This window comes from Oxyura jamaicensis, chromosome 4 (assembly GCF_011077185.1).
Source record: "Oxyura jamaicensis isolate SHBP4307 breed ruddy duck chromosome 4, BPBGC_Ojam_1.0, whole genome shotgun sequence".
NCBI classification, from domain to species: Eukaryota; Metazoa; Chordata; class Aves; order Anseriformes; family Anatidae; genus Oxyura; species Oxyura jamaicensis.
The window spans coordinates 5865722-5934556 of NC_048896.1; the positions used below are offsets into that span (position 1 = coordinate 5865722).

Here is a 68835-nt window from a genome sequence, read left to right on the forward strand (position 1 = left end):
TAGAGCTTTATGCATTGTAGACACTACAGTGAACACCATGTGCCATATAGATTAGGTAGGATTTGGGGAGTTCTGTTCTTTGTTAGATGACTAGGCTGTCTGAGTCCTCCCTATGTTTGCCTATGCTTCCTTAGTTTGCCCTCCATAGAAGGGAGCATTCTACTGTGTCATAGGGACGTTGTAAAGATAAATATAATTAGAAGCTGTGAATTTTAAACGTATGAACTATGACAGATGTGGGTTTTTACTTATTTATTTTTGTATTTGTTATGGTCAGGGAAAATAAAGCTTTTGCCATTGTGTCAACACTGTCTCTGTTTGATGAATAACTTTGGACTCTAGTGCATCTACTCTGGCAACTTTCACCATTGACTCACATAGGAAGAAAAGTGAAATTTCACTACATATCCTAAAGTTGATCATGGCTTCCTTAATTGCACAATTGTCATTATATTAGGAAAAAAAAAAAAAAAAAGTCAGAGAAAAAAGATAAAAGCACATACTATCCCTTTTCCAGTTCTGTTTCATTGTTCCATTCAATGTTTAATGCAAAATCTTCATATGCTTCTCTGCTTAATTAAGTATACATTATCTTCTTTCATCTTCATCATTAAACTGACAGTAATTACACAAATTTTAAAGCATGACCTCTGAGTCTTTGCCCCAATAAGTATATCAGAGGACTAGTTATATTCTGTAATCCATTGTCATCAAAGTTACAAATATCTAGTTCCACCAATTCAGACAGTGATACACATCAGAAAAAAAAAAAAAAAAAAAAAGGTGCAGATAATTACCCTTTATTACCTGTAATTCAAATCAAATCCGAATTCTCTGTCTTTGTTGGCATGAAAAATAACCACTACTCAGTGGGGTGAAAGGTGATGACCCACTGGCTAATGAAGTGTCAAAATGAAGTCAGGAAAAAGGATTGGCTTTAAAAATCAATGACGTACAAGGAAAAATAAAAAGGTAAATATATTGTTAGTTTTCCAGGATTAACACTACTTTAGTTTCTTAATTTGACTTGCTGTTTTTAATTAGATATTGCCAAATAGGTTCAATCTAAAAACAATCTTTTTTGTTGAAAATCATAACATGTTAAAAATATGTAAACTCAAAATTATTAAAATAGAGAACTATTCTACTTTTCTTGCCTCTGTGAGGTTAGAATTTTCAGATAAATCTGACTTTTTTATGGATTAAGTTAGACAGCACTGCTATTGTGAAATCATCCCACAGACTCAAGAGTTGGACTTGATGATCCTTAAGGGTCCCTTCCAACTCAGGATATTCTATGATTCTATGACTTTGACAGTTTAGATAGTATTACTGCTGCTGCTTTCCCACAATAATCTAGTTCTTGTTTGCTTTGCCTAGAATGGAATGGAGTCAGTGGGTTTTTTGTTTTGTTTTCTTCCCCCACAAGAATCAACAATAAATGCTACTTTAAGAACTTTTCAGGCCAGTGGTTATATCAATACCATTTCTCTGTTATAACAGCTTTGATTTATTTTAGTTCGAGACAAACTATAGGGTGACTAGTCAACTAAGCTACTTTTCAAGTTTTGGCTTGAAAGTAATTCCACTAGTTTTTGTAGAAGTTTGGGTGGTAACTTATATCTTTGATAGTTAACTTGCATCAGCTAGTTAATGAGATCAAGAACAGCTCAGCCTAAGTTGTCTGTCAGGATATTAGCTATCCTGTCATGGAATAGAAACTAGCAGAGCAGCTTGGATAAATCAGCTTTTACAGCTAGCATTTCCTGCTATATTAGGAGTTTGTTAGAAATACATTGTCAAGATTAGGCATGGATTGATAGCTGTGTTCTCCCAGAATGATGATGAAGAGATGATCATTATCCACATAGTCAACTTCTTCCAGTCATTCGCTGCTTCTTCCATGGAAGTAACACTTACCCATCTCCTTCCACACAATTGAGCTCATGTGAAAAATTGCATGTGCAAGTGTTTTTGTAACAGAACTGAGCATTTACCAGAGCAGAATTCCTGAAGGTAATGCATTGGTTGGACCACAATTGGTTGAGGAAATAATGAGATTGAGGAAATAATAATCAGAGCAACATCAGATTTCATTCAATAGGAAGTCTGTGAAATTAGAAGTTATAATAAAAAAATATGCAAAAGAATAAAATTCAGTCTCCGCAAAATAATGAGAAATTCTGAATTATGTCACAGGACTAGAACAAGGTTAATATTGGAATCTACAATATTGGGCAAATCTTAGCCCTAATTTTGACCTTGGCACAGAGCAAATCAAAGATTCTGTAATTTAAATGATGGCAGTCACACACAAGGGAGTATGAAGACCTCTTCTTTTTGTGATTAGTGCTGTTTAGCAGGGATAATACAGCTTATATTAGGGCTACATAGCTCACAAAACTAACTATCTGTCAGGCACTGCAGGCTTAGCAACAGCGTAACAGAATCTGTTCCAGTGATTATGTGAGCTATGACTTGTGGGTTCTTTTTAAAATTTTCATAATTTTTCTACTGCATTTGTTTATTATTTGAAAAGAAGACTTCAGGAAAAGTTTCTGTTAAAAGAAATTTCCTTAATTATTAGAAGACACATGGGGAAGGAGAGAACAATGCTGAAGAAAAGCTGTCTCTCCAATTCTGGCAATTGGAATGCAGTCTTTTAGAATGTGATTGCAAGTAGTGAGTTTTAGAGTCCCTAAAAAAACTGTATTTAAGACACCATTTCTGGGCATAATATGTTTCAATTCTGATTGAAATTATCTTCTACATTTGCAAACGCATAAGCTACTAATGAATGAAGACGAGAGCAAGATAGCAGAGTGCTTCAACAGCAGAGAGTTATTAGAGGAAGAAGGGTTTTACTATGAAGTGTATGCATCTGAAGCACATAAGATGGTGTTTAGAGAACAACAAATTATGTCTGTTGTTACCCCAGCCTTAGCAAATGACTGTTCTAGTAAGAGTTGTCTGAGGATCAGTTGAAGATGTGATAACTAGTTGGCCATACTTAGGTCTTAAAGCTACAGAAGATTGTGGTGGATACTTTGGGATTTAGGATGTACTGCAATACAATCCATTTTGTCTGTGAAAGCTACAAATGGGATTTGGTCTAAAGCTGCATGTGATGAGGAAACAGAATAGCACTGAGTTTTGTAAGGCAGCTGCAACACCATTAGGAAAGTAAACAGCACTGAATGTAAGGACCTGTATCTCTTGCATACTGTTCTTTGCAATTGGCACCGTTAAGTATAAACACATATACAAAAATGAATACAGACAATATAGGCACAGATTAATTTTATTCAATACTAAATGCATTTCCTAAATACAAAATACTGGTCCTTCTATTGCCCTTACATTTGTATGAACTATATTACATGTTTTATGGGCATTTTTTTTTTCTTCCTTTAAGTTGTGGAGATAATTTTTACATTCAATTTTGGAACAGCAAATAAACATACTTCAATGTGGTATTTGAGTAGCTGTGTGTTATACTGCTTTACAGAAATTTAGTATAGACAGGAATGTATATAACAGAAAATACATGGTTCTATTAATATATATATATATATATTCAGGTATGCACCCTATGTCTTCTGATAATTCTTCCCTATCTGTATGGAATCTGAAGCTAATAGATGGAAGCTATATCTATTGCTTAGAACACTTAGGTAAAAACAATCCTTATATGAGGAACACTGACTCTAAGAAAAATAAAAAATAAAAATTTATAGTTGTCCATAAGAATCCTTTGATGTTTTTTCATATATTTGAAGTATGAATACTTCCACCAGTGATAAAAGATGAATAAGCGTTCCTCCCAGACCCACTCCAATATGTCAGTCTAGAGCTTTGCTAAGCAGAGCCTGCCGTTCATGCCAAAGTGCAATCTGGATTTGAGATGTGACATATGGGTACTGAGATTAAGCCTCCCAATTTATCACTTAAAAATTAAGCTAGGATTGAACATCAGACACATCAAAGTTTTTTTCCCACAGCACAAACTGAACAGATTTTTATGGTATTCTTACAAGGCACAAATATAAGAATCAAATCAAGCAGAAATAGTAATATATATATATATATTACATAAAAATAATGAAAGAAATGAAATCCCAAGCTATAGGAGCCAAAACTTCAACTTGGAGGTATTGGTAGGTACCTATTTTGTACTGGGTAATTATTGTACAAATGAAATTAATACTATATTATAGAATCATAGAATCATAGAATATCCTGAGTTGGAAGGGACCCTTAAGGATCATCAAGTCGAACTCTTGACACGGCACAGGTCTACCCAAAAGTTCAGACCATGTGACTAAGTGCACAGTCCAATCTCTTCTTAAATTCAGACAGGCTCGGTGCAGTAACAACTTCCCTGGGGAGCCTGTTCCAGTGTGCAACCACCCTCTCTGTGAAGAACCCCCTCCTGATGTCAAGTATTGCAATTTGTGTGGCAAAGTAATGGAGAAAAACAGAGTAGGTAGTCTTTAATTTAGAATGATAAGGTATCTGACCACGTTTTGTTCAAATGGTGGTGGTTCTTAGTCTTGGAGCTATTGTTTTTGTCCTGTCTTGTTTTGTTTTAATGTAGATGTGAGTGGGATAAAAATCATATTTCAATCCACTGCTTTCACTGCTCATCCGAAAAAAGGTTGAAAACCTTCAACTCCCAGATAAAGGCTCCAACATTTCTTAATATTTACTCCTGTGCTGAATTTTAGCCACAGATAAGCACAATTGAATTTAACACTAAAGGTCAGCAATAAATTAAGAGATTTTGACCCTGGTTACTACCTTTAGACCATTATGGGGCTTTACTTTATGGTCTTCTGAGAGGACTTTTGGGTAGCTGTACAGAAACAGAGGATAGCCTAATGCGGTCTTTTGAAGTGGGATTTCTTGTTTACTTAATTTCTACTAAGTCATTGAAAGAAAAGGAACATATGGATACTATATATAGAAATAATTTCAATTAAAATAAAGTGGAGATACCTGTGGGAGTCAACAAAGCGGCTGTTTAGAGATCACACTGTTCTTTGCAAGAGAAATTAAAAACATGATTTCAGGATCACTGTGCAGATCAGTGACATCTGTTTACTGCAGCAAACTAGCATCATTTTGTTTACGCATAAGTACAGGATTCAGTTTAAATCTGTGGAATTTAAACCTACTAAAACTAAAGATCAAGCCAGGGACTGTTATCTTAAAGAAGGGCACTAATGTCATTTTCTTAACAGAATGTCCTTATAATTAAGAGTGAGCAATGAGACACACTCCATGGTCGTGTTTTTTTGTTGTTTGTTTGTTCATTTTTTTTCTCTTTTTACAAAAGCTGTTTAAGTGGCATTGAAACTATGTTCACACATTGCTGAACAGAGCACTTTAGCAGTTTGGGGTAATGTGTCAAGCTATTTATTGTGTTTAACGTTTTGGCCATCAGTAAAGTCAGAGCTGAAAAAAGTTGTGATTAGTATAATGCTCCTCTCATATTCCAAATTTAAAAAAAAAAATAAAAAAATGCCAGTGAGAGTGTATAATTTGGTGGGCTGACTCCTTCTGGTGGTTTTATTGTATAACCCATATCCCCCCCCCCCCCCGGTAATGATCAGTGAAGACAAAGCTCTTCATTTATATCTTCAAGATTTTTTCAATGAGCTTTGGCCATCTGACCTTTTTCCAAAAGACCTGAGAAATATTAATGTGCTAGCCATTGGATGGATTGAGTCATTTGAAATTCTGATTAATGTTTCAGGTACTTCCAGCAAAGGGTGTTTTTTGTTTGCTTGGTTGGTTGATTGGTTGGTTTTGTTTTGTTTTGTTTTGTTTTGTTTTGTTTTGTTTTCTGTGTACTGATATATTTTCAGCTAAATTTTAGGAATGGAGGTCAAAGTTGGGTAGAACTAATTTATTTAAACATTTTATTTAAGTATTTAAAAATAATTTTATGAATCCTCCCTGAATAAATACATCAAGATTTACAGAGTTTAAGCTTTACAGAGTACAGCTTTAAGAAGGCAAACTTAAACATCAAGGTATAATTTAAAGAATGTTCATAAATTTTGTCATTGCTCTAGTCATAAATAAATAAACAGAACCAGTAGTTAAAATTTGGTATGGCGATTAATTCTGTCATTGCTGTTTGCTACCTGTGCCACCATCTGGAATAAAGTAACCACAGTTCCTGTTGTAGGATCTCGTATCTTATAAACAGGTATACAGCAGTAGCAAGTACAAAATAGTTTTCCTACCTGATTTTCCACTTGGCTTAGATCTCAAGTAACATCATATAAACTATAGAAAAGACGTTCTATAGAAAACATACTGTTTCCAATCTGTTTTAAAGGAATGATGCTCCCTAATATATCCAACATGTGGTACAACTTACTCCTGTAAGCTTTATCTGGCTTAGCCAGCTGATTCAGAAGAAATATATATTATTTATATATGAAGAAGACAGAAGCTGTAAGAGAGCATAAAAAAATCCTTTTTGATTAGTTAACTGATGCACAGCAAAGTTTTGGTAGCTGAAGATGTTTTATAAAGCAAAATCTATTTAGCTGAGTATTAAGACATTTTCACAGATGTATTTTAAATATTTAACTATGCCATTAGGTCTTATTAGCATTATGTTTTCATTTTTAATTTTAAAAATTCACAGGTCTTTCATTTTGATGAGGCTATGTATTTGTCTTAATAAACATTCTGTGAATATTTAATGTTCAAAAATAAAATATACATATGTTTTCCCTTTTGGTAAGATCTTTGTGTGGATAACATTGAAGTTGCAATTTTGTGTTTTAACTAATGTATGTTTTTCTACAAGCCAAATAGTTCATTACTGTTTGTACACAAACCTAGTTATGAAGGTGATTTTGGCATCTGTTTGCAGATATCTGAGGATGCTTGGATGTCTTGCATCCATGAATAAACAATATTTGTGTGCTAGGAAAATGTGATTCTCACTGAAGATTCAATAAGAATGTCTTCCGTTAAGATCAAGCTTACAAAAAGTGGTATTTGAAGCATAAAAAAGGAATTTCCATCTGGGGATGGAAATTTCCTTCTAGCAATAGTTCAACAATAATATAATAATGTACGTGGAGATTCTTTGCTCCTTCTCAAAAGAGAAACACTATCTGGCATTGCTGAAACTGAGTAATTCTGTCTGGGACAGCTACTTCATCTTGCTTCACTCACCCATTATTATTACAGGTGGATTCTGGGCATCCCTTGAAATAAACCTCGCAAAGGATAAAGTAAGTAGATTTTGGGGCTGGACTAGTGTTGTGGTTTAACCCGGCTGGCAGCTAAACACCACACAGCCGTTCGCTCACCCTCCCCCCTCCCTCTCTGGGATGGGGGAGAGAAACGGGAAAGTGAAGCCTGTGAGTTGAGATAAAGACAGTTTATTAAGATAGAAAATAATAATGATAATAATAATAATATGTACAAACAAGTGATGCACAATGCAATTGCTCACCACCCGCTGACCGATGCCCAGCCCAACCCCGGGCAGCCGGCCCCCTCAGCCTGGCTAGCCACCCCTATATATTGTTCAGCATGATGTCAGATGGTATGGAATACCCCTTTGGCCAGTTTGGGTCAGCTGTCCTGGGTCTGTCCCCTCCCAGCTCTTGCTGCACCCCCAGCCTGCCCGCTGGTAGGACAGAGTGAGAAGCTGAAAAGTCCTTGGCTTAGTATAAGCAGTGCTCTGCAGCAATTAAAACATCAGCATGTTATCAGCACTCTTCTCATCCTAATCCAAAACATAGCACCCTACCAGCTACTAGGAGGGAAAATAACTGTCCTAACTGAAACCAGGACAACTAGGTTTACTGTTGCTTCTAATGCAGCACATTTGGGTGGCTAATTGTCCAACAGCAAGTTTTCACAAGAGCTGGGGATAGTTCAAATGCACACAGTTGCACAAGATTTAGAAGAAAAATTTGCAAAGCCATCAGATAGCAACTGCACTCCTTGACTTGTAAAAACTTGCCTTTACTAGAAGGAGGCTTCTAAACAGCAAGCTTGTTGCAGTTTTTGTTTCTGACTGTATTTAAGAATAATGGACAGGTTGCTGGGTTTTGTGTTTTTGTTTGTTTGTTTTCCACCTGTATGTTGGTGGACCATATGTTCAACATAGGCTAATGCCTAGATTATTTATTTATTTTTGTACATTGAAGAGAATGCCCAGTATGTTGTGGCTTAAATCAAATAAATTGTTTTCTGATCCCAATCTCTTTTTCTGACAGAACTGTGTTATAAAGCCAGATAGTGTTCTCATCTAATTCTTGTCAATGCTTTTCTTCTGTACTCAGCATCAGTGAGCTTGTTGCTCCACCTGATGTACTTTAGTAATGGTCACTTTTGCATTTGGATATACAGCACTAAATAAAAGAGAACATTGTTTTTATATAGTATAAAGGTGTATGGTACATTCAGTAATTGCTACACAGGAGGCAGAGATAACATCTGCATGCTAATTATTTTCACTCCTGTCTATTTCCTTATGTCACAGTTTCCCACTCCCACCTTACAGAAGGTGGTCATATGCCATCTAGACATAGTTGGCATAAAGGACAAATAAAAAGAACAGATAAAATTTTGTTCCATTTCTGAATCATATTTATCAATTGCTTTCATATTAAACATTCCTTTAATTTAGCTGTGTTTAATACCTAGGTATTGTAAAATATTATGATATGTTAGAATGTTATTGCCAATAGATCCAGGAATTCATTTCAGTTTTATGTAGTTGAGCATTTTTTCAAGTAAGAGAAATCTTTACATATGCTGCTTGCCACCATAGAAGGGTTTGTAATATCTAAAGATGACATTCAAAATAAATAAAAATGTATAAATTCATTCAGGCAGTGACTTTTCTCCTTACAGCATCCCATCTACTCTGTCTGTATAACAATATGTGGCCCAAAATATTCTTTGTCTTCCACCACCATTTTCTGAACTGATGTATTTGTTTTCCAGCCATTAGTGCTGGGTATCATTTCAAGCCCATGGGGCCAGACCTGAAGAGTTCAGAACTATTGAAACTCTGAAGAAAAGCTACTATTTTGATCGCATTAAGACTTCTGCCTCTCCCCAATCCCATCTGCTTTTAAATGCCTGGATGCTCAAATATTTATGTGGGAAGGTGTTAAAGAGGCACTCATCATCATGTCTTCCTGATGTAAAGGGACAAGTGTTTTATGAATGCTCACTCTGATATCTTCAGACTTCCAGAGCAATGGTATTTCTAAAAGGTTTGTATTCCTCTTTCATTGCTATTTTTGTGAAGCGCAGTTGCAGTTCTGAATGTAATAAATTTTAACATAAACTTTATATTTACCTTACTTTGTGATTCAATTTTCCGCTGCTTGTGAAATCTGTGGGAATAAGATGCTATTTTTAATGGTCATGAAGACATGATCCATGTTTTCTTGTAAGATTTCCTAAGTCTAGAGAGGACATGTATTTCTGGAATGTGCCACTTTTTGTGTGTGTGTTCATTTGTTTGTTGCTGTTGTTTTGTTTGTTTGTTTTCCTTTTGTCTGAAAGACTTACAAGGAACAAGCTTTCTTTTCACCATTTATTTATTTATGTGTTTTAGGTTTATTCATTTATGAAGCTATAGCAGCAAAGAAGAATATTTTGGGGCCATTCTAATAAGCCATGTAAGTCTAAGTTATGACATACCAAGATTGAAATTATGTTAAATATCATATGTTTCTATGAATGTTGTCCAAGCAAGGGCACTTTGAGATGGAATTGGATTTTTATGGCTTTAGTTCTTTAAGTAAAATTCACTCTTGATACTGGAGGACTTTTCTCATTGGCTCAAGTATGATACAACTCACAATTTTTTATAGATATATCATAGTTGTAATCACAAATATACATATATATATTATACAACTATACATCTGATACATAAAACAGTTCAAATTTTTTTCTAAAAAAATAATAAAAAAAACATTTCCTTGAAAATGAGTGTGTTCAGTTTGATAACTAAACCAAACTAAAATAAACATATTTAAATATACAATTTTTTATGTGAAATTATTGACAGATTCCAATATTAATATATGAATCTTCTAATAGTTCAAAATTATTTAAATGTTCAAATTTGTCTGATTTCCAGCCTTTTCTTTTTTAATGGAAAACTGATAATTGACTTATGTTTCAACTCAGTATAAATATTAACAGTAATTCCTCCATTTTTTCTATTAAACTTAACGAACATCAGATAAAACCTCATTAAAAAATCTGAATTGAATTTCATGTTCACAATAAACTCGCTATTTTGATCAATAGTATTGATACGTTTTAGATTTTTTTTTTTTATGCAAGTAGGCTAAGACTAATTTGCTGGAGGTTGCTTATATATAAATTCAATTTAGAAAGTTCTAATAATCACCAGATTAAATTGTGTAAATTATTTATAATCTCATCTAATCACCATAAACTTAATTTAGTAAATACCAAATACAAAACCAGATTTTCTTCATGTTCTGGCCTCAAATATATACTCAACACAGCCTGTGATGGTAAGCCTTCGTTTGTCCAAAGAAAGCATTTTTCTGTTATGATAATAATCTGTCATTCTGTTGAATGACTAGGAACCTTACTAAGAAGCATGAATTTGAACATAAGGCAATTTTTTAAGCTGCTAAATGTGAAATCATAATTGTTTTGCTACTTAAACCAAGCTTATTTCACAGTCTGATTTATTGTGCAACAGGGAAAAAAAAAAAAAAATAGAGAAAAAGTGAGATACTGAATCAGTGAAGTGAATAAACCTTTAAGTAAATTTTAGCACTACTGATAATTTAAAAAATCTGCTTAACCATTTTCTGTGTTGAAGACATTTTTATATGTATTGTGGCTGATTTTCTCAAAGCTAGACTGGTTTTCTTTTAATTGCCGGTATATAATGGTATTTTAATAGTTAACAAGGTTTGGAAGAAAGGCAAGTAAAAGAAAACTAGTTTAGCTCAGACTGTTTTGGAGATATGTAATGTGGCTAACCAAGTTTCTCATATAAAACAAAATAAAAAGAGACCTCCAATTGGATTATGATTCAGTAGTTGAAAAGATGGCTTGGTGGTCAATGATAGAAACTAATTACCTTTTCATCCTACTAATTAACCTATGTAAATAAGTTTTGACACTACGTAAGCGTTGTTTTTTTGACTGGCTAAGTGTTCTCTCTTCAGTGAACAAAGGTAAAAGAATGATGGCAACTGGGTTGTAATTAGATGATCTTTAAGATTCCTTCCAATCAAAACCATTCTATGATTGAATGCTTCAATAAGGAAACATCAAATCTCTTCAGAACATTTTTTTATGACAATAATCATCAAGGAACTTATAAAATCAGTTTTGCTGGCAAAAATGCAAAAACAACATTCTAAAAAGTTCTTCCTGTTGAGAGCATCAAGTTTGAGTACCTGGGGTTTTCAGCTAAGTTAAAACACATCTTACACAAAATGCTCAAGAGGAGCTGGTTTTAAGTTGATTTTCTGCTGTGGCTCTCTATCAGATAAAATATTTAACTATTATAGGGCAATATAGAGCATGACCATCCCATCCCACATATTTTAAGATCAACATTATCAGCAATGAACAGAGCTTCTGACCCAGGCTTATGTCAGCAAGTAGCTCCTTTACACAAAGAAAAGGTTTTACTAATGTGCACTGTGAATTCTTTTTAGGATAAATGTGATGAGACAGGCAGTGAGATTTTTTTTTTTTTTTTTTTTTTTTTTTCCAGAGAAATAGCAGTGAGATTCCCATACATTTGCAGAGAGAGAGCTGTAGGAATACTGTGCTTTTCTGTACCCCATTTCTTCTCTAGCTCTAAAACTATAGCTCTTATTAACAGGTTCAGGTCAGTGGACTGTAGAAAGTGGCTGTCTTTGGCAGAATTTAGCCCAGAACATGACATTTCCATTCTCATCTTTCCCCTAGTGGAAGGGAAGGTAGACAACTGATAAAATGTAAAACTTCTGCATATGTTTTTTGTTGTTGTTGTTGTTGTTGTTGTTTGTTTTGTTTTGTTTTGTTTTGTTTTTCTAAGGCATTGTAAAGCAACTTTTACAAACGTCTCAAATTAAATTAGATTACTGTAAAGTGTCCATTCTAACTTAATCAAATTAAATGTAATTAGGTTTTGTATTATTTTTTACTGTCAAATTTATTACCTTTATTAGGATATGTAATATTAATATAAATTGTAGCTCATAACAAGAAGTCAGGGTAATAGTGAAATTAGTTTTTATTTTATTAGACATTACAATTTTGAGAGTGATTGATTTATTCTTTGGAAAAGATTTGTTTCTTTACTTGACAAGTCAGAGTATAGGAACAAAACTTTTCAGCTCAGTTACCATCATGTCATTTGCAAACTGAATAAATATAAGTTTTTATTCTGAACAACATTTTTGCTAATGTTGGTCCTATGGCATAGAAAAAGAAAGGAAAATTGTAATTAGTTTTCTTTGTTCTGCTTCACTGGATGAAGCATAAATGCTGTTTGTTACCCACTGTACTAACTAGCATACAAATTCAAGTTTTTTAGGAAACTCTTCCTTTTCCGGCCAAATTTTTAGAAAGTTGGTACAAAACCAGATATAGATCCAGTGAATTATAGAATGGCCTGGGTTGGAAAGGACCTCAAAGATCATCTAGTTCCAACACCCCTGCCATAGGCAGGAATGCCACCCACTAGATCAGGTTGCTTATCTAACCTGGTCTTGAACACCTTCAGGGATGGAGCATCCACAACCTCTCTGGGCAACCTGTTCCAGTGCCTCCTCACTGGAGTGAAAAATTTCATTCTAACCTCTAACCTAAATCTCCCCTCTTTTAGTTTAAACCATTCCCCCTCATCCTGCCATTATCCAATTGAACAAAGAGTTGCTGTATTTGTCTTGGAACAAGTTGCACAAGTCGTAATGTACAAGTTGTTTTTTGTTTTAGCTAGTCAGCATATATAACATAAAGAAGACTCACCTGCAATCTTTCTACCTGTGATCCCGTGATTTTAATTTTAGTTAAAACAGATTTAAGCCTTTGCAAAATGCTTATAATAATCCAGCTTCTCACTTTCTCAGTCATGGGCATAAAAAATGTGATTTCTGCTATGCAAGCAGGACTATCTGGTTATCATTTCAGACCTTGATGGTACCATTCCCAACCATTTTGTGAGTGAGGAAGATTTTTCACCATACTCCAGATCACCTGCAGTGAACCCGAGCCTCTTCCTTTCATTTATCTTGCTGCTTCTCCTGTATAGTCTGGGTGAAGCATAGGAAAATTTAACATTTCCATCTCCAGCTCTTAGTACAATGCTGACCATTGATTTGTTTAACTCCAGTCAGATTATCAAAGACATATTTCCCGTGGTGTCTTTAGCCTATTTCTATAACAGAGAAGAATATGTTTACTGATTTTCCTTTGTAAACTTCTTAACTCACTGAGAAATATCTTAAAAACTGTATTCATCAGTTCTTGCCAGGCAATAAATTACTGTGGATGAATAATAGATGTTCCCTGCTACCAGATTTGCTTCTTTTGCCATTATTTATTTCCTTCTAGATTAAGCAGCCTCCTCATTGACCTAGGCTTCAGACTGGCTCTGCTTCCAAGTGGCTTGTCTGTGGAGTCTTTTCAGTTTATGATGAAAAGCAAACAATTGACAATGTGCAGCAAGTGGCACAAAATTATCACCCATTTTTCCATTTCATGAACATCCTGCATTTTTGAAACTATTTTAATTTCTTTTGGAACCTGGAAACAGCTAAAGTAATAATAACTTATCCTAGGAGCAGATTTCTTAGTAAATTCTATATCTTTATGAAGAAATAGCTGTTACTATGTTCGAAAGAAACCCAAGTATACAGTTTTATTGATTTTTTTTCTATAATTTGGTTCAAAAATATTTGTTTCTTTATAAAAAACGGTTGAAAATTTTGGAGACTTTTATCCATCCATTCTTGCTTAAATCATTGTGATTTACTGGTTCTTAGTAAACCTCTATGTAATTGGCAGTATCTAGAGATGCGTATGTTGTTAACTAGTTGCTTTATAATGTACCTGCATCTTTATGTATGTAGGACTTGAATTACTTACTATCTATGGGTGAGCAGAACTCTCACCTGTGTTTTAAAAGTCATACTTTTTTTGGAAGGAAAGAACTTCAGAGTTTATTTTGGAACTTACATTCATATCCTTCCCTGTAGTTTAAAGTATTCAAGATCTAAGAAAAGCATTTACATTTTGATACCTGCACAGTAGAACATAGCTCAGGGAATTTTATGTAGGGTTACTTATGCTACATATAAAAATATGAGAAAGTGAATCAGTATTTATGAAAAATGGTATTTTGTGTATAAAAGTGGAAGAGTTTAAATCTTTGGTTTCAAGCTATTCCACGCAGTATCATAAAGTAGTGTGGAAATCTCTGATGGCACATACACAAATTAACATCCATGGATTAAAGTATTTTAGACATCCATACTCACATCTACCTCTTTTCATGTAATTGGATATTGATGTAATACACCCTGAGTTCTTCCCAAAGCTAAAATATTAGTCTATAAAGGGAGGGCTACTAGTCCTGCAGTTCCTACAGTGACTATACATTAAATGGATACAATAAAGAACTGCTTTTTAGACAATTGATATCACCATAAAATAGCAACTTATTACTGCACATTTCATGGTATGCTGCATTTTCAGTCCTTCAGAATACAAAGGTGCTGGACATTTTGCTAACTCAAGGAATAGTTTATCAATAGATATAATTTTAAAAGCTTCATAGAGATCACAGTTTTAAAACAGCAATAATTTGTCAGTGATCAGACATCAACCATCCTTTGGATTTACTGATACAGTAAATTTATTTGGTAATAACAACAGAGGTATAATCTCTGGATCAGTTTTCTTTCCTAGATTTGATGATAGGGCAATTGTAAGACAAAATGCTTGGAAAAATATTTTTCTTAATAAGGCATGCAAGTTATTTCTGACTTTTTTTCTTCCTTGTATTTACAACACTGCTAAGTAGTCTATATAATCTTCTGGTGTATGAGCAAGCATCTGATAAATAGAAATGATCTGGTGTTATACAGGTCTTAACTATAGTATGCCTTTCATATCTCTGATCAACTGTGAGAATTCTTATTTTAACTCTAATTGCTACTATTCCAAACTAAAAATCATAATCTCATTAATACAATCAAATGTCCTGTTATATGAGCAAACTGTAAGTGATCTTTTCCACAGCTCTATTAATGTTTACTATAAAGAAGCAGAAAAGGTGTTATAAAACTATAGATACAAAAGGCTAAAAGGTAGAGAGACAGTAACTACCTTTACTTGCACCATTTGATCATTATGAAAATCCAGGACATTATTTCAGGTGACCTTCATAGTATAATGTTCAGAGCCTCAGATTTTCTCAAAGAATCTTGGAGTCCTTTGTATTTTGAAGCCAAGGTGCAAGCTTATTCACTTTCTACTTACCATTCACTTCCTACTTTTGGAGAGACCCATTACAGCCTGAGTTGTTGTGAGTTATTGCAAGTTTACAACGTACATATATTTGGATATTTAATTGAGAACCAAAGAAATTAGTTAAATTACAGGGCTTCTTATGAGTTCTTGACTATCAACCAAGAAAATCATTTAAATCTGTCAAAGAGATTTACATCAAGGTGAAGTAGAGTCCCACCCAATAAGGTACTAAATTGTTTCTTACGATATTAGTAAATAAGTTCATTTTGCAATATTATGTAAGATATTTGGTTTTAGGGAAAATGAAATATTTTGCAATTTCTGAAAAAAAAAAATGACCTTTGTTAAGTACAAGAGGAACAACATGGATTGGCATCTTTTAATACTAGTCCAAGCTCATACATTTTTCCTGGGAATCACTCATTTTGGCTACCCACATGCTCCTCAGTACCAGCTGCCTGGAGTTTGTTCCTGATCCCACTGCCTCTGCAACATAGTTTGCACAATTGCAGGCAGCAGAATGAGCTGGCCACAGCTGTCAAGATCTGAAAATACTTAATGACAATCTGTGCACTGTGAAACAAAGTCATGTATTTCAAACTATATTATCTAATAAGAGTTGCTAATCTCATCCCTAACATTACATCATTGTCCAGAGGATTTGATCATGTCCTGCTATGCACTTAATTATATTTGAGAATACTCAGCTACATTTCTCAGGAAAAACCATGGAAGTTTTGATTTGGTCTGTCAGCTCCAACTTTATAATGTTTTCCTGTTACCTGTATGAAGCTTCAGATAATAAATGTGATAATAAAAATCAGATAAATGAAATAATACATCTTTTTTTTTTTTTTTTTTTTTTTTTTAATTTCATCTGAAAAGCGAACATGATTAAGGTGTTTTCAAAAAGTATTTTAAAATCTTATTCAGAACTTGATCATGAGACAGCCAAACCTAGCTGTGGGAGTGTGGCCATGGGGATCGACAAGCCCTATGGTTGGTGGTAACATCAGACTCTTAATGATGAGGCCATCAGAAATTTAAAGAGTTTAGAGGGAACAAAGAAGGGTGATTCAGGAGATGCCTTGCTGTCTCCGACTGCTTGTTCTCCAGCCGTTAAGACATGGAAGTTGCTGGGTGTTTGCTGTTGCCAGGCAAAGTTTTTGCCTGGAAAAGTACTGCTGGAGAGCCAATGGTATAAGAAGGGAGCCTGTCCTCAGTAAAGTTAGTTGAAGTTATGCCCTCAATAAAATAGGTGAAGTTACTGATGCTGAAAGAACCCTGGTGTCCGTGTGGCCATTATGCCACACCTAACAACAAACTTTTTGCATTTTCTCTCAAAAGTAAGCTGTGTAATTCTGGCTTCCCATACTTACCTTACATGGTGGTTGCCAGATTAAGTCATTTTTCTTAATGAAAAACTGAAGGATGAACAGATGAGTGAGCTGTTTCTTGAGTACCACTAGACTTGGACTTTGGTTATTGGGGAGGGCAAAACACAGCTGTGTTCCATCTCTCAGCTTATACTCCCACTGGGAACAGTGGGATTCTCAGTGATCATTCTCACAGTGATTTTCTACAGATCATTTAACCTGATAACCAGAAGATACATCTGTAAGCTTCAGTGAACTAAGCTAAGATTTTCAATGCATCTTTTACTTGTATTTAAGGATTTTAAAGAAATCTTCTAAGCAACATAAATTGCAAATTGTGGATGTTTCTGTATTGCCTTTTTTAAAACCTAATATGCCAAAGAATTTGTATTATAAATCATAATGTTACTAATTGATGATAGGAAGTACAACAGAACTACGTCATCATTCTTCTCATTCCATAATATATTTGATGTTTCCACAGACGAAGTTATATGTTTAGTTTTCAGTAACTGTTTGAGATACTAAGAATTTCTGTCCACGAATGCACTGCTGTTTACTTCTGCTTCTTTCTGCATGTTATATTTCAGTTTCCTGTTCTGTAACATAATAACTGTTAATTTATCATTGTTTATATAGAGCGCATTTTGTCCTCATTCTTCATTTCTTCATTTATGTCCTGCAAATATCTCATTGTTGTTTTACTGCATATTTCTCTACCTTTATATTTCATTCAATGATGTTGTAAGCATCATAATACCATTCTTTTTCCTGCATCCGATCTACTGACCATTACTTCTATGATTCTATACTGACATTTTATACCATATTTTATGCTCTCTCTACATTTTGCTTACTGTTGTGTGCCCTTCAATCACAGTGCTAAAATTCACTTTATTCTTTAGATTCTGTATTGTATTTTCCAACTCTAGTGGTTTGGGCTTCCACTTTTTTTTTTTTTTTTTTTTTTTTTTTTTTTTTTTTGTCACTGTATTTATACAGACATTATGCTGTCTTATTATCTTCCTTTACTGTATTATCTTTACTGGCTTTATCCTTAATTTTTAGTTTTGGCTCCTACTAATGAAGTTTTCCCACTCTTGTAAAAGCTGTAGATCATATTACAATTCTAATGCATCTTTTTCCATACCGTTTTCTGTGTTTCTACTTCCCTTCCCCACTGTCATATCCTAGTAGATAGCATCTTGATGAAAAAATTATCAAGACTGTTCTACAAGAAATCTGTCATGTGGTATGTGACCTCTTTTAAATTTGAGATATAGCTACGAATTCCATATTTGTACTAGATGAGTTGCTCTTATGTAAATGTATAGAAGCTAGTGTCAGACAATTTCTTCTGAAGACTTCCTTTCTTTGTTCTGTTTTTCTATCCCTCTATAATTTATCACTTTTAGGACAAAGTGAGTGACTTTGAAAAGGATGTTTTGCCCCAGTTATAGCTTGATTGAAGTTAAGTTCAATACATAGTTTTGTATGGAAGTTAGCTATTACATGTTAAGAAATAAACATACATGAACACAATTTTTTGTCCCTCCACTTTTATTATTTACTAATTAATACAGGGTAAAATGTCATATTATGATTATGATAATTATTTTAGGTTTTAGCTCAGCTGGGAGAAGTTAGTATTGGAAACCTCACTGAAAAAAATATATTCTATATGTTTCTTCAAATGGTCTAGATCAAGTAAACATTTGTACTGTTTAGTTCCCATTGAAACCTAGGTGAAAAAGTATCTTAAACTACATCTTTAAGTAGCTAAGTAGAAAACGCAGTAGTAGCACTATGAGAACCACTCATTTTAGTGCTTTCCATTTATGTTATGTAATTGGTGCAATCTCATACTTTGCATAACTATAGGAAACATTAATAAGTGACGAGGAAAAACAGGCTGGAAGAAGAAGTATATCAGTTATATGGCTTCTTTTTGCTGTGGAAAAAGCGTGATCAAAACAGCTTTTAATAGAAGGAAAAAGATAAATGAAGATCATTAAAAAATTTGTTGTATATTGTTTCTTGCTGCTTGTAGGGTAGGAATATCTCCTGTTCTTATTTCATTAAGCATGTATGAAATCTACCACTGATAAGATAAATGTCTTACAGTATCTGACAGGATCTTTTTCAAATTCTGGCTGCTAATGTAAGTAACTTCAGCAATGCCATCTTCCTTAAATTTAAAGCTCCACATAGAGTAAGAAATTGTCAAATCTTTAAATACCAGCTCTGTAGGACATTTTAGAATAATGATAATAATAATAATAAATAGAATGGTTATACTCTAGCTGCCAAAACAACAAAATTTCTTGGTATTTGAATATATTGCAAAAAGACAAAAAACAAAACAAAACAAAAAAACAAACAACAAAAAAAACATTGGTCTGATGCAAACCAGTTTGGGTCAGGGCAATACTCTTCAGTCATCATAGCCATAACTAGCTGAGAAGTCCAAATGCAAGTATATGGTTTGATTTCCAATTTTAACACTATATTATCCACTGGTTTCTTAAAACACAATGCTCCATCTGACATTTAATCCTATTTGGTATTCTCTAATGTTTTAGGATGCTTTTCCCTCTCTCTCTATCCATCTTCAAACAGCTGATGCCAAAAAGGGGTAACAATTAGGTCTGCCTTCTAAGAAGATGTATAGTTATTGGTGCAGCTCAAATTCCTATAATAAGCTTGCTCTAGGTGAGTCCATTGAGTGAAATTCTTGCTAAATTGATCAAATCCAAGCCAGACTTTGTTCGATAACTGAAAAGAGGATAACTTTAGAGTCCCTATATATGTAGGCTGTTCCTATCACTATATCATAATCAGGTATAAGACTATTTCTAATTAAATAGGTTAAGATTCATTATATCCAGGCAGGTTATATATCTCAATATGCCTAAACAATTGCAGCTCTATTTCTCCCTGAGATGTTCTCTTCATATATTCATTGACGTTTTAAATGTATGCCTTATGTTATGATCTCTGTTTTACATTACTTCTATACAATAGTATATATTATTGAGCCAAACTGAACTTGTATTTTCAACAAAGAGAAACTATCACAAGTTTTTTGACAAAATCCACAGAATAAGGCATATTCTACCTCCTTCTCAATAAAATAAACATGCAAAGAAAAGAAATACTTTGCACTTCACAAAAAGTAAAATACATTATACCAGCTACACAAGTGTCATTATTCACACAGTTAAAAACTAAAGTCTCCAGGTCCGATACCCATAAATTGTCACACTTGCAGAATAAAAACAATAGTTAGTGTAATGATTGAGGATTAGACTTTGTATCAGAAAAAATCAAAGGATTTAAATCAGTATTCTCTTGTTTAGGTTTATGAATATCTATATTATGCAAGTGTGACAAAAGCCCATTATGGCCTTCCTTAATAAAAGATATCTGTTGTTAGTTTAGGAATTGTTAAATTCAGAAGTTAACTATGAAGGGCAGATTTTAGATTTTATTCTGCAAAGGAAAATTATTTTAAAACATTTGCAACTCTACGTAAGAAATAAGTGAAAAAAATGGTAACTAAATCTTAGTCTGAGAAAGCAGTGAAAAACAATTATTTTAATCAGTTGTTTTAAAGAATATCCTTTAACCTTCCAACTTAACTGTAGTTTAATAATTTATTTTACATAGGAATTTAGTAGGCTTTAAAAATATTCCAGAGGATGTTGGAAGGCAATTGGGTGCTCTAATGACAGACAAAGTAAGCTAGGTGCATGTAAGGACTAAGGCAGAACTATTCATAGAATTACAGAACAACACAGGCTGGAAGGAGATGTTCTCCATTGTTGATGAAAGACTATCTGCTCCAACCTTTCATGGAAAAGAGCCTAGATAACATAATCTAGCACCATGTCTAGTGATGTGTTGAAAACCTCCAGTGATGGGAAGTTCTATTGTGTCCTTGGGAAGGTTATTCCAGTAATTGATTTTTCTCACTGTAAAAAAAATATTTTTTTTTATAAAGATGATACTTGCAACTTGTAGTCATTGCCTCTTGTCCTCTCCATATGGCAAGTTGTGAAGACAGAGCCTCTCTCCTCTTTCTAGCTGCCCATTAAGTACTGGAAAACTTTGATGAGATCTGCTCTGAGCCTTTTCTTCTCCAGGGTGAAATGACCTAACTCCTTCAGTCTTTCCTCATAGAATAGGTTGTCTAGTCCTTTGATCATCTTTATGGTCCTCTTTTGGACCCTTTTCACTCTGTCCATGTCTTCATTGAATTGTGGGGCCAAAACTGGACACAGTAATCCTGGTATAGCCTTACAAGTGCTGCATAGAGTAAGATGACTACATCTCTTTCATTGCTAGTAATGCCTCTGTGGATGTAGCCCCAAATATATCTTTTTTTCCCCCCCTTTTTAGATGACTGCCTTATCTTTCATGAGGTCTGTCTCTGCCCTTAGCAAGGATTTCACAGATGTTTTTAATATAGGGGCATTTAGAATTTAATTTCTTATAATTGTTAATACATATTAACTAGATACACCTTATGTACATTAATGTGTCTCATTATCTCAGAATGTTTCCCCAGGAGAATTATACGAAGTACTATTTGTAGATGACACCAAGCTGTGTGGGACTATTGATCTGCTTAACTGTAGGAAGGGTCTGCAGAGAGATCTGGATAGGCTGGACTGATGGGCTGTGTCCGGTTCTATGGCATTCAACAAGGCTAAGAGCATGTGCTGCGTTTGGGTCACAACAAGCCCATGTGGTGGGATAGGTTCAGGGAAGAGCAGTTAGGTGTGCAGAGGAGAGCAACAAACCTCATGAAGGGCCTGGAAAACAAGCGTTACGAGGAGAAGCTGAGGAACAGGGGCTGTTCACTCTGGAGAAAAGGAGGCTGAGGGGAGACCTCATGGATCTCTGTAACTACCAGAAAAGAAGCTGCAGCAAGGAGGGTGTCAGTCTCTTTTCTCAGGTGACATGTGATAGGATGCAAGGCAATTGCTCAAGTTATACCAGGGGAGGGGCAGATTGGATCTCAGGAAGAATTTCTTCATGGAAAGGGTGGTTAAGGATAAGGACAAGCTGTCCAGGGAGATGGTGGAGTTGCTGTCCCTGGAGCTATTTGAGAAGCATGGATGTAGCACTTTGGGACAGTTTAGCACTAGACTTGTAGTATTAGGTGGATGGTTGGACTTGATGATCTTAAAGGTCTTTTCCAACCCAAATGATTTTATGATTCTATGATTTTATTCACCATGGTCAAATAGGCAAAACAAAATGATTATTTCTATGGCAGGTCATTTTGGAAAAATGAAAATTTGCCAAACGTAAAATCCAGTCTTGAACAGGCAAAACTTCTGTTTCTCTCCAGTAGTTTCTGTCAGATTTCTTGGAAGCATTGTTCTCCTGATATGTCTTGCATTAGAATAGCAGAAAAATTGGTTTTGTTTTAAAAAAATGTAGAGTTGCTGTGAGGGTCTGTGTGCAAATGTCTGAGATCCAGGGAGAGAAAAGAATGATAATGGACATCTAATTCTCAGTGTGAACAAACACTTTTCCATATGTATATGAGTATGTATATTTGCAAAGTGAGTAATTTACAGAAATCTTTAGGGAATTTGGGGGCAAAAGGCTTTATTTGGGGGAGTTAGAAGAAGAAACTTCTTGATGTATTCAATGTTATTTCACACAGCATAGAGCTCTGAAGCTCAGAATTCAACTATGGGACAGGTTGGCAGGTACATGCAAAATGTAGCATTTCACATAAAGAACCAAAAGTATGCCAATAGGACAGAGAAATGAGTAAGTATTTTGTTACAAATATAAACTGCAGTCTGATCAGTTACTAAGGTAAATGGGGATTATAGTAAAAGTGTGCTGTGATATAATACAAAAATGCCTACAGTTCTCCTTAATGTAGAAATATAAAACTAAACAGAAGGATATTCTCAGTTCGCAACAGTTTGCATGCAAATTCAAGAAAATATTAGTTAATCTTTAAAAGCAAATATCTGCAATATATGCAATATAGCAGAGACATAGTGGATGAATTTTCAGAAGCCTCACAGAGAACACAAAAGAAAGTAAGAATTACAATAGAAAGTTAATTACTTTTGCCATACTTTAAACCAGATTGTGCAGCCTTCCAACATCCACAGTGAAAGAGAAGAACAGCTGGGAGGTGGAGAAGTGACAGATTCTGCTGAGTGAAAACTCTTACAACATTTAATTCCTCACAGCATAGCACCTGCTGTGTTATTGCTCACCAGTGACATCAAAGTACTAGTGCAGAGTACACAGTGTTCACCAACATGGTGGGTGTTTTCTCTCTGCAATATTTGGCAGTAGGTAGGAGTTTTCTTGGGCTGGAGAATGTTCTTTCCAATCTTTGTGTCCTAGTTTCATACACAACCGTGTTTCAATTTGCATCTTGTAAGTTCATTTTTTTTTCACTTTCAATGTGAAATTTTTTTTTTTCACTTTTCACTTTCATTTTTCATTAATTCTTCACTCAGATTTTGCACCTACACCTAGGTATCTTTACTGCAAATCTTCACCAAATCTATATTCATTTACAGAATACAGTCCAAGCCTGAAACACTAGAGTTCATATATTCTCTGTTATGCCTGCACAAGATCTTTGTGATCACATGGACATATCTTTTACCTCTGATAAGCTCTGTTGATGAAATCTGATGGTTATTTATTAACCTAAAGTAGCCTAGGTTAAAACTCTTAGTCCAGGGGCCAGCTCTACCTGTCTGAATGTCTGATAAGTCACCACGTGGCTGCACAAAGATTTGTGCAAATAAGTTTTTTCCATTCATATTGGTTTGCATATGACCTTTATTTTCCCTTGCTCATTAACTGAATGAGGTAATTTATTTTTCTTACAGTTATTTATCTATCTTAAATTTCAAGGGTATTTTGTCTGCACTGGGGTTTGAATGTTTAAGAAATGAAACTGTGAGAGAGATGTACCTAGCAGCAGCACTTTTTTCTTTCTTTCTTTCTTTTTTTTTTTTTTTTTTTTTTTTTTTCCTAATTCAGACTGTTTTCACAGTAATAATGGCAGACCTATTCATTGTTGGAATATTTACCAGTGCAAGTGTACATGCTCATATTTCCATCAGACTAACTTCTACATGAGCAAACAAAAAAAGCCTGCCAGTGCAAAGCCATCAGTTAAATGTTTAAAAAATAAAAAATCAGACAGCTGACTGAGATCGTATCAGTCTACCATAATATTTCTGATCTGGTGCCTGGCTCTACAAAGACAGATTAACTTTATTCCTAAATCAGATGGTAAAGTTATTTGATGTTAAAATAAAATGCACTGGCAAACTGTTCAGTCTATACTGTATCTGTGTATCATTAGAATGTAATGAAAGGAGCAAAGGAAGTTATGATTTGCTTAACCTTATCAATTGATCAAATCATAATAGACAAGTAATATCAATCTAACCAAAGATATCTGTTTTACTTCTTATTTTGTGAAAAGAGTCTAATAAGTGGTACAATTGATGCCGATTAAAAGGTACTGAGGAGTTGTGTAAATAAATAAATAAGATTTATAGCCCCAGACTGATCAACTCTGCCTTTTTTGGTGACGAATCAGTATCATCAATAATCCTTCTTTAAACAGCAACCGATACTTTAGAATAGAGCAGAAATTGGTTGCACAGTTCAGTTAAATACCAACTGTGAAGAAGCCCATCTGAAAAGCCTGAAAATCTGTATCAAACATAGTTCCTTGAACATCATGTGTGAAAAATATTTGAATGTATTTTACAGGATTAAAATATTCAAAGTCATTTGGGCTTTTAAATGGTTATGAAAGTTGAATCCTGTTGGTTTATTTAATCTCATCAGTACTCATCAATATCTTTACTTAAGATCAGTAATTAGAAAAACACTTTTAGACCAGTAATTTATTTTAACATAATATAATAAAGGGAAACACAAAGGACCTAGCAGCTGCTACACTTACTACAACAGTACACAAGATGTTTTAATTCTATAATTTCATATAGCCCCTTACCTTCCTGACTTTTTGGTAGCTCCTGTTGGAGCTCTAGAGCTCTAATTATATCTTGTTTAATACAGGGGATTATTATTATTATTATTATTTTTTTTTTTTTGTAATCAACACTGCTGACCTCCGTGAACTTATTCCAGAGGTTGTACATTTTTTTTCCCTGAAACTACCAACAATATTGCTGTCTTTTTTTGTTTGTTTGTTTTGTTTTTGTTTTTGTTTTTTTTTGATTGTATAACTATATTTATCATTCAAATATACAGCAGCAACCATGATATTTTCCATCTGTCTAAGTGTTTTGGGGATGGAGAGAAAGTGAATCCAATACTTATTTTCAAGGCAAAATCAATTTTAACTAGAACCAATGCATTTTATATTCCTGTGTAACTCAAGACCAACTTAGTATTCATGATGCTTTTTTCATACAGTACTCATGGTGTGTTTCATTTGCAAAGTGGCATGCACAGGAATAAAGACCCAGAGGAATATAACCCTTCTACTTCACACAAAGAGTAAATTAGGTTTTCTTAGCATTCTGTCTCTTCATCATGTGGAAAACCTGCTGCCAGTGAAATTTTCTTCTGGTGTCCAATGCATTTTCTGATATTTTTGTAGCTTGTTTAAAAGGCAGCTGCAGTATGGTTACAATCAGCAAACCTCTGCAGTAATTCAGAAAGGAAAAGGTAAAACATTAGTACTAGACAAAATGATCAGAGAAGATCAGGTACAACAGATGCAAATATTATTAATAACTGAACAACAAATGAGCTCAAATACTTTAGGAGGTTCAGTGGTGTCTGGGAAACATAGGAGTTGTTGGTTGTCCCGCTAGACAGAACAACTCTTAGAAGAACTGCAGAAAAGAGTCTACAGAAGGTCTGCTTACAAGTCTCAATTTAATCTGGAAATTATTAAATATACATATATATATTTAAAATATAATTATATATATATAATATATATAAACTTTTAACAACATATATTTACTAACTACCAAGAGTAGATGCAACTTCTTATGGTATACTTTTAGTAAACATTGATAAATATTGTACTATTTGGTACTATTTGGTACTATGTGCTTTTGCACATAGATAAATATGTCTGCACACCAAAAAAATGACTGTAGTATGCACTTTATTCACTCTTTAAACTAAAGAATGCTGAAGATAGCCAGCTTTTGTTAGATTTTACATATTCAGAGTAGTAGACAAAATCTTGTCTTCATCTCATAACCTTGCAGAGACTCAATCTGTTTTGGAAAGCCTTTTCTTACTGGAGGTATATTAGGTTCTCAGTGAAGTTAAGTGATTTTCCCCAAGGCATAAGAGTTGGTAGAGGAGAAATAGAATTAAGATTGGCTTTTCAGGTTCCCAGTTTCATGTTAGCCATCAGGTAAGTCAGCCATACACTCAGCACATCTCAAACTGCTTGCTAGGGAGGCTACCACTGGTACAAAGGGGGAAATTTGGGTGCATGCTGTGTATATCCATCAGGTCTATCACACCGTTTCTAAAAGAGCAGGAGGGTCACATAAATTCACAGTAACTATTAAGTCACTTAGTAAAATTCATATTGGAGGTCACCATGTCCACACTGATTTTTTTTTCTCTTCTTTCATTCCTCCTCCTCATCAGGCAAACAAATATGTTCTGTGTGAAAATATATCACAACAAGTCTGTGTTTGGTGATCACTGAGCAACCAAAGCAATTTACTGACAAAATGCCTGTCTACTTATTAGCAAATCTAAACACCTCAAACTTATCTGTGATGAATATAACAGACACAAAAAAATTCTGAATATCTGATTGTGCCATAAGATAAAGGAAAATAATTAACTGAAATCCCAAGCAAGAGACATGTTGAGTTATTTCTATTCTTGCATCCTCATTTATAATTTTTTTGTCTTTCTTCACCAAACACTTTTTTTTAAATTATTTTTTTGATTCATATTCTGTCATTTTTTCTTTCTCCAAGATCAGTTTTTTGTACCTGTAGTTATAGCTCCTCTTCTGATATGTATCAAGATACTACCTTTACTCCTCTTACCAATTATTCTTTTTTTCTGGCTTTAATTTTTGAACACCGCATGATCTTGGAGCTTCTGAAGCTCTGAACACTTAGAAGTTCATGTTTAATGGTAATTGCCTTTATCTTGCAAATATTAGTTTGCAGGTCTAAATCCGATGATCCCAAAATAAAAACTACTCTTCTTTTAGGTTTCATGGGTACCTAGTGATCAGGAAATCAAGCATTGTAACTGTTTAGTAGTATTTTTCAAGTATAAATGAAAACTTAGATGCCTGGATGAAAAAGAAAATAATTGATAAGGTAGGGAAAGCCTACAGCTTCTACAGTGTGTGTCACATCTCTAAACCAAGAGTGAGATTTACAGTAGGACCTGAAAAGCAGAGTCTACCAGGGACTGACATTTCTCTTTCATGGAAAACGATATTTGGAAAATTCTTAATTCCTCACTGAAATAAAAATGGTGCCATTTAACAGTTTTCAAAAAAGACAGGTATGCTATTACAATGTTTATATTGGCACTGGCTCATGAGTTCTGGATCAAGAGATTTTTCACACCACACCACTTTGAATCAGCTTAAATGCTACCACAGACAGGCAGAAAGTTAGTTGGTCAGCAGCAGTTCTAGATTCAGCACTATGGCCTAGGTCTGTTGGAATATTTTCACTAGCTTTACTGAACAATTGGTGCATTGTATATAATGTTTTTAGAGCAGTGAAACCAAGTACTGCCTGACTTTCTCTTTAGTATCTGTGGGAGTTTATAAGCAAATTAACTGAGCTCAGAAAATGGCGCACTATCCCACTCGAACTAAAGGGAGAATTTTAGGTAGGTGGAATGTAATCATGAGACTGAAATTCAGCCAGGGTTTGGGCAGGACAAACTGTGGATTTGTCAAGCAGCTATGAAAAGTATTTCCAAGGTTTTCCCAAAGCAGAGGCATAAGAAATATTTTGTCACCTACACAATATTAGGCTAAGAATTCTGTTCTTTTTCTCTGCTTTTGATGTAGTGGAGGTAAAGGGAAACAGAGAGAACCAGAGAGCTTCTTTGCAGAACATTCAAAGAGAAGCAGAGCAAAGTGTCAAAGATGGGAGAAAATATTAATAAGTTTCATGGCATATATTTTATTTTCTGTGCCACCCTGTTATTAACAGGTGGTAAATACAGACAGGTTGTCTAATGTTCTCAAAAGCTAATAAAACATCTTGAAGTATGCAGTGTGGGTTAGCTTTCAGTCTGTATTCTATTTAATAGTCTTTAGTGGGAATGCATACAGAGAGGAAATTAAAGTGCAGAAACCTCATTAAAATCCAATTTTTGAAAGCATTAGAATTCACTAAACAGAACTCTGTGACCGATTATCATTAAATTATGATAAGTCCTTTATTACCTCCTCACTTGTGAGCAGTCTAGAAATCCTGTTTAGTGAAACTGGCATTTTCAGGAATTTGACAGAGCTGTGGATCAAGAAGTCAAGAGACTTTTTTTCATTTTACTCTAGTGTAAGAAATAAGGATAGATTTTTGATGTTTCCAGTCAGTCTCCAATTTGACATCACAGTAATTAGAAGTGATTTTCTTGGTCTCTTTCTCCCTCTTTCCCGTTCAGTCTTCCTAGGCAATAACATTCTCTAGAGATTGAAGGGACAGTCTGTAGTTAGGTTACGAAACAACACATCAGACATAGCTGCTGACTCATGAATTGGCAGTGTTGGACTCCAAGAAGACCCATAAAAATAAAGCTCTACTCATTAATTGCTTTTCTCCCTGGCCTTTGTTTACTTCTCTAAAGTAGTGTGTCGAAAGTCCTGTCTGTTTTCATGTCTGTTGAAATAACAATTTTTTTTTTCTGTATTTTTTCCATTCTTTATTAACTTTAAAATATTTTCCTTAAGTTAAATTTAGTTCAGAGATTGTTAAGAACATCAGTGCTTGTTTGTTTATTTTTCTGCCCAATAGCCCATCTTTTTTTTTTTTTTTTTTTTTTTTTAAAAAAAAAAGAAACTCAAATCAGATACATGTACAGTAAATGACATTTCCTTAATCAGGAAAAAACAAAACATAAACCTAAAATTCAGAAATGTGCATAAGAGAGGTATTCCTTGGGAGGAAAAAAAAATAAAAAAAAAAAATAAAAATAAAAAGGCAACAACTAAAACTCACCAAACTGCTTAATTATTCTTCAAGAAACTAAAACTATTTTTTATAATATATGTTCCTTCTAAATAGCTACACGGAGAAGCATCTTCTTGAAATGGAATATGAAATACTCTTTAGGCAATTACAAATATGTTTTTGATTTGCAAAATTTAGTTTAATTATGTAATTTTATTTTGTGTGCAAGCAGGCTTGAACTCACCCAACATGATGAGTCATATGGAGCTGGTTATTTCCTGGTGAATAGCAAGAAGCAAGCAAAAATTATCATTTGAATAAAACAATCTGTGAGTACAATGTATTAATTCAACTTTACAGTAGAATCAATGGCAAAAGTTCATTCCTAGTCTTAAAGAAGATGTACCAAAGGTGTTATCTGAAACTCATGAAGGCCTAATGGGATGTCTGTGGCAAGCAATGATAAAATGCTCCTTTCCTGAGATGCAAAAATGCTTTCAATCACCATCTCCAGATGAGTTCACTCCTTTAAAAATTCCATTTCTTTGACAGTATGTTTGTAATGAAGTAGCTGCGTGAGTGTGTTTGACTTTATTATATGTTGTGAAAGGTGAACATATTGTAGGCATTTAACAGGTTCCTTATACCAGGCTTGTTAAAAATGGAGAGCTTAGTAAATGCAAATGTTGCCCAACTGAACACATGACATTATGTGTATTAGATATAGAAATCTGTTAGTGTTTATATATATAGACAACGTGAAAATATACATAGTGATACTCATAATCTATATTGTAATGATGAAGTGTGTACCTCTGTGACAGGAATTTGCTGCTCTCAGTGACATTAGGTCACAAAATAATTTGCTTTACTGTCTAGAGTCAAGCAAATACTACAAATGATTTACAAATAGAGTGCTATTTCTTCTATTTTCAAAGTCCTATAATGAATTTATTACTGAAAGGTACTTTATCATGTTTTGAGATACAGTGTTCACCAAAGACTGTAATTCAGCTGTGTAGAAGACACAGTTTGGACTGAGTGGCACCCTTAGCATTTATGTTTTTTCAGAACTACAGCTACTTCTTAATAGTTGTATAAACTGTATAAACTACTACTAGATTTAAGTGCCTTTGAAAATTAGTCAGATGTCAGTGGTGCCCAGTGACATTTTGAGAAGTAAATAGCACAAGTTGTGATAGAAGAAATCCAAGACAAACATAAGAAAAACAGCTTAGTCAAGGCCCTTTTTAAAGGATGAAAGGATGAAGCAGTTTTTTAAATTTGTTTGTTTGTTTGTTTGTTTGTTTCAATAAGAATGGTCAAGTAGGTTCTAGTTGACCCTGCCAGGGGGGCTGAAGTAGATGAGCTCCAGAGGTCCTGTCCAACCTAAACAATCCTCTGCTAAATATTCTACAATAACATGAATTAGCCAGCATATTCAGAGAAAGGATGTTATAGTTAGTGCACCCTTTTCAAAATTAAGTATGCCTGTACTAATGTAATTTTTAGAGTAGAACTCTATTTAGGGACACATATTTTTTACAGTGGATTCTGACTGGCAAGAATGTGTTGTGCCATGTCTCATCATTAGCATATAAATGACATGTTCAGAGGACCAAACCAAGTGTTTTTTACAGGACATATGCTATGTAACATGAGACACATAAAAAGATAATTAAGTATATTAATCAATAATTTGATTTATTTCGTATTTGTTTAATATGGGGATATAAAACTGATTCATGCCTAATTCATTTCCCAGGCAATATCTTTTCATGGCACAGATGTTTAGCAAGCAAAAACAATGCTGTCTCTACAGTACTTCGCATGTAGTGTCGGAGAAAATCTCGACGAGACAATATGTAATTGAAGGAGCAATAACATAAAAAAGGGAAAAAAAGAAAAAAGAAAAAAGATTGTTTTCAAACAAAAATTGAAAAATGAAGTCACTGACTACTAAAAATAGGATATTGTTCAAAAGTTGACCAGGACAAATAACATGAGGAATGAAAAACGGTCAAAACCAGTTTAGTAGAGGAAAAAATAAACCCAAAATCCATTGCTAGAAGCTCTTATTCCCAATGATGAATAAAAGTCACTTTTTTTTCCCATGCAAATGCCTAAATATGGTTGTGCTAATTACCCTGTTATTTTTCTATACATGAGTATGACTGCTTGAATCCAGTTGAATGCTGGACAATAAGCTTGAAGTCAACAAAATTGAGCAGTCACTTCTTTGTTAACCTGCTCTAAATTCTCCTTTTCCAAGCAAACTGAGGCGTGCATTGTAGCAGTGCAGTTCTGTGATGAAAGACATGGTGATCATGAGCACTAGTAGACAAGCATCATTCTGTTATTTGATTTTTATTTATTTAATACAATTGGATGAACTTCAGGGCTCATCTTTTTGACAATGATTATTCAACCTCCAGTTATATGGCTTGGAAAATCTTTTTTTCCAGTCAGTCAAGCTGGAAAGCTGGGCAGATAGGACAAATTCCCTAACTGGAAGATATAATTTAATCTCTGGCTTTGCCTGGGTAGAAGTGTTCATTAAAAGGCATGGTCAACCACTGAAAGACAATATCTCATGCTAGTTTTCCTAGATGATTCCATTTTGATTTTGTTTTGGTCTGAAACATATCCTGATTTATTCTCAGTTTACAGATATTACTGAAGGAGACTAATAACTCAAAAATTGAAATAAAATATTAAATACCCCAATATAAGTACAAGGTTTTTATTTATAACTATTCATAAAAGGTAATCTTGCACTTTTATGTTGAAGCATATTCTGATTTAGATGACTAGGATATTACCAGCGTTTCATGCTGTAAAACACCATTTGTGAAAGGCCACTTGTGTAAAGTCTCTATAATTAGTGGATAGTTGATGTGTAAAGGGAAGAAAACTCAAAGGTAGAGGTGAGAATAAGGATGAATTTTTGTCTTTTTAAGTATTGTTGTTAAGGAGGTAAAACAAACCATGAAAAGTTTTAGAAATAATTACTCTGAAATATCATTAGTTTAGAAATAATTAAGGGGATGAATTACAAGTCAGATTTAGAAATAACCAGAATTAAGAACATAGATATGAAAACTAAAAGGTCCTATATAAGAGCTAGCCCAATACTTTATTGCCATACTATCAGTCACTTTCAAACATTCTTGCACAGAAATCAAGGATGTCCATCAAACATCATGCTACAAAGAAAATTACCCACTGTAGTTTTTTTTTTCACTACTTAAAAAATAATTAAGAAAAAAAAAAAAAAAAAAAGCTACTCTAGCACCACAACGAAATCCTTTTGGCACTCCCAAGTATATATGGTATAGCTGTAACCAATGTGATTCAAGATGAGCTAGCCCTGGTATGATCGTCACTATATGAACTGGCTCAGAGATCAGGGGTCTGATTTCTGAAGGTGAAAGGAGGGCAGTTCTGAGCTACTTCCGTGTTCCCAGACTTGGATCTGCCTAGAATCCAGGCAGGCCCCATATCTTAGCATACCTTGAACTGAAGCAATGTCTGGATGTCATCATTCAAGTGAGAATGTTCAGACTAGAATTATTAGTATCTGACACCTTTACCAGCCCCTCAATAATTTTTTAAAAAAGGTTGCATTCTGGAATGAATGTACATTTTGATAATGGCCAATTGTGAATAAAGTGGAGACAAGAAAAATGTTTATTTGCGGTCAAATTTGTAGATTATCTTTGTTCTAGTCAGTTTTCAATCTTCTGCAGTGGTCATGACACTAAAGTACTGCACAATTCACAGGCCGCCTTTTCACAAACAGTACTCCCTGGTACCCTCAATCCTTTTTTCCTTTTCTCTGTCTTTGAAGGAATAACCAGGAAGTTTTTCTGGTAATTACTGCAACAGATTGTGTTGAAATGATTTTTAAAGATCTGTTTATAAACAGGATTTTCCCCTGCTTTTTTTTTTTTTTTTTTTTTTTCCCATTAATTAAACCAGTGTTTAATATCCATTAATCATCTATTTCTGTTGGGTATAAGTGCAATAAACATTTTGTGTTAATTTATTTGTGTGCTATCACTTAAACCCATCATTTGTATATCATGGATGGGTTATGCAAGGCTCTAAAATAAAGAAAAAAAAATTACTCTAGAGAACTTACAATATACATTAAAGAGAAGGCGAAATAACAGGACTGGGAAAGAAAAGGAAGTAGAAATAGAAAGTGAACAGAACTGAGCAGAGAAGCAAAAATCACAAATGACTCTTGGTAAAACAAGGGAAATTAGTACTAAAGTAGAATACCTGATAAAAATGTTCCTAGGTATACAGATGTTAGAAAAAAATCTTAATATTGATTTTGAGTAACTCTAATTAACTATTTTATACCTTTCTTAACATTTTAGGGAAGGAGAATCACTACCCCTATCTATTTTTAGTCCATTTTTTAAATTTCTTTGAGAATTTTCATGGTCTTTGTCCTGAGGGTCTCTGGCTCATCTGGTCTACTTAGTTTTATTATCAGCATCCTCCATGGACATTTTTTTCATGCAATAAATAATTTATTTTGAAAACTGATCTTTCATGCTGTAATTCCAGAAATACCAAGAAGTCAGATGTATTCTTGTTGTGTTATATGTACATTAGGTCAGTATTCTATATAGTTGCATTCTAGGTTTTCTTTCTTTTTCCACTCTTATTTCCTCCTTCCAGTAATCAAGATTCTAAATGTTTCATTCTTTAAAAAAGGCAAATCTTGACCAAAACTTTCTAGCTTCAAGAATGCTTCAGGAAAGGTTCTGTTTTCCTGTTGTCTCACATTCTGCACTGGCAAATTTTGAAGTTTGTCCTTCACATATGGATGAAAGCCATGAAAGCCTTACTTGTTTTCAGTTCTTTTGGTGATTTAGACTGATAGAAACAATAGAACTTTGCACTGTAAAGTTCTCAAATTCCCTCAACACCTGTTTTAAGGGCATACAGTTCTGCTGATGAATGTTCCATGCTTTAAGTAGTGATTTGTCATTAATCACATTAAGAAATAGACCTAACAAATCATAAATTAAAAGTAAGGCTGTGTTACTGCCTCTCTTTTTAGCAAGGATGAAACAGTCTATTAATAACTATGAATCTGAGATAAAGGAACATCTGGATATGTTATTGCTATGATAGGCCCTTTTTCAAAGCAATGTTTCAAACCAGTTAGTGACAATTCAGTCTTTGCTCTGTACTTGGGAACAGCGTCAGAATTATTTGCTATGTCAATGCAGTTACTTGTATGAACTCTAAGAACTGTGGCCTAAACTGCACACAGTGCTAATCACTATCACAGTATGGTCAAATTACAGAAATCTAATCCTGATTAATGTATTAGCATCCAGTTAATATAATTAGAATACTGGTGGCATTGTAACCTGAAGCAATCTGAAAATGATATCTGTAACTCGAGCTATTTCATTCAACAATTATGTTGAAAGAAACTAAGGGTTACTAAGATGGTGAAGGACCTAGAGTGGATGATGTACAAGGAGCGGCTGAGGTCATTTGGCCCGTTCAGCCTGGAAAGGAGGAGTCTGAGGGGAGACCTCATTGCAGCCTACAGCTTCCTTATGAGGGGGAGTGGAAGGACAGGTGCTGATCTATTCTCTCCGGTGACCAGCGATAGGACCCGAGGGGTCAAGCTGCGACAAGAAAAGTTCAGGCTGGATATCAGAATGTGGTTGTTCACCAAGAGGGTTGTCACACACTGGAACAGGCTCCCAAGGGACATAATCACAGAACCAGGCCTTTCGGAGTTTAAGAAGTGTTTGGACTGTGCTCGTAGTCATATGGTCTGAATTTTTGGGTAGACCTGAGTGGAGCCGGGAGTTGGACTTGATGATCTTTGTTGGTCCCTTCCAACTCGGGATATTTCTCCTACATTATCATTTATGCACATGTAGTGAAAATAAAATAAAAAGGCTTTTTGAAGTCTTGGACACTGCAGAAACTAGTAGATGTAGAAATTTGAACTGTGAAATTCATTTTTTTTTTTTTAATCTGAGGACTCAGTAGTGATATTTTGTTGTTTACAGGTTAGGGACTGCACAGATGACATCACATCTGCAACCATGTATTCTCTATTGGATTGTATATTAAGAAAGCATCATGGCCTGACAGAGTAGCATGGGGTCTGGATGCTGGTGACATTGCTTCTTGTGCATGTCCTTTCCAAGCCATATGACATGTACTGCTCTGCTTTATCAGGGAAGTACATGAGTTGCCAGGCAATTGTTAATGAGGCTAAGTGAATGCAAGACTTGACTCGTCTTTCTGTTTAAAGGCATAGTCCAACTTGTGGGGAGCTGGGGGTCAGCCTATTCTTGCAGATAACTAGTGATAGGACTAGAGGGAATGGCCTCCAGTTGCACCAGGGAGGTTTAGGTTGGAAAAGAGGAGGTATTTCTTCTCAGAAAGAGCAGTCAGGCATTGGAATGGGTTGCCCAGGGATGCGGTGGCGTTACCATCCCTGGGGTATTCAAGGAAGGGTTGGACCTGGTGCTTAAGGACATGGTTTAGTGGGTGACAATGGTAGTAAGGGTGATGGTTGGATCAGATGATCTTGGAAGTCTTTTCTAACTTTTATTATTCTATGATTCTACGACTCTACTTGCTTTCCCTTTGATAAGCCTAGGCCTTACAGACAGGATTATGTAGTGGGGGAGAGCTAGGAGAAACTCCAACGCTTTTCTTTCTGTTTCAGGGAGGATTCAAAGCTTTCACAGTGAACTACAGAATCGGGCAAATAATACAGAGATAAAATCTGAGTTTAGAAATCCTTTTTTATCTGTTTATATTAGGTATGCTATAAAAAGCACATCACCATGGTATCCCAGCTCTTTCCAATTAAAAAAAACTATTTCTACCATTTACTTAGCAACTCTGACAATAGCCTGCAGCAGCAGTAGAACAACTTGACTGCCTGGCATTTTACAAGATAAATTCTTCACTACTGTCTGCCTTTTTTTTCTTTTTCTTTCTTTCTTTTTTTTTTTTTTTTTTTTCTTTTCTTTTCAGTGTTGCTTGCAGAGACTTAAAAAGTTACTGCTTCTTCAACCACTGAGGCTGGTCTTGTTGCACTCACTTGAGTTATGGATCACCGAGTACACTTTATACCTTTACATGTCAGTTTGAGAAAAATCAATTTTAGTCTTGAAGAGATGAAACTAGTGTTGCAGAAGATCAGTGCACATTTCCAGGTGCTGCAGGGCACTACCATCTTGATGGGAATTCAACAAAACATGACATAGGTATGGTGCAAAATCGCTTACTTTTATGCTAAGAAATCTAGAAAAAATAACAGAGTAAATGACAATGCTATGAAGTCACACTAGCTACAGTAAATACTTCTACAATAGTCACAATTCTACCATTAAAATCTGATTTTTTACTATCTGTAAGTTAGTAACATATATGTTAGTAACATATATAGTAGATGTATATGTATCATCTACAACATTTATTGGCATATGGAGGTAGCGTATTAACTGCATGCCGATAAATATTGTGAGTAAAAATGAGATACACATTTAAAAAAAAAAAAAAAAAAAAAAATCAGATGTTGAAGAATTAAACAATTTGTGCATAATCATGGATGAAAGTAGGTTTATTTCTGTCCAATTAATTTTCACTAAACTGGCAGATAATGTCAAAACAGCAGTATTACTGTCTACCCTTTTAGTCATGTATATTATAAATCTGTGCACTGATTGGTCCATGTGCCAACTGTACACATCTACAAAAACTTCAGAAATTGACTTTTCTCCTTGTTTTCCCTGCTATATTTCTACTCATTTAGAAAAATTCAGGTTTTAATTTTCTGTTCATAATTTAGAACTAGGTGTACTCTTTCCTGCCTTGGAGGACATGAATTGCACTTCCATGGGATATCAGCTATGCTTTTCACAGACCAGAAATGCTGATTCCAGATGAGACATTCTGCTGAACTCATATAAATGTTCTCTGTCAGATCATATTTGTTAATATTTTTGAAAGAGTAACTTTTTCTTGGAAGAGTTTATGCTATATCAAATATCATACATTTGTGAAAATCTAACTTAAAGTTAGGTCAGGAATTTGCTGTTCTCCTGCAGCTGATGTAAGTCATATTTGTTCTAGTACAGAAAATATGCCAGTATATATATTTTATTGTGCATTCAGGCTATCCTGATGGAAATACACAGGTGTATTCTCTCTGGAGTCATACCAGCTTGAAGGGGTTGCTGCTCCTCTAACCCATCCTCTTCTTCAGAAAGTAGAAGACTTCAGAAAGTAGAAGATGACTACTTTCTTCCCTGTAGAAAGTAGTCATTTTACTGATTTGATGGATTTTCTTATCTGCCTGCTTCTTAACTAAATGATCAAAGTTAATGTATAGAGCACACATAATAGAATTTTGCTAATCAAACTGATTGAAACTGAAACAGGATAAGAATTACTTATATAAGCAGCTCCACTGGGAGATTAGAGGAGGCAATAACCTCTAACTTCAGGAACAGACCAAAGGTGATAATTATTTCAACAGTGTTGCTTTAGCTTGAGGAGGATGCATGAAAACAGCTTAAATGATAAAAAGGGTTTAGATCCTCAATACATAGAGATTGGAACACTCACTCCATTCTCAGTGGAAGCAATACATAAAACAGCCAATTGCAGGATCAAAAGCAAAACCAGAAGAACAAAAAGGGAGACTGTAAAAAAAAAATTGTCCAAGGTTCCATTTTCTTAGCAGTGGAATTTTCCAGGAAATGCTATTAAACATGCAGGGATGATTTTGAAATAAATTCTGCATTTTTTGCTATAACAAGTATAGATTAGTGCAGAGATAGGCTAAATTTGCCTAGTCATACCAGCTTCATATGTGCTCTATCTTGAAAGAAAAAGGCAGGTAAGAATTCACTTCCAAATCTCAATTTTGTAAAACTAGCTGATAAGGAAGTTATAAAACAAGGTTGATTTATGTTATTCCAAGTATATAAGTAGCTTAAGTTTATCACAAACCTGATCATCACTAAAATACAGAAAACAAGGAGGTTCTGAAGTACCATAAAGAAAAGTTAAGTTTGTTTGTTTGATTGTTTTTACCTTTTGTTCTTTTTTTTTTAAAAAAAAAAAAAAAAAAAAAAAAAAACAGAGCTGGTAATTATGATCATAATTTATTGACAAATGATTTAGACATTTACATGATTTACTTAATGCTACTGGACGTCTCTAATTTATTGTAATGATTTATGAGTTAAAAAAGCTAACAGAGTTTAATCTCTGATATCATTTGTGTAATGCTGACAAAAATATGAAAATTAATATTTTTTTTGTACTTTATAAGTTCTATAGCATATCTTAGATTGTGTTTTTTGTTTGTTTGCTTTATTTTGTTTTCCTACAGGATAAATCTCTCAGTAGCAACACTGCTAATTTGTCCTCCTTTTCTTTTTGGAGAATATATTTGAATGCAAATAATTGATTTTTGCCATTTTCCTAATTCTGTGGTAATCCAATTACAGATCACCTGTACCATAAGTGATTGTTTTGCAGTCCATCAAGAACCATCTAATTTCCTATCTAATTATTAATTCACCCTATCATTATAGTCCCTTGTCCTCATCTGGCCTTATTCATGGTGGCAGATGCTTATCTTTGCACTGAGTCTCAATGAGCTTGGTAGAAGTCTGAGTAGAGGCAGCACTAACCCACAAGTGGTAAACATTAACACAAAGAATTCCAGTGCTGAAGTTGGGGTTGCGACTGCCTTGCGTTTCCTGTATACACAATAAAGAAAGTGATTTATCCTGGCAAAACTATTACTAATTTTCTACAGATGTCTTTAAGGAGGCCTAAGGAGATCACACACCTAATAGACATGTTAGTATAGTGTGTGACTTAGAAACACAGTGTTCATGCAAAACAATAACCAAGCCAGAGACTGCTGTGCTTCCTTTCCTCCCTCTGCCTTTAGCAGCTTCATACTGATTTCAGGGATCAAAAATCTTGCCAGGATATCCAGTCCTTGTTCAAATTAGCTTTTTGGGGGGTCTGGGCTTCTGTAAACAATGTATACTTGATGTATTTCTTTTCACAACAGTCTCTGGAAACGCTTTATCAGAATCTTGGAAAGTGATGCCTTTTTTCAGTGTTTATTTAAAAGAGAGAATCTATTTGGTTCATGGATTAGGACACTAGAAAAATATGAGGAATTTAAGGCATTTTAAGACTAGTAATTATGCAGAGATCATATACAACAAGCTGGAAAATCTACTCATGGAAGTCACTATCATGAGCTGGATATGTAGTATATCCAACTAGTATATGTTTTTGAAAAAAAAAAATGTTTCAGTACAAGAAAAATGGGTTAAAGCTTTGCTAGTATTGTCTATTCGTTATGGACCAGAATCAATGGACCATTTATGTTGTGTTTTTCTGTACTAAGCTATAATTCCTGATAGAATTTGAGCTCTTTTGTTTCTATTTTATTAAATGAAGAAATCAGCCATATTTGAGAAAAAAACAAACAAAAAAAAAAAAAAACTTCCTTTATTAGGAATTAATCACACTATTCAAAAATTGAGTTGAATAATTTAAACATTTTTTAGAAATTCTCACTATGTTCTATGTGATGAACTGTCAAATTATAAAATTTATTTGTTGATACTATGGCAGTGGAAATCCAGTTTTGTGAGTCTTAGTATGTAATTCCAGACTATTACTGTTCCATTCAGGAGTTAATCTTCTGATATTTAGGCTTTTCTGACCATATAACTGTATCATTAAAAGTGTGGGTTTTGGAGCTGAATCAGTTGATAAGACTGAGTTATATTCATATTATCTCCACCATTTCACTTAAAGAGAGCAAAATTCAGCATTAATTTTAGGGATTCTCCTAATTAGCTATCATCTTGAATGGCGTGCTGGAGGAAGAATGGATTCATCTATAGTCTCTCTTTCATTGTTTTCTAGTTATTTCAGATGTTAAGAGTAATGCTTAGAGAAGCATTACTGCTCATTAACTTGCTTAGGATTTATCTGTTTCAAATAACTGGCAGAAACTGTTTTTGGAGAGAAATATCCCTTTCCTCTTGTTTGTTTGCCATTTGTAAAATCAACAGATGGACCACATACCATTTTATTTTTTGCTGTTTCTACATTATGTTTACAATACAAAGCTAAAAATATCTGTACTTTGATTTGTAGGTGAATTAAAAATTAGTTAACCTATAGAAAATATTATTGAATTAGTATTTCTAAAACAAGTCTACCTCCTTTACCTTTCATGCGCAGGAAAAGTAGAAATACAGTGTGTGTTTGTTTCCTGAAGTCCAATTCTTACTCCTTTACATGAAAAGCAGATTTTTTTTTTTTTTTTTTTTTTTCTCCTCTGATTGTCCTCTGTATTACTTGTTTTTAGGACATCTTTGAAGAAGCTTATCTAGGCAGTTAACAAATATAAGGAACTGAGAACTCTAGACAATCTGCCTCTTTGACTTGGCTTGCTCCAGTGATGTTTGACTGTGATGTTTGACTGTGGCTCATGTAGTGCTCTTTTAAAAAAAAAAATAAAAAAATCTGATCACCTTGTTTTGACTGGTAGTGGCTATTCAGAAGGATCTGTAACTTTTGCTGTTAATGACCAGTTATGCAGATATGCACTCTGTGATTGTAATGATTGCCATTTCTCTTCTTAAATCTTAGGATAAAGGTACATATGCACATTTGAACACCTGAATGATATGTATTCATTTTAAATATCATCTGAAAAGGCAGTAGATCATAAGAGGTTAGAAATAAAAAAATGCATGTTCAATTTATTTTATTCCAGCTCAGCACCATTCATTACACCTGATATTTTTTCCTGTTCTGTAAACAGTAAATGGATTGGGCACTGAATCAAAACCAAATCTAACCTGTAGTTACAGCTTTACAAGGAGTATATTAACTTGTCAGAAATTCTGTAAAATGATCATCTGTGAGTGTTTTAATGAAATCATTTTGACAGATAGATATAAGAAGCAGTAGAAGGATACAAGAAAACCCTAAGTTAATTACTTGAACTTAGAAACCTCAGCTGAAATATCAAAAGAAACAAATACTGTGTATGTTTGCTTCAACACTGGTGACATTTTGCACAGATATATCTTCTTTTCGTATGGTACTAGAAAAGATATTTTTGGGACACGAATTACTGTGAGAAAAAACAATGCTCTTACTATAAATATCTTCATTAATATGAATATTCTGTGATTTAGCTAGGGCTAACTTCAAAACATGGTGTTTTGTTAGAAAAAATACTAACAGAATTTAGAATGAATATGAGAAATAATTACTGAGGGATGGATATTTCACTGACAATTCAAGATAAATCCTTATTCAAATTGAATTTCCTTTTGGAAAGCTTAAGACCATCAGTCTATTATAAGACAACAAAACTGATTGATGCTCATTTGAACTGGTATTATTTTTATTAAAACTGAAAGAGGTATGATGAATTAATGTATTTGTAAACTAAGTCTGCAAAAACATGGCAGATTGATAGTTGTTCTTAATTTGGAAGGAAAATGAGCTTTATTGCAGTTTGTTTTTTTCTCTCTCTCTCTTTTTTTTTTTTTTTTTTCCCTGACATACCTCAGTTCACATTCCAATCACCTTTTTCCACTTTCTGTTTTCTATTGCTCTGTTATAGTGTAGGCTATATTCTTTTCTCAATTCTAGATTGAATTAAGGTAGTGAGAAAACAATGGTGTGGTGGTGATGTGGGATTCAAAATTGGTTTAGGTGGTTGTGTTAAACAGCTGCTCTCAATAGCTCCACTAATGTTAAACCTGCCACAAAATTGTTTTCATGGCAAAATCTTTGAAATCTGAAGGGAAGGCATAGTGTGCGTGATCATGGATCCCATGTCTGCCAGTGGCAGTGTGCCTTCAGCAGAATGTGCAGGCAAGTAGAGCAGAGGGACACAACCAGACAGAAATGGGATTTACCCTGGAACACAGGACACAAGAACACCAAAACTGTGCAGGGCCATTTTAAGTTAAGTGCAGTAAGTGAAGACGAAGTTCATATAGACAGTATGGATCTACAACAGCAGATAACAAGCAGAGCAGAACCACAGATTCTTCGTACCTCAACATGGATGTCAAGTCTTACACAATTATACAGTATATCACAAGTTATAGCACTACAGTTTTGTCAGATTTTAGGGAGGAGTGAAGGCATTTCTTCATTCCCTTTGGGTTTCACTCTGCTGAGGGATGGTTGGGGTATGCAGCTGTGTTAATCTCCATTCTGTATCAGTTACAATTTCCCTATCTTGGAACCTCCATAAATACGGTGTTGCTTTACTCTCCATCACTACTTTAAAATGTTACTTGCTTATTTTGCCAAGAAAGGTTGCTGAGGAAAGAGCCAGAATCAAGAAAAGTATTAGATATGAATCAAGGTAATCACATACTAATAGTTTATTGTTATTGTTTGTTTGTTTCTGAGATGTTTAAAATTTCTATACATTGTAAAGTTAAAATGAATCCTTTTTGCAGTGACGTAAATAAGGACAGGTATTATTTGGAAAACAGTAGTAAAACCTGTACACTCTGTCTCATTAAGTTATTTTAGTATAGAACCACAGTAATCAGTGTTGCTTGGGGTTGAAACATATGCCCAGTATTATCATTGAGGATATGTTTATGCATATGTTTTGAGAGAAGGCTCCAGAGAAAATGACACAACAAAATTCTTATTTCCAGGCAGTTCTAAGTAGGCTGTCAGGTTACAAGAATGACATTGCTGACCTCCTCCTTTTACATAAACAATTATTTAATAAATGGAAATACGCACAGAAGAGCAGAAACCCAGCTGATAAGTATTAGTCTGAATACACTACTCAGTCATAGTGGAAGCACCTCTTAGATTCAGCGTAGCATTTTTCCTCCTGATAGCTGTATCATTAGGATTTTGCTTGAATTAGAACATTAAGTATACTATTGATACAATAATATGAAATGATTAGTGGCCTATCTTAGGGAATGTGTCATGTCTATAAAACTGTTTTTAATAGCACTGTTGCAATTCCCCAGCTGAAAGAGTCTCAAGAATCAGTTAAGACAAAGCCTCAGATCTACCCTGAGGGTATGCTGTAGGATACCATGAGTTTTATTTAGAGCTAGTTTTGCTGAAATATGCTTGAAAAATCTAGATAATCTAGATCTGGATATCTAAATTAGTCAAAGGCAGTCTTATTTTTATTTGTTTCTTCATCTGAAAGTGCCAAAGGACTTCTATAAATACGCAAATATACAAATACTGGCACTGTTGTAACCTGGAGTTATCTGGTAGGGTTTCTAGAGCATATGTCTTGGTTCAGGTTACTGCACTAAATTGTGTTATGCCACATGAATAGCTTTGCTATGTATTGTGTGAGGACTTGGCTGTTCTAGGCTCATACATGCAAATACTCCCAGCCCACCAGTTCAGTACACTGAATTAATGCTGTTTTGGTGTATTCTCCTCTTCTGTAAGCAGTATCTCTTTTTACCTGGAAGTGTAACATCAATTGCAGATGATGAGCTTTTCCTGTTATTGCATTATTATAATACTTTTATCTTTAGCCAGATCTTGTCCTTCTCAGAAGTCTTATGCAGCCTTCTGGGATCACAGAAACATAGACCAGTGTGAATAATAGATAAAGATGAAAAATAAAACAAAAATCTCTAAATCTCCAGAAATGTTGTTGCTGAAAAGCTTCAAAATTATAATACTCAAAGTGATTAAATGAAATTCCCAGCTATTAGAAGTTGAACTTGATTCCACTTTTAATCACTCTGAACACATAATGTGACCAAAATTTTAGACGATACACTCACTCAGGGCCCTATAAACATTCTTCAACATTAAAAGGTTTACAGTTAAAATATGCTAGAATGGGAAAGCTATGTGGCGACTATTATGAAGTTGTCCCTGGTCCCTGGCAGTAGGAATTCCTGGAAGGGGGGAAGACCTCAAGGCCGTTACACTCTGATGTATTGATATTGGGAGAAATCTGTCTATTTCATAGAATCATAGAATCATAGAATATCCTGAGTTGGAAGGGACCCTTAAGGATCATCAAGTCCAACTCTTGACACCGCACAGGTCTACCCAAAAGTTCAGACCATGTGACTAAGTGCACAGTCCAATCTCTTCTTAAATTCAGACAGGCTCGGTGCAGTGACAACTTCCCTGGGGAGCCTGTTCCAGTGTGCAACCACCCTCTCTGTGAAGAACCCCCTCCTGATGTCAAGCCTAAATTTCCCCTGCCTCAGCTTAACCCCGTTCCCGCGGGTCCTGTCACTGGTGTTAATGGAGAAAAGGTCTCTTGTCTCTCGACACCCCCTTACGAGGAAGTCTCTACTTAAAATGATTTCTTTAGCAGCAGAGTGGAGAAGCTCTTTTTCTTTACATTTCTGTCACAAAACAATTGGTGTGTCATGTTACATTATGTCATATCATATGGTGAAACACAATCTGACATACTGTATCCAAAAGGTATTTGAACATATCATGTTAGAAACTGGAAGAAAGATTATATGCTCTCTTTCTTTGTCTTGGCAGTTTTATTTATTATTTTTTTTATTTTTTATTTTTTTATTTTCTGCTTTTCTTTTAATTCCCCTGGATTGCCAATTAAAAAATAAGTAAATAAAATAGACATCATTGCAAAAACAAATGCATAGTGTTCCTGCTTGTACTCAATGTACCTCTAACCTTACATTCTTTTATTTTAGGAAAAACAAAACCAAGAGATCTATGAAAGTCAAAGACAATCTACCAGGTAAGAAAAATTCTTTAAAAAAAATAAAAAGAAAACAAAAAGCCAAATATAAAAAAATAAAATACTTGCAAGACATGAACAACTGAGGAAAGATTAACTGAAGAAAATTAAAAATTTTGTGTAAGAAACTACAGTGAAAAAAGGGATTGAAATACACTAGTGTGTGACAAACGGGGGAGACTTGATATCAGTCATCACTTTACTGGATGGTACACGTCCAATATTATAATTAAAGCATTGGCAGTAAATACAAGTCAGGCTTTGTATTCTTTATGCCAGGAGAAATCCAGGGCAATATATGCTGCCCCAGCATGACAATATTAAGATCCAACCTTAGGCGTTCTGTTGCTCTAGGTAAATTTGAGTATGTCTGCCCCTGATCTCTACTGGTAGAATCATAGAATCATGGAATATCCCGAGTTGGAAAGGACCCATAAGGATCATCGAGTCCAACTCCTGGCACCACACAGGTCTACCCAAAAATTTAGACCATATGACTAAGTGCATAGTCCAAATGCTTTTTAAACTCCGACAGGCTTGGTGCAGTGACTACTTCCCTGGGGAGCCTGGTCCACTGTGTGTCCACTTTCTCAGTGAAGAGCCTCTTCCTGATGTCTAGCCTAAACGTCCCCTGCCTCAGCTTGACACCATTCCTGCGGGTCCTATCGCTGGTGATTAAGGAGAATAGGTCAGCGCCTGCCCCTCCACTCCCACAATAGATATATCATATTTATTTTATACACTTGTTCAACTACATATTTTGATACTTTCCCAGAAAGTGACCAGATGATCTCAGAGGTCTTTTCCAACCTTAATGATTCTGTGATATATATATATGTATACATATAAATCTTATTGGTATTCATTCTCTTGCCCTGGGTTTTCTTTTTATTTATTTGCTTTTCTGTATGATTTTTTCTCTCTCTTTGCTGTCTTTCTCCCTTCCTTCTCTTCTTTGTTTTCATATCTTTTTGGCACATTGCACTTTTTCCTCTCTTTTGTTCTCTTCCTTTTTTTTTTTCCTCCAGCCAGCTTTTCTAGCATTCCTTGTCCAGATTATTTCAGATTTTTTCTTATACTTGTTTCCTTATTTTTTTCCTTCTCTAGAGTAGAAAGTTTACTTTTGATGGAGAGGATTTTTTTTAAAAAAAAAAGTTTCTTCTTCATTCTACTACTATCCTTCATTCTACTACTATGCTAGGTATCTGAGGTGATACTGTTCCTGGCAGGCATTAATATTTACAGACTTATTTTATGAATCTGAAGATTGATTTAGCTTGAGAATAATGCAGAGAAACAGACGAACCATAGAAATGTTGAGATCTGCTTTCCAAGATTCCTAAATCTTAAAGCCATTCTGAGGTGAATACCTTTTAGAAAAACAATTCCTAATGACTAGAAATCATGAAATATCCAAAATCCAAACTGAGTTATAACTTTACATCCATAGATAAGGAAAATAATCCTTGAAGGAAGAAATATTTTCTAAATTCTTACAGAATTACGTTTGTTCTCTATAAAATTGAATATATATACATATAAATCTAAATATTTGAAGTAACATTACTTTTCTCAGGAAGTCTGATGATAAGTGTACCATTTATGATGTATGACTTCCCTCTGAAGTTGTAACACCAGTATTTTATAAAGTTCTGCATACTAAACACTTTAATAGTGTTCCCATTTGGCAATTGTCAGTGTTATATACTATGCATCCCTCTTTTATATCTGTAACAGCTATGCCTCTGAGTGTACTCAAGCTTTTAGTAAACTGATGTTTTTTTCCCCTGTATTCATGTTCAGATTATAAAGCAGTTTGAAGTATCTATTGATCCTTTTGAATTACCAAGACATAGGCACATATTAGCTTAAATAAAATTGTGTAGGTTTTCTTAAGGAAAACTGTGCAAAAACATACTGTTCTTATCTACAGTTCACCTGTGCTATGTGTATCCAGAAGGTGCCAGTACTGTAACTTTGCCAGCATGTTTCTTTCAAAATGGATTTGATTTCAGTCTTCCTTTATATATGCTTTAGCCAGTATAAAGTTGTTTTCAATAGCTATTTTGTGTCCTTTATCTAACAGCAGTTAGTTGACTAAGTAATAAAGTGTATAACAAAATAAGAGTAATTTCTCTGGCAGTGATTGTCTTTATGATTTCTATTGCTATTTGTTTTGACATTTTTAATTGCATTTTCTACGCCTTTTCTTAGAACATTATAGCATGTCTTAAGCTATAGCTATTCTTGCTATTCCCATCAGTTTCCATTGTTAAATAAGGTATGGTTTGTTTGGTACTAAATGTTTTTGACTTCTAGATACTAGTAGAAAATATTTTTCAAGGTCAAACCCTGATATATGGGTTTAGTTTCACTATGCACACTTGAAATTTTATTCAACTTGGGTATTATTAACTTTAAATAAATTGCTATTAAAAGTGCAACATAGAAAAATATTTTTGATGTCCTTTTGTAGTGGAGAATTTCTACCAGTCCCACCTGCAGAAATGCTGTGCTTTTAGATCTTCTCAGAGGAAGTAAAATTGTTGAATAAAAAATATGATATTCAGTGATTTGATTGTTGCATATATAATTTACAGTAAGTTATGCAATGGATGCATTACATCTGCATCTTAAGTAGATTACACTTTTTACTTAACATGTTTACTGCCTTTCTGACAAGAAAATTATAGGAAAGAACTAATTGTGTCTGCAACACAAACTTGTTACTTAAGAAAAAGATACGTTTTTTTTTCTAGCAACTGTGAAGAGGTAAGACAGAAGACACCTGAGAAATCTACCTTGTAATAGTCAAGGACTTGCTTTCTTTTTGTGTTTATTAGTTTTGTGCTAGAAAAAATGAGCTGAATTCCAAGGTAAGACTGTATATGCACTTGAGTAAACTGTACATAGATGCTCCCTTTTACCTGTAAAATTTATTTGACTGTATGTCTACTTTCACTGAATCACTAAATTCACTAAAATATATCAGTGAGGCATTTCTAACCCAATCACATTATTTTAATATTTTCTATACATTGTATTTATTTTATGCATTGTGTATTTGAATGCTTCTCATCAGTTTATATCCAAAAGCGTAACTTGTATAACAAGGACTCAAAAAAAAAGAAAAATCAAAAGCGGTGCGTACTGCACAATGAACGATTGTAAAACTGCAAGATGGCTCAGTTTGCAAGAGGTCACTTACTATATCAACTTTTCATATAAAATGATGTTTATACAGATTCTGAAAGTCTCTAGTTTGTATAATACACGATAAACCACCACCAACAACTTAAAAAAATAAAACCAAACCAACACATTGTGGAAAACAAACTGGCACTTATTCAAGATGGAAATGTGCAGAAGTCACTGGAGAGAAAAGCCAAAAGGGCCTTGTGTGTATCTTTCTTGATTTTGAATGAAGTGGTGAAACCGCAAAGAGGGCAAGAATAAAACTCACAACAGGTACATGTATGCACTGAGTTTTATGATTCCATCAGCACTCTTTATTCTAGGAAAATTATTGCAGAGAGCAGTAGAAAAATCAGATGGCAGACTTGGCTGTGGAATAGGAATTAGAGGATTGGTTCTACTCTGACATTGATGGAAAATTGATGTTAAACATTTTATAGTATAACAGATTGTACTCTTACCAAATTTAGTACTTTTTCGCAAATAAAAACACTCACATGTCAATTCTGTACTGCTGTGTACTCCTTGTACTCTGGAAATCCAGGTTTTTAAACCAAGTTCAGTGAAATTATTCTTATACTGATGTATCAGAGCAGAAATAGCATACTGCATGTCTTGCTTAGATTGGGATATAAAACTTCACTTTGCATCAATCTTTGTAATTTAGTAGTTTCACTTCCATACAGAGTTTTCATTCCAAGAAATACTTGGAAATAAGATGACTATTTATGTATTTATGCATGCATAAAGAATTTATTAAAAACCTTCTAAAATTGTAGGATTTAAATTTTAAAAGGGTTATAAACTGCTGAAAGGATAGAAGAAAAACAGGAACCTAAATCGTTCTAAAGTAGTGAATGAAACCCTAAGCAACTAAAACTATTATGGGGAGCTATTATTTATGGAACAGAGCCTATTAATGACAAGTACATGATAACAGAATAAGCATCTTAGGTTCAGTTGCCTTCATCTTCAAAAATTTTGGATAATGAAGCCTACGCTGCTTTTGTGGAAATACATTTAACCAGAATTCTTGAAGCTAACTTGGCATAATGATTTTGGCTTGAAGTAATACATGAAGTCAGTCTTGAAAACTGCTTAAATGACTTGTAACAAGCTAAGATGTATGCATGCAGGTTTGTATTTTTGTGTCTGTGTGTGTTAGATAATTTTTTATTAAATAAAGTAATATGCTTTTCTCTAGACATATTATTTTCTCAGAATGATTGTATAAAAATCCTGTTAAATGGGAGAAATTATTCTGGATGAACTGTGGGAATCACAATACATTTAACTATATCTATATTTCACAGAATCACAGAATCACAGAATTTTCTAGGTTGGAAGAGAACTCAAGATCATCAAGTCCAACCTCTGACCTAACACTAACAGTCCCCACTAAACCATATCCCTAAACTCTATAGAGCTTAGGGATATTTCCTTATTTCCTTCTGATAACTTTCATAGAAGGAGGATTGATGTTTCTCACAACAACCTCTCTTCACTGCACTTTTGTTACAAGCATGTAGTATCAGAATTCCTCTTGGGCACAATCTTTCCAAGTCCAAAGCACCACATACCTTTGATTCCTCTAGTTTTCTATGTGTGTTGAGGCCAGTCTGAGCTTTGAAAGCTTATTCTTTAATTTTGCAAAGCCTTGAATTTATTATCATTTTGACCTTTTTAATATTCTGGGTTTAGAGTGTTCACCATACGACAGTATTTTACAAAGTGAATCAGGGAATAATTTGGGGGATTTGAATCGGGGATTTAAATAACACAGGACCAGAATAAGTTTTCATAATCTGTAGATGAGATAGTTTAGATAATCATGGTTTCCAGACTATAATTTTCTGATTTCCTTCAACAATTCCTGCTTACATAGTTTCTTCCTGGAAATCAGAGTTCTTATTTCATTGGGGTTATTCAGACTGTATAAGAAAAAAATTTTTGTGTTCCTGGCATGCCTATATGTATGTCATAATCTGAGTAGTGGGATATACTTTTTCAGTGCTTGCAGATCTCCATTTAATAATTCCACTTGTGTTTGGAAGCTGTCAGCTCAGCTTGCTAGAATATATGAATTACATATGGCTTAAGAGAACAATTTGCAGGTATAGCTTGCAAATTTCACATGAACAAACACATATATCCTAAATAAGTCCAAACTGCATGTGTCTGATTTATGCATGTTTGATTTATATGTGTCCTATTTCTTGATCTTTGTCTTAAAAGTCTTTTATATTTAAATTGTTACTCTTCAGATTTCTTCTAAATTTATATGCATTTGACTTTGTATCTTCTTGAATATCTGGGGGCAAGACATGCTCACAACTTTATTATAAATCACATTATATGTTATTATACAAAATATTGGACAAAGCATAAAAACTTAAAACTTAGAAATTATAAGATAAATATTTAAATTTTTCTTGCTCATTGGAGAGGTCAGGAAAATATTTACCTCTTAATAAATATGTATGGACTAAACTGTTTCAAAAGGTAATGACTCATGCACTTCCTCTGAAATATTATCACCACACAAGTAGATTCTGGGGTCAGCAACTGTGGAGGAATTGCTAAAAACTGATTGCTGACTGATCTATGCATTATTAGGGAGAAAATTAGAAGAGGTTGTAGAAATGGGCAATCCTTATATCAGAGGCTTTAGGGGATTAACTCATCTGTCTCACTGCTAAATCAATCTTATCCCTTTTCCAACCAACAAAATTCAATTAACTTCTATGAATTATTTAGCCACACTGAAGTCTTAGATAGCATTAATATGTGTGGTTTGGGGTGTCTTTTGTTTTTGTTTTTCAAGGAATATAAAATATTACTTCTTAATAATCAAACTCCTATGCGGACTGTAATTTTCTACTTCAATGTTTTAAGAAATATATTTTAATTACACTTAATGTTAACTGAAGTATTTTATACACTAGGCACTGCTTATATTTAGATTATGAATTGCCTCTAGAAATATTAGGGAATCAGATATTTTATTTATTTATTTATTTATTACTCAAACATCATTTTAACAAAAACTTAGAGAACTTTAATGCTACCGGGTAAATTATAATCTTCTTGTTCAACCCAAGAAGAAAGGAATTTGAACAATGTTGCCAGAAAAGTTATTAGAGGACTTATGTCTTTGACAAAAATAGTTTAATTCTCATCTGAGAAACTATGTTAAAGTGTTTGGCTAAGAATAAAACAGGATTAACTTGTAGATAGAAAAACCTTAATTCCTGAATGCCTTAAAAATTTTAGTTTGTTAGTCTGTCAGTCATTTCCTGCACTGTTCTTCATAGGATAACAAAGATCTACCTATCAAATTTGAGATATTTGGGATATTTGGGATATTTGGATATTTGGGATATTTTGAAGTCTAGACAAGGCAATTGAGATCATGAAAATATCTTTTGCAACTGATCAATAAATACACTTAGAAAGGCTTGGAGGATGAAGAATGAGACCACATTGGCTAGTTACTTAGCTACTGTTGTCAGTATTGTGAAAGGATAAAAAGTTCAGTGTAACTTAGCCACTCAGTCACACACTCAAATGGATGAGTGAGCACTGGAATCTGAAATATACTTCATATTGCTTTGCCTACACTGGCATAGCAATATGCCTATTCCTGAGCTAGGTACTTTACATAGTTCAAAGCTAACGCAAATATGTATGCAGAAACTAGAATCAGAGCAGGGAATACTGTGAACTCTATCTCTAGGCCATAAATCATTTATGTCAGGATTTATCTTCTAAAGTATTTTGGCCATTCCTGTTATACTGTCAGCACTTCTGCACATAAATGAATTATCTAGCACCTATGTATTCTGCATTTATTTGAACTGGACAGTATTGCATGACATTTTCACTCCTTGAAATACTGTATCCTTCCCGATCAATCAGGTATTGTATCAATCCCTTCTGGTTTCTCTTGAATTGCTTTATACTGATTTACTATTAAATTTTACTCTGATTTCTTATCGCTTTTTATTTTTATTTTTTTTCTCCACTGACTTTAATTAAATGTCTGAACCTTGTGGATCAAGTTAACTTTTATTAAACGTAATAAATGAATGCTTCTAACAGATCTCCTTGTAGTCCCTCCTAGGTTCATCAGAGCCAAAGACTCTGAAGATTACATATGATTACCATATGATAGATGGTAAATCTGAAGACTGAAGAATTTGACATGAATTTCAAATGTAAGTTGCTAATTTTTTTCTTAAGAAACAAAGTGTTAATGTTACCACACAAGCTGGAGAGAGACTTTTTTGAAACACCTTAGTCAACTGCACATCAAAATTAACAAACATGATTTGGTAAGATAGGAATTTCCTTAGAAACCACAAAACTTTCCAATGAAACTTAGTGTGTTGGTTGTAGATGCTGAATAATTTAGAAGTCTCAGCGGTGTTGCCAGTGCTAGTAAGATATTCCAATTCCTAATAGACAAATATGTCATTCAGTGCCTTTGCTTTTATATTCTCCTCTTCACAGCTTATCTTACTGAAGGAACAATCTTATGTTTTAACTAACAATGACTGAAATTCAGAACATACTGTACAAAGTGTCAAAACTATATGTGATAGAATGGCAATATATATCATATTTTAAGTGTACTGTTGGGAGTTTATGTTCTACAGTGCCATAAGATAAACTCTGAATTTCATAATAATTCCTATTTTTTGAGTTGCATGGAGATTTTTCATTTTAATAGTTAATACAATTAGTTGCACTGATATTAGTTACTATACATTGATTTTGTTGTTATAAAGCATACTAAAATCTGGTTACTTCTTATTTCTCCACATTCCTACATTTTTTCTCAACAGTTTACAACAACTTTAATGACTTTAATGATATAGATTTTATAAATATGTACTTTACACTCTCTTTTTAATTACTTGATTAGTTAAGTAGCATTTTTAGTGGTCATTATTAGTGTAGTACTCAATTAAGATTTCTGCTGTCACTTCTAGTTTTTTGTTTGCTTGTTTATTTGTTTCCTGAAATGTACACATACTGATATAATACAAGAATTTTGGTTCTTTCACATTTAAATGACTTCACTGGAAATGTGCAGGTAACAAAAAAACAAAACAAAACAAAACAAAACTATATAACATTAATGTCATTAATGCTCCATTATTCTATTAACTTGTTGCTCAGTTTTGTGGGTTTTGTTTGTTTGTTTTTTATCGCATACCTGTGCTAATTTCTTGTGAGCCAAATTTGAAAGGAGTTATAGAATGGAAAGCTGCACTAAAGGAATAAAATAGAGGAAATATAATTTCCCACTGCTTATGAAATGTTCAATTCAGAAATACATTAAGCTTGCAATAAAATCTAAGGAACATAGGTTTCTTGTTAGCTGTTAAAAATCCATCTAGATTTTGTGTCATAGACAAATTTTGTTTTGTACATGTTCACAGACTTGTTAGTGTTGTACACCTGGCCTTGTTATATGATGAGTAACTAAATTTTTGGTTAATTTCAACTACTGGTGATTTCAACAATTCAGCAATTTCAACAACTGGTGATTTTTGGTTAATTTTGATGAGATCCACACCTTCTCCAATTGCCAGCTTTTTATTTTCAATGGAATTTTTCACCTATGTAAAATAAATGGATTTTTTATGGCCTGATTTCTACATTTTGATGGATAATGTGGCTGAGAACAAACCTTGTTCCATACCCATATTCTATTAAAAAAATGTTGGATGCTTACAAAGCATGACCATGAGGAAATGTTAATCATTTCAGATCATGTATTGAGAATTTAGATTTTAAATACGTGAATTAGAGTGTCAAGGCCACACATTCAATCTGATCCATAGCAGAAGTAGTGAATAATTGTCCTTTAAGTGAACAAAACAGAGTTATGTGGGAAAAGGATCATTTACATAACTTAAGATAGCATCAAAAGCAAAATTTTACACTTTGAATGCATGGCATTCAATATTCATAGAATCATAGAATGACTGTATTTTTCAGGCTTTTATGTTACGTGACATTCACAGTGATTAGGCTAGAACAGGTTAAGCAATAGCTACTTGGCCACTAGACCAACAACTGCTATAAACAAGCTAACAACGGCTCAGTCCAAGGAAAGGTTGGATAACTTAGTACGCTGCCAGGTCATTGTGAAGCCCTTCATCTTCTACTAATAACAGCAAAAAGCATAGCTATAAGGATATGTAGTTATACTTGAGCCTAATGCCCGTCAGAGTAAGCTGTGTAACATTGAAGTTTTTTAGTGCAGAGTGGGGCGATACTTTAAACTGGATTTCCAGATCTGTCTCACAGTACCCAACATTACTGTGCAGTCCTTTAGGATAAAGAAGGAAACCATATATGTCAAGTTTAGGAAGTTATAAAAGATTTATTAGTGAAGAAAGTATTTTCTGATGATGATGGTTAGGCATCCCAGCTTCCTGACTGACGTAAAAGGTAAACATTTGAATTTTGAAAAACTAATGAGTACTACTTAATTAAAACAAGCGTTTGAATACTACTACTAATAATAAATAAAATGCCATACATATAGCAGAAGACATGTCGAATTTTCATAAGATTCTATCTGTAGAGCATTAGGGTTTATTAGATTGTCATGATGCAGCAAATAAAAGTTAAAATTCTAATATTTCTTACATAGTAAATTTAAAAACAGCTAAATCAATTGTATCATTTAGAAACACTAATTTGAGTAGCATGTCACCAATCCAGATATTCTATTTCAATCTTAGCTAAGATAACAACATAAATCTCCTGAGAGCATGTCATTTCCCATTCAATTCTTTGAATGTGTTTTTCTGTGCCAATAGATGACATTAAATTTAATAGAAACACTCTGACTACAATAGTAAAGTCTTTTTCTAACATATGCAATAGTATGGAATCTAAAACAAAAAAAAAAAAAACAAAAAATTCTCAAGGAAAATAAATTTTCCCAAGGAAAAAAATATTTTGAAGAGTAATATGAACTTTAAAAGTTTAATTTTTACAGTAGAATGATTTATTCTATTAAATGACTTTAAGAAGTTTAGAATGGTTTGTTCAAAACACTTAGCTGTCAGAGTACCTATATGAGGTAAGTAATATCCTTTTTTTCCAGATCAGCAAACAGAAACAGAACTTCAACAACTAGATTTGTGTATCCCAGTAGTGAAGAAGACTGTGTCCCTCCCCACTATGTTGATTGTTGTTGTTTAGTTTGCATTTTAACACTTTCAAGTTGCCCTTTTTTGAATTGCATTGATGCATAAATAAGCAGTCATGGTATATAGGCTATATGATTTATATATATATATATACACACACACATATGTATAAAAATCTTATATATTTTATCTATAAGCTGATGAAGTGAGAAAGTAAACAATCTAAAATATTTATGCCCAGTACTATTGCTAAGAGACAAATTATTTTTAATCTCCAACATCAGCTCTTTCCTTAGGGCTTCCAGTATCTCTTCAGCTTTGCTTTGTGTCATTTTAACAATGCTGTTACAGTCAAAGCAGTGCAAACCTTCTAAAATCAACATAGTAACCTGTGAAGTAGGAGGAAAACTATATTAATAAAGGTCATCATTCTACATACAGGTACAAGCATAGAGCTAGGTGACTGAAATGAATATTTACTTTAGTTTTATTTTAATCCTCTGGGAGTTCATTAACACCCCTCTCAAATGTTAGTGTTCAAATTCTGCCTATGACAGAGCAAACGAGAGAGAACAAAAAAAAGATTTAATAGAAGATATTTTCTGGGGTCGTGCAAATGCAGCTGAGGCAATACTATGTTTTTCTGGGTTTCCCATGTTTTCATGTATTAGAAGAAAGAAGAAGAAAAGAATATGGATTTCCCTCTTGAAAAAAACACTTCTTATGAGGGTAAATGTATCGCCTAGACAGGTATAATGAATGCAATTCACTAAAATTGTACAGTCTCCTCATCACAGATTATAGTGAGCAGGAAGGAAGAACACTGTTGTGGAGCTGTTTCAGAAATTGATTGCACAAATTACATCTTTTGCTTGTTTGTAAATCTCATTTCAGTAAGACAGTTAATACAGATGTTGTTGCTAATAAAGAAAATGATGGCAAACAATTACAGTCTTAAGTTGTCCCTGAGTAAGGTGGTCATCCTTGCCTAAATTTTCAGTGTTTTCTGTAAATGATCAAGAATGGTGGCTACTATATATGTCCTGAATGATTGAAAAATCTATGGATAATGCTTTTTAAACTAAAAAAATATTGTTTTCACTCATCACTCCCGAATCACTCTCCGAGAATTTTGCTTTTGAAGCTGAATTTCCTATCACTGAATTGTTTTTTGTATATATTGCTCATGTAAATATGCACATTTTATTTGCATTCAGAGGAAAGACTTAAGATAGAATGTGTCTTTGTGTACTAACTGACTAAAACTGAAAAATTGACTCTCTCCAGACTGTAATATGAATCCAACTAAATGCTATGTCCTGGACATCCTAGAAGGTTAGCTTTCCCTTTCTGTCTGTGTGCGTGTCTGCAATACTAGTCTGCAAATGTTAATACTGTGGAACTGTGTCAGTACGTGCTTATCTAAACTAAGAGAACTCATGAAAAGTTTGTCTTGATGGTGCATTAATACTTGGGTTTTATATATATATAAATATATATATAATCAAGTACAGAGCTTCCATAACATTATTGGGCCTGTTTTGAAAACTATAATATATGCATTGCTGCAGAGCAAAAGAAAATTCTCTAAGTTACAGATGGTCACTAAATTGACAATATATTTACTGAAGCATAAATTTCCAACCCACTGAAACTCTACTCTCCATGTGCTCAAGAGACTGCTGGAATAACACAAAGCGACAATATGCATGGGTATGCAGGCAAACATATGATGCATACAGCATATGTTATACCTTAGCTTCATATTCAGCTGAAGTGAATTGATAGAAAAAAAATAATGCTCATAGTAAAAGATCTTTTTGGTACAATAAAACCCAATTTAAGAAGGCTGAAAGATGTAGCTATTCAGATCTTTATGTGAGTCATACTGTGCTGCTAGTCACACACATGCAGAAGGTTCCTATAGCTTTCACACAGTTATGTGTGACAAAAGTCAATACTAAGATCAGCACCTTTCTTCCTGACCATAACCACTACCATTCTGTTCTAAATAATGACACTCTAGGCTTCTGATATGTTTCTTTAAACTATGCAAGTTTGTACTTGTTCTCTAAACATAAATTCATATTTACACAGTGCATATGGAATTACAGATATGCATTGGACTATAAATGAAAACATATGGTTCCTAAAGCCAGTGCAGATAAGTAACGTCAAAATAGCATGCACATCCATTCACATAATCAACATAAACAAGTAGGACAAGAGAAACTGTCACATAACCCACATCCGCTGTCACATATCTATATACACATATACACACACCAACTGTGCTACTTTAATATTAATGTGAACAAGTGTTTCCAAGTTCTACACATAGATATTGTTTCTCCTCATTCCACTGGAACATGGTTTAGAAATTTGGACTCTGCTGAAAATTGGGTGCTTAAGCATTTGTTTATAATTGTCTTGCTTTTTAATAGATGTTGCTGGGTTATTTTTCCAGTGGTTATTTTCTCATGTACATTCTTTGGTGCAAAGGCTGAGGTGTAAGGATAGAAAGGGAACATATTATGTGCCTGAATACAGCTGCCTAATACCCTTTACCTCCTGCTCCAAAAGGGCAGGGGTTTCTTATATGTCTCATTTTATATCTGTCAGACCTGTTCATGTGACTGAGATACCACAGGCTGTCTAGTACAGCACTGGATGCCTATATTTATGGACTGGTATTGCTTATATAGTAGCAAATGGACTTACTGATTCCTAATTTTCATTTGTTTTATGAAGTGCCGCAGCTATTGCTACCCTCAACCCAAATGCACATCTCCAAACTTCTGCTTTTGGGCCCCTGAAGATCAAGGCAAGGAAGAGTCAGAAACAAATAGAATACAGGGAAACTGGGGAAAAACTGCCCAGTAAAATGTGATGCTTTAACACGACAAACTAAATAAAATATTTGTATTATTATTTTTTTTCTACAGCATTACTTTTTCCTTCTTCTGGAATGGAGGAGAAACTTCAAATCTGAGTAAATCTCTCTCTTGTCTCAAAATTACTTAGGCCATAATCACTGAAAAATTTCGACTGAAAGCTACTTCTTGGTTTAGAGACAGAGCTTTATAAGAAAACAAGACATTCTTCTCTTTCTCTGGAAGGTCAAGAGTAACGCTCTCACCCAAGATGTTAGAGGCCTATATTTAGTTCTCAGGAGACTAAGGTCACTGTCTGTCAAAATCCTTTACCCAAATCACCACTATGAACTGGGAACAGTTCATTTTTAATGAACTGTTTAATGAACATTTTAAATGGATTTTTAATGTATATAACAAACTACCCAGTTAAAGAAGCCGTGAGTAATTTGGATTGGATTTTTCTGAATTTTTGTAGCTGGAGCCAGAAAATTTACGTATTTATATAACCTCCAAGCTAAGGAGGGAAAAAGTCACTAACTTTGTGGGTGGAACACTCATCTAGGAAAATGGGACATTGAGCTATCAGTCTCTTTTCCAAGCTTTAAAGATATATGCAGGTTGGAATAGCTCTGCATCAGCAAATAAGAAAAGAATGCCTCAATAGACCATGTAGGGCACTTTTTTTTTTTCTTTTTTCTTTTTTTTCTTTTTTTTTTTCAGAAATAATGAATGTAAGCTCATATCTGTGCAGACAGAAGTCTGAACGAAGGCTAAGTATCCCTACTGTCTCGGAAACAGCTTTAAGGAGTAACCTGTTGGAAAGAAAGGAAATGCTATCAATGCCAGTTTAATGAATCTAGTTCTTTGTTTTATTTTCTTACAGGTGCTCAAAAGCCATTTTTCATGCAGGCTCAGGTGGAAAGATTGAATTGACTTAGTTTCTTTTCATTAAAAATCCTTTTTTAATGAGGATTTTTTTTTTTCATTATATGCTTCCATCCAAATATTTTTTTGCCCCTCTGATTGTTTTGGCTGCACAATTGTAGTTTCAAATAGGTTTAGCTTTTTGTTTTGGACACTAAGTTAAAATTTAAAATTCAGATTAATATTGTCATGCTTAATAAAGAACCCATGTTCTTTGTGTCTAGTTTTAATTTAACTTAGTTTTGATTTTTGTTTCTAATGGGAAGGTAAAGGAAAGATGAAGACTGTGTTTCTTTTACTTAGCAATTGTGTCACAGTTTAACTCAGCTGAACTATGTATGACCTGTCTCACGTAGATTTCTAGTTACCATTTGGACAAAAGAAAAACAAAACAATTAGGGGAAAGAAAGTATATTCTAACACTAATGTCTGCTTTTACAATGATGGTACAACTGCTATAATGAAAAAGTGGCAATAACAAGACACACCTTGTGTTGGAATAAACATGGTATAACTTTAATACTTCATAGTCAAGGAGAAGATAAGCATTCTGTCTCTCTGGAATTGCCACATTTTTGGATCATCTGGCAGAAAGTGCTATAGGAGAAGCACAGCTGGGTCTTTTTCTCTCAGGAGAATCAAATGCAATACCCTGGAGTCAGACTCAGCTGGCTGAAAACAATGCATGGCCAGAGTTGTCTCTCAGTTGCCTGCAATGCTTTTTTAACCTATCTTGCACTAGCTGGAATGAGTTTAGCATTTCAGATTAATTATTAAGTATCTTAATAGTATTCAAATCATATGTCAGTCACAGTACTAAGTGTCACACTTAATAAAGAGCAGTTTCTTTGAGAAAAAATTGGTATATGTAAAAATACATACTTGGATGACTGTAAAACAGTAGTGCAGTTTCTTCTGAAATTTCTATGCTCAGAGCACGTCTACTAAATTTCTGCATCAGAGAAAAAAAAAAAATCTAGAAGCTGTAATGTGGCAGATTGCAAGCCATAGGATTCTTTCACAAATCAATTTTGTTACACTACAAATTAATAACCATTATTTATCAGCACACTGTGCAACATAACCTATTGCTCTTTTAAGGACAAAAGCAATTTAGTTGCATCAGATGATGGTAGACAAGAAAACTGTGATATTCTACATAGTAGAATGTTAAATGTTCTGCATGTTAAATGAATATAGATTCCTTTAAAGAACTAAAATCCCCACCTTCACTTAAAGCTGGAAAGCTTTAGCACTCATCTACCAATGAAAGATGGGAGCTCTTTCTGCTATTGATAACTGTAACAGCCATAGAGGAAAGGAACTAATAGTCTGGCTTTTTCAAACAAATGGATTATTCCTTTGCATCTTATTCCAAAACACTTTAAGAGGTCTGAAGAATTTTGTTATGTGAAATTATATGAGATTCAAAACGTATAAAACTATGTTTATTTTACTTAATATTAATCTAAATCCAAACATCTCTAGAACTGGCATGAAATATGCAATGTTAACCATAGAAATCTATTGCTTATTCATGTATTAAACATTGAACTAACCAACTCTATCTTGGTTAGATAATATGTGCAAAAATGCCTCTTTTATTAGTATCAGTTGATAGGTACATCTCAGGAAAGGGCGTGGCAATACTGAAATAACTGCTTTGGTTTGTATTTTTGCCATTTATTGACATTTTTTATCTCCACCAAAAATCAGTCTTTTGTTTTTTTTTGTAGAGACTATATAAATCAGTTTTCATTTTTCATTAAATTCTTCTATTGTTTGCCTCAGTAAAGCCATTAATTTTTATTTTTATTTTTATTTTTATTTTTTAATAGGAAGGTTTGAAGTTTACCTTCTTTTAATTTATTTACCCCAGTCACATGATGATGTGGCTGGGTCTGGCTGGGATGTTAACTTTTCCTGCAGGAGCCCATGCAGTGCTGCGCTCTGCACTTGTAGCTAGAACAGTAGTGGTATCACAGTGTTGTGTCTGCTGCTGAGCAGTGCTGGCACAGCATCAGGACTCTCTCTAACCCTCCTCCAGGGGGTGGGCAAAAAAGTGAGAAAGAAACATCACCAGGGCAGCTGACCTAAACCAACCAAAGGGATATTCCATACCATATGATGTCACACTCAGCAATAAAAGGTGGAAAAAGGAAGAAGAGGGGAGGGGTGGGCTCTCGTTGCGAAAACGTCTGTCCTCCTCCCGAACACTGGCTACGTGCGTTGAGGCCCTGCTTCAAGGACGTGGTCAAGCATCGCTCATTTGTGGGAAGTAGAGAGTAATTTCTTTCCTCTGCACTTCCACATAGCCTTACTTGTTTTGTTTAGTTATTCCCTTTCCCCCTCCCTCTTCCCCTTTCCCTTTTTTCCCTTTAGTTGAATTGCTTAATTAATAATAATATTTCCTTAATAACATTTTTTCTCTTTAATTAAATCATCCTTATCTCAACCCGTGAGTTGTTCTTTCCTTTACTTCTTCCCCTCCTCATCTGAAGAGGGGGAGTGAGAGAGCGGTTGTGGTGTTCAGCTGCCTAGCACAGTAAAACCACCATGTTGTGAAGAATTTTATCTTGTAGACCACTTCTTTGGTGTTATCTAACAATGCAGAAATCATAACAGACTCTCTCATTTAATGTAACTGGTATTTTACGTTATGGAAACAAGAATACTTTAAATCAAACTCATAGAATCAGAGAACAGCTTTGGTTGGAATGGACCTTAAAGATCTTCTTGTTCCAACGCCTCTGTCAGTGGCAGAGATGCTACCCACTAAATCAGGTTGCCCAGGGCCTTGTCCAATCTGGTGTATTTTCTCATGAAAAATATATCAGGCATGAACTATTTTTTTCAAACACACACAGGGCCTTTCATAAAATATATAAAATATCTTTGTCCTACACTAAACTCTCTCAGTTTAATATGCTTATTCCTCTGAGAACTACAGTTTTATGGAACATGTCTGGATTTATCCTTTTATTGAAATGGAAAAATACTGGTACCTAGGAATACATACTTCTCACTGCAGTAATATCAGCTACAATATATAGAAATACACTTCAATATTTTATACATTAACAAATAAAAGCTTATTGGTAAGAATATATGGTTAAACATTATGACATTCACCGTGGAAATATTTGTGTAGTGATTACTATACTGTGATTACTATATCAGTTTGTATGACATTTTATTGGTGCAGTTGTATTAAAACTTCCGACTTCGTCTTTCTCTCAAATTCCTTCCCTTTCAAATCCTTTTTGTAATATTAATACAATATTAATAACTGGGAATCTGGAGAGGTCCCAGTTGACTGGAAGCTGGCAAATGTTGTACCAATTTTCGAGAAGGGCAAGAAAGAAGACCCTGGCAACTGCAGGCCTGTCAGTCTCACATCAGTGCCTGGTAAAACTGATACGAGGTCTGGAGCACCTCCCCTTGTGAGGATAGGCTGAAAGACCTGGGTCTGTTTTGAGAAAAGAAGACCGAGAAGGGATCTTAAAAATGTCTATAGATACCTTAAGTATGGGAGACAAAGGGATTTGGCCAACTTCTTTTCAGTGGTTTGTGGGGACAGGACAAGGGGCAATGACCACAAAATGTATCACAGGAAGTTCCACAAGTTCTCATAAAGAATGAGATTAACTAGCTTTTAAATGATCAGGAGACAATCAAAGGATAGAACATGAGTCTTATTGTGTTTGTGTTGTGATGTTAATGCTGATCTCCTGTGATTATGTTTCCTGTTCTATATGAGTATAATTGAAATCGTCATGTTTTTAAGGCTGACCTGTGAAATGTTTTTTCTGATTTGTAATATTCCTTATGATGAAGGGTTTTCTTTATACTTGTTTTGTATTTAAAAATAAATAAATAAATAAAAAGTACTAAAATTTTGCTTTTGCTTGAAATTTTACGGATATTTGTTTTTCCATATTTTATCTTTCATTGTATATAAACCTTTGGGAATTTGGCTCTGTTTTCTAAGCTGTACATTCACATTAGTGAATTATAATTTCTCACATGATCTTGCTTCTGATGTGAACTTTAACCATTATTATTCACTGATGTTCTGGCTTACTTTCTGGCTTAGTTGCTTTCTAAGAAGCTTTGATTTCCTTTTTTTTTTTTTTTTTTTTTTTTTTTATTGTAAAATTGACTAAGTATTACAAAAATAACAAGGATAAAATCTATATAAAAGTTTACCATACATTACATTTAAATGCAAATGCAAAGAGTTCTTTGGGCTTTCTGTTTTTCAAATAAGTAGAATTTATGTAACCATTGCACTATTAAAACTGACCCTGTAATGGAGAGAAGGTCAGATTTTATATGACATATATAATTCAAGAAATTAAATACTGTACTTCTGTTGTTTAACAAGATTGTGGATAGACCAATGTGGATACACCAATAGTAACTAGAAGCTGTCATTAGTCTATCTCTTGCCACACTCTGTTTTTCTCAATAGTCATGGAACAGCACAGAATATGGTGACACAATCTTGAAAAGCCTTTGGATACAGTATTTTTTATTTTTAAGTATGAAATTACTTTCAATAAAACACATTTAAAACTAACTAAGCTATATCTTCAAAAGTGATTAAGAGTCTACATGACTCTTGCCATTAATTTTTCATGAGACAGACTAAGTGGATAAATTATTTTGAGTTTGGGATTTAGTCTTCTAAGTAACTTGTTACTTAGTCAAACTTTTAATTAACTCAATTGTTCCCTCTATAATTTATATTGAGCAATTTCCTGCAGCAGTATTTTGCAGGTGAAAATCCATGGACTACTGATTTACTGAATAAGAAATAAAATATAAAAAGAATGAGTTGTAAAAAGGCTGTCATTTATTTCTTTTTAATTTCACTCAAGGGTGCTCTTATTTTTGTTCTGTGGGTTTCCAATTTTTCTTAAAAGAATAATTTTATGAGCCAATGGCATATACGCCATCACTCTCTAAAACTGTAAAATTATTTTACAGAATTGTAGGATAATTTACATGGAGCACAAAACTACTCAAGGATAATCTTTAAGGTTTTTATTAAAATGGCAAACAAAATGATTTTATTATCATCATTAATATATATATATATTTTAGATCAGGGAGAAATTCCTGAAAGTAGGGAAGTTGGACAAATCTTGTAAAATTAGCTGTATATACAACTTTCAGACATTGTGTATTGAGTTTGTACAGGATAAATTGGATTGGAAATATTTTAGAAAAGGTCTTAAGAGTAGAGGAAAGTTATATTTCACAGAGATTCAGAACACCAGTCTAGTCTTAACAATGGTAGAAGGCTGTAAAAATGTCTGTGAGAGCCTTATTTGTCCTGAGTCCTGTAACTCTTGCACTGATTCTTCCCAACTTTCTGAATGATGTTGGGTATTTTCTTGCATTACATTAGTAACGTAGAAAGAAATATTGCCAGTCCACCTACTGCATAGGAACTCATGAGTACTAAATATCCCTCTGATCCACAGGTAAGTGAGGAATTTTCTAGTCCCTGTGTGATACTGAAAATAAAGATAATTTTGATTCTACAGGGTATGTTATCTAACTAAAATACAAATACACCAAATGTTCAGAACACAGATAATTAAATGGGCAGTTATTTTACAACATGGTCAATTCATCCCATTTGATATTTTCCAAATGGTTCAGTTCTTAAACTCTGTAAGATTGAATTTTGCAAAACACATTTTTTAATGTGTATGTGTATTGATGTAATGGATTATTTGCAGAAGTAGAAAGTATTCCCATGCTCAGAGGGCTGTAAAAGCATCTCTTCATTTGATAACCTGTATTTTTTCCTGTTTCGTTTTATCCTAAAATCACATTTCTAATAGATTACATTGCATTTCTAATATAGATTACTAGAAATAAATTGTTTAGGCTGTCTCCATTTTTTATCACTGCATAAATATCAGATTTATAAAATGTATACAGAGGTTCATACATAGATGTGACAGATTTAAGTTGGTGTTATTTTATAATTCTTGGATACCTTTGTTGTGTTTTTTTTTTGTTTGTTTGTTTGTTTTTCTGTACTTAAAAATTCTCTGTAATGCAATCATTCTGGTTTTCCCTTTTATCCTTTCATCTTTAGGTATCACTTATTTCTTGAATGCAATAATTTAATATATGTATTGTTTTCCATGCTACTTGTCTTAATCAAATTTAACATGGAATCACAGTATAATTTGGGCAGGAAGGGATCTCAGGAGGTCTCTAGTCAAGGAGGCCTACTTCCTGCTCACAGCAGCATCAGCTATGAGATCAAGCCCAGGTTGCTTAGGGCTTTACCGAGCCACATTCTGAAAACCCGTTAGGAAGGCAACTGCATTGCAACTTGATCCAATGCCTGACTGTCCTCATGGTGAATCATTTTTCCCTTCTGTCAGGTCAGGAGCACTCTTGTTTCATTGCTTCAGAGCTTGAACTTCAAGTACTCTGCAAGTGTCAATAACTCATTGTCTATCACTTGTTGATAACACATAGAAAATAGCTATCTATTTGCATTTCATCTGATATCACATATTCAGTTCTGTAACTGAATCTGAGTACCTGGCTTGTGCAGTGGTCTTGTCACTTCAAAAAAAAGCTGCATGTGTTTAATCACACATTCAGATGTATGTTTGGAATCAGTCAGATAGAAAGAAGTAAGAAGAATCCTTGAACTGAACTACATCAATTAAAAGACTCTATGTTATATTCTTGATTTCATATATTAAACTACAATGCAAATGGAGTAGACTTCTATTTGAAAATTATTCTCTATTTTTTCTTTTTGTACAAACTGTAGTAAAAATAGTTGTAACATCAAATATATTTCCCTTATTTTTCTCTTGGTATGTTTATTATTGTAATGTCTGATCATTCATATGTTTACAGGAAATATATAATTTCATAGAAATTAGAGGCTCCATAGAAAGATGGAGCTTCCAATATGGAGTGGAATCTGAAAGCAAATAAATATAAAAATAACTGATTTGTTTTTGCTTCTTTTTTTTTTTTTTTTTCTACATATATCTTTGTCTATTATATACCTTATATATAATTTGCAGTTAATTTACTGATATTTGTATGGATGTTTTTTATAGCGATACAGAACATAAGTCCATTGTGTAACGTAAATCCACTGCAAATGGTTGGTGCAATGTAAAGCTAGTGGATTCAAATTAATAACTGAATTAGCCAGAGAAAAAGACGAAGACAATTGGAAGAAGAAATAGTAGTGAGCAATGTCATAAAACTCTCTTTTGTATTTTTGTAGTGAAAAAGATGTGGAAGAATGAGCACGAATCTCAAGATGTTAATATTTACGCTTGATTCTCTTTGAAGAATTTGTTCTTTCTTTGTAAATTTTTCAGTTGTCTCCTTATTTCAGATTTAAGATGTTTCAGATAGCACAAAAGTAATTTTTTTTTTCATTGTTTTTCGAAGCAAGCACATTATTAGTATGTTTTTATATCTAAACAGAAAATCCAACATTTTCCTAGGCACTGGATATCTTAATTTAATTTCAACATGTAATCTGAAATACAAGTGCCTTAAGAAATACATATTTAAATATAAAATACTCTGAGATGTAGTAATGCTGCTCCTTCATACCTTTTTATTTCATGCCACGCTCAAGTAACTGAATAAACAAGTGGCAAGTGTAAGCATGGTAGAGAGTTAAATAGGCTTGGATCTAGAAGATGAAGAAAGAAAAATTAATTTCTAAAACCAAGACTAATTTGCAAGGCCATTATCCTTTTTTTCATGGCATTTTGAAGATCATTTCATCCCCAAACCTCCCACTGTTTTGAGTGTTAGTCCTATTTTAAAAAGGGGTTATTTGTAAGATTTTCCTCTTTTGGTTGGGGGGCAGATCATTTTTGAATAAATATAGCCATTCTAAATGTTTGGGATTGGTTAAGTTTTAGACTTCAAAAATATTTTTTAATATTTCAGTTTAAATGCCAGTAGACAAACAATTATTTTTGGTATAAACTATTTGTAGGATGGTCAGTTGGACTGAAAACTCATCAAAAAACCTAATGTCATTGCCATCGGTGTCATGTAGAAAACATCATGCTTTTTTTATGCAGCAGCAGACATATTTTCTTTTTTCATTTGTTGTCCATCTCTGTCCTCCAATAATTATGAATACTAAGGCAGAAAATGTGTTTTCCCTTTTGTATTCTGGTCTTTCACATTGGTCTTGCCTTGGGAAAAAACTTTCTGCTGTTCAGTTTTTGTCTAACCTACTGTGCTATCAAAATACCACAGAATAAAGTGCAGTTGGAGGTCAAGAAATTAAAACATATGGCAGTTGTTTCTCAGGAATACTTATGTCCTATTTACATATGTTTTCCTGTCAACATTGCACATCTAATGCATCCTGTTTCAAGGGCTGAAATTCTATTCTCAATCCCATATTAAATTTTCAGCAGTTTTAACTGCTGGACCTTTCGCTAACGGCACAATTTCACATAAATCAGTAAAAGGGCTACAGCATGATAGAATTTCTTTTAAGATTTTATTTAAATTCTATAATTCTGGAAATTAAGTAATAATACAGTGAGTAATTAAGCATCTGAATTAAAAGGTGAATCTCATACTGTGTCACAAGTATTTTGAGGTTCGGGCTCTGTACATCATTTGAGAGAGAAAAGTAATTTATTAGTCTTTTCTTTCCCATGCTAGGCTTCAAAAATCAAATACCAACCTAAGAAATGGATAACTTCATAGCACACTTCTAATACCATAACTAACACTTTCAGTTGTATCTGAAATTACTTCAGTAATAAGTGCAATCACACCCCATTCAATTCCATACCCATTTTGTACATGTTGGGACCTCTAGAAAACCATTAATGTCAGATAAAGGGAAATGAGTGCCATAAATCACTCTTATAATTGTAATATTTCATACAGATATAATGTAATAACTGTATAAATATAAGACCAAAAAACAAATAAAAAAAAGAGAAAATGCATCTTCAGTATAAGAATCTTGAGGGTACCATTGGCCAAAAAGCATCTTAAAAATGCTATATCCTCTGGACTGCTGCACTGCATTCATCTTCCTTTACAGTATTATAGTTTGGGGGTGTTGAAACTTGACATGTTCCCCTTTTCCAAGTACCTTAATGTTAACTTATTGCAGGAAAGAAAATAGCTGGAAGGAAAAAATCAATGTAATGTTTTTCCAGTTCCTGGTTGGTGGGTTTGGCTTTCACAGTTTGTTGTTTTGAGGGCCTTACAGTTAGATCCCACATGTAGATGCTATAAACCTTTACCATATATTTTTTTCAAGGGTAAATTCCTTCAGTCTCACATGGGAGAGGTATGTGGGTAAATCCCATGAATAACAATGGAATGATAAAATCTTTTTCAATGAAAAAAAATTGTCAGAAGTGTCCATTAATTGTGCAATTAAAAGAGACATGGCAGGCTTTTATGTATTTTACTAATCAAGTGGAATCTTTATTACATTGAAATTCTGTCCTCATATATACCTATGTTTACTACCACTATCAGATTGAGATAAGAATGTATAAGAGGTGCTATTTTGTACATTTGTAATAATATAAATTAAGAATATCTTAAAACCCTCCAATACTAAATTTTGCTGAGAAGAATCCAGCAACAAGGGCTTTCCTTTTCTGAACTGCTTCCCAGCACTTGAAAAGACTCAGTCTGGAAAAGAAAAAGAAAAAGAAAAAGAAAAAGAAAAAGAAAAAGGAAAAGGAAAAGGGAAGGGAAGGGAAGGGAAGGGAA

General features: G+C 33.9%; 1 long non-coding RNA gene across 1 annotated transcript; it reads left to right on the forward strand.

Moving 5' to 3' along the window:
• Positions 1–17872: 17872 nt before the first annotated feature.
• LOC118166806 lies at positions 17873–58483 on the forward strand. Its single transcript, XR_004750734.1, has 6 exons — positions 17873–18147; positions 29298–29397; positions 44839–44885; positions 47729–47761; positions 52194–52297; positions 55210–58483. It is a non-coding gene; the product is annotated as an uncharacterized LOC118166806 (long non-coding RNA).
• The last annotated feature ends 10352 nt before the right edge of the window (positions 58484–68835 follow it).